At 47.6% G+C, this 71214-nt stretch overlaps 3 protein-coding genes across 4 annotated transcripts; 1 reads left to right on the forward strand and 2 right to left on the reverse strand.

Annotated features, from left to right (window-relative positions):
• Nucleotides 1-25380: 25380 nt before the first annotated feature.
• On the forward strand, nucleotides 25381-29944 carry LOC125525933 (adenylate kinase, chloroplastic). The gene is made up of 7 exons (XM_048690937.1): nucleotides 25381-25726; nucleotides 25809-25904; nucleotides 26446-26574; nucleotides 26659-26793; nucleotides 27318-27464; nucleotides 29076-29150; nucleotides 29622-29944. Exons 1-7 carry the CDS (start codon nucleotides 25547-25549, stop codon nucleotides 29715-29717), a joined length of 858 nt encoding a protein of 285 aa, XP_048546894.1. The 5' UTR covers nucleotides 25381-25546; the 3' UTR covers nucleotides 29718-29944.
• Nucleotides 29945-30113: 169 nt separating this feature from the next.
• LOC125525932 (alcohol dehydrogenase) lies at nucleotides 30114-33125 on the reverse strand. The gene is made up of 8 exons (XM_048690936.1): nucleotides 32672-33125; nucleotides 32190-32325; nucleotides 31794-31863; nucleotides 31615-31708; nucleotides 31310-31523; nucleotides 31058-31199; nucleotides 30733-30903; nucleotides 30114-30498 (listed from the first exon to the last, which is right to left on the reverse strand). Exons 1-8 carry the CDS (start codon nucleotides 32898-32900, stop codon nucleotides 30307-30309), a joined length of 1248 nt encoding a protein of 415 aa, XP_048546893.1. The 5' UTR covers nucleotides 32901-33125; the 3' UTR covers nucleotides 30114-30306.
• A 174-nt stretch (nucleotides 33126-33299) lies between these two features.
• Nucleotides 33300-40614, reverse strand: LOC125525931 (phosphatidylinositol-3-phosphatase SAC1). Of its 2 annotated transcripts, XM_048690933.1 has the most exons (16): nucleotides 40429-40614; nucleotides 40124-40328; nucleotides 38969-39134; nucleotides 38650-38872; nucleotides 37980-38056; nucleotides 37517-37704; nucleotides 37179-37276; nucleotides 36502-36635; nucleotides 36284-36418; nucleotides 35517-35880; nucleotides 35095-35216; nucleotides 34874-34981; nucleotides 34515-34745; nucleotides 34242-34433; nucleotides 34017-34128; nucleotides 33300-33927 (listed from the first exon to the last, which is right to left on the reverse strand). In XM_048690933.1, exons 1-16 carry the CDS (start codon nucleotides 40501-40503, stop codon nucleotides 33673-33675), a joined length of 2685 nt encoding a protein of 894 aa, XP_048546890.1. In that variant the 5' UTR covers nucleotides 40504-40614; the 3' UTR covers nucleotides 33300-33672. The 2 variants fall into 2 exon arrangements, with proteins under 2 accessions (XP_048546890.1, XP_048546891.1); XM_048690934.1 differs by lacking the exon at nucleotides 40429-40614 and having other exon boundaries at nucleotides 40108-40328.
• Nucleotides 40615-71214: the final 30600 nt, after the last annotated feature.

Genomic DNA, 71214 nt, shown 5'->3' on the forward strand with positions numbered 1-71214 from the left:
TTGGACAGACACACATGAATCGGAATTTATTAGAATACTCTATGTGCTTCACTTATATCTTTTGAGGTAGATAATTTTGTCTAGTGCTTCACTTATATCTTTTAGAGCACGGTGGTGGTTTTATTTTATAGAAATTATTGATCTCTCATGCTTCACTTATATTATTTTGAGAGTCCTTTAGAACAGCATGGCAATTTGCTTTGGCTATAAAATTTGTCCTAATATGATACGCATCCAAGATGGGTATAATAAAAACTTCCATATAAAGTGCATTAAGTACTATGAGAAGTTTGATACTTGATGATTGTTTTGAGATATGAAGATGGTAATATTAGAGTCATGCTAGTTGAGTAATTGTGAATTTGAGAAATACTTGTGTTAGAGTTTTCAAGTCCCGTAGCATGCACGTATGGTAAACGTTGTGTGACAAATTTGAAGCATGAGGTGTTTCTTTGATTGTCCTCCTTATGAGTGGCGATCGGGGACGAGCGATGGTCTTTTCCTACCAATCAAACCCCCTAGGAGCATGCGTGTAGTGCTTGGTTTTTAATGACTTGTAGATTTTTGCAATAAGTATGTGAGTTCTTTATGACTAATGTTGAGTCCATGGATTATACGCACTCTCACCTTTCCATCATTGCTAGCCTCTTCGGTACTGTGCATTGACCTTTCAGACCTTGAGAGTTGGTGCAAACTTCGCCGGTGCATCCAACCCTCGTGATATGATATGCTCTATCACACATAAACCTCATTATATCTTCTTCAAAACAGCCACCATACCTACCTATTATGGCATTTCCATAGCCATTCCGAGATATATTGCCATGCAACTTTCCACTGTTCCGTTCATTATGACACGCTTCATCATTGTCATATTGTCTTGCATGATCATGTAGTTGACATCATATTTGTGGAAAAGCCACCATGCATAATTTCATACATGTCACTCTTGATTCATTGCCCATCCCGGTACACCGCCGGAGGCATTCATATAGTGTCATACTTTGTTCTAGTATCGAGTTGTAATCTTTGAGTTGTAAATAAACAGAAGTGTGATGATCATCATTAATAGAGCATTGTCCCGAAAAAAAAGAAAAAAAAGGAAGGCCAAATATAAAAAAAGAAGGCCAAATAAAAAAAGAAATAAAAGGGACAATGCTACTACCATTTTTCCACACTTGTGCTTCAAAGTAGCACCATGATCTTCATGATAGAGAGTCTCTTATATTGTCATTTTCATATACTATTGGGAATTTTTCATTAAAACTTGGCTTGCATATTCCAACAATGGGCATCCTCAAATGCCCTAGGTCTTCGCGAGCAAGCAAGTTTGATGCACACCCACTTAGTTTCTTTTGTTGAGATTTCATACATTTATAGCTCTAGTGCATCTGTTGCATGGCAATCCCCACTCCTCGCATTGACATCAATTGGGCATCTCCATAGCCCGTTGATTAGCCGCGTCAATGTGAGACTTTCTCCGTTTTTGTCTTCTCCACACAATCCCCATCATTATATTCTATTCCACCCATAATATTATGTCCATGGCTCACGCTCATGTATTGCGTGAAAGTTGAAAAAAGTTTGAGATTACTAAAGTATGAAACAATTGCTTAGCTTGTCATCGGGGTTGTGCATGATCAGAGCATTTTTGTGTGACGAAAATGAAGCACAACCAAACTATATGATTTTGTAGGGATAAGCTTTCTTTGGCCATGTTATTTTGAGAAGACATAATTGCTTAGTTAGTATGCTTGAAGTATTATTATTTTTTATTTCAATATTAAACTTTTGTCTTGGATCTTTAGGATCTAAACATTCATGCCAAAATAAAGAAAATTATATTGAAAATTATGCTAGGTAGAATTCCACATAAAAAATTCTGTTTTTATCATTTACCTACTCGAGGACGAGCAGGAATTAAGCTCGGGGATGCTTGATACGTCTCCAATGTATCTATAATTTTTTTATTGTTCCATGCTATTATATTATCTGTTTTGCATGTTTAATGGGCTTTAATATACCTTTTTATATTATTTTTGGGACTAACCTATTAACCGAAGGCCCGATGCAAATTGCTGTTTTTTTTGCCTATTTCAGTGTTTCGCAGAAAAGGAATATCAAACGAAATCCAAACGAAATGAAACCTTCGCGAGGATCTTTTTTGGTACAAACGCAATCTAGGAGACTTGGAGTGGAGGTCAAGGAAGCCACGAGGCGGCCACGAGGTAGGAGGGCGCGCCCAGGGGGTAGGCGCGCCCCCACCCTCGTGGGCCCCTCGCAGCTCCACCGACCTACTTCTTTCGCCTATATATACTCTTATACCTTGAAACCATCGGGGAGAGCCACGAAACCACTTTTCCACCGCCGCAACCTTCTGTACCCGTGAGATCCCATCTTGGGGCCTTTTCCTGCGCTCTGCCGGAGGGGGATTCGATCACGGAGGGCTTCTACATCAACACCATAGCCTCTCCGATGATGTGTGAGTAGTTTACCATAGACCTTCGGGTCCATAGTTATTAGCTAGATGGCTTCTTCTCTCTCTTTGGATCTAAATAAAAAGTTCTCCTCGATCTTCTTGGAGATCTATTCGATGTAGTTCTTTTTGCGGTGTGTTTGTCAAGATCCGATGAATTGTGGGTTTATGATCAAGATTATCTATGAACAATATTTGATTCTTCTCTGAACTCTTATATGCATGATTTAATATCTTTGAAAGTCTCTTCGAATTATCAATTTGGTTTGTCCTACTAGATTGATCTTTCTTGCAATGGGAGAAGTTCTTAGCTTTGGGTTCAATCTTGCGGTGTCCTTTCCCAGTGACAGTAGGAGAAGCAAGGCACGTATTGTATTGTTGCCATTGAGGATAAAAAGATGGTGTTTATATCATATTGCTTGAGTTTATCCCTCTACATCATGCCATCTTGCCTAATGCGTTACTCTGTTCTTATGAACTTAATACTCTAGATGCATGTTGGATAGTGGTCGATGTGTGGAGTAATAGTAGTAGATGCAGAATCGTTTCGGTCTACTTGTCACGGACGTGATGCCTATGTTCATGATCATGCCTAGATATTCTCATAACTATGCGCTTTTCTATCAATTGCTCGACAGTAATTTGTTCACCCACCGTAATATATGTTATCTTGAGAGAAGCCACTAGTGAAACCTATGGCCCCCGGGTCTATTTTACATCATATTATTTTGCTATCAACTTGTTATTTCTGCCGCCATTTATTTTGCAATCTTTACTTTCCAATCTATATAACAAAAAAATACCAAAAATATTTATCTTATTATCTTTATTAGATCTCACTTTTGCAAGTGGCCGTGAAGGGATTGACAACCCCTTTATCGCGTTGGTTGCAAGGTTCTTGATTGTTTGTGCAGGTACTAGGCGATTTGCATGTAGTCTCCTACGGGATTGATACCTTGGTTCTCAAAAACTGAGGGAAATACTTACGCTACTTTGCTGCATCACCCTTTCCTCTTCAAGGGAAAACCAACGCATGCTCAAGAGGTAGCACTTACCAGCATGTCATACTTTGATTCGGCGGTATTGTTGGATGAAGCGGCTCAGACCGACATTACGCGTACGCTTATGCGAGACTGGTTCTACCGACGTGCTTCACACATAAGTGGCTAGTGGGTGTCTGTTTCTCCAACTTTAGTTGAATCAAGTGTGACTACGTCCGGTCCTTGTTGAAGGTTAAAACAACAAACTTGACGAAAAATCGGTGTGCTTTTGATGCGTAGGTAAGAACGGTTCTTGCTAAGCCCGTAGCAGCCACGTAAAACTTGCAACAACAAAGTAGAGGACGTCTAACTTATTTTTGCAGGGCATGTTGTGATGTGATATGGTCAAGACGTGATTATATAAATTGTTGTATGAGAGGATCATGTTTTGTAACACAGTTATCGGCAACTGGCATGAGCCATATGGTTGTCGCTTTATGATAGGTCTCCAATGTATCTATAATTTTTGATTGCTCCATGCTATGTTATGTACTATTTTGGGCAATATTGGGCTTTATTATCCACTTTTATATTATTTTTGGGACTAACCTATTAACCGGAGGCCCAGCCCAGATTTGCTGTTTTTTGCCTATTTCAGTGTTTCGAAGAAAAGGAATATCAAACGGAGTCGAAACGGAACAAAATCAACTGGAGAAGTTATTTTTGGAAGGAAAGCTACCGGATGGACTTGGATCCCACGTCAGGAGCCAAGGGAGGTGCTCACGAGGGTGGGGGTCGCGCCCACCCCCCTAGGGCGCTCCCCCTGCCTCGTGGGGCCCCCGAAGCTCCACCGACGTACCTCCTGCACCCATATATACCTACGTATCCTAAAACTTCCAGAACAGAGATTAGATCAGGAGCTCTGCCGCCATAAGCCTCTGTAGCCACCAAAAGTCAATCGGGACCCTGTTCCGACACCCTACCGGAGTGGGGGAACCCTCACCGGTGGCCATCTTCATCATCCCGGCGCTCTCCATGACGAGGAGGGAGTAGTTCACCCTCGGGGCTGAGGGTATGTACCAGTAGCTATGTGTTTGATCTCTCTCTCTCTCGTGTTCTTGATTTGGCACGATCTTGATGTATCGTGAGCTTTGCTATTATAGTTGGATCTTAAGTTTCTTCTCCCCCTCTTCTCTCTTGTAATGGATTGAGTTTTCCCTTTGAAGTAATCTTATTGGATTGAGTCTTTAAAGATTTGAGAACACTTGATGTATGTCTTGCCGTGTGTATCTATGGTGACAATGGGATATCACGTGATTCACTTGATGTATGTTTTGGTGATCAACTTGCGGGTTCTGCCCATGAACCTATGCATAGGGGTTGGCACACGTTTTCGTCGTGATTCTCCGGTAGAAACTTTGGGGCACTCTTTGAGGTTCTATGTGTTGGTTGAATAGATGAATCTGAGATTGTGTGATGCATATCGTATAATTATACCCACAGATACTTGAGGTGACATTGGAGTATCTAGGTGACATTAGGGTTTTGGTTGATTTGTGTCTTAAGGTGTTATTCTAGTACGAACTCTAGGGCTGTTTGTGACACTTATAGGAATAGCCCAATGGATTGATTGGAAAGAATAACTTTGAGGTGGTTTCGTACCCTACCATAATCTCTTCGTTTGTTCTCCGCTATTAGTGGCTTTGGAGTGACTCTTTGTTGCATGTTGAGGGATAGTTATATGATCCAATTATGTTATTATTGTTGAGAGAACTTGCACTAGTGAAAGTATGAACCCTAGGCCTTGTTTCAACTCATTGCAATACCGTTTACGCTCACTTTTACCGCTTGCTACCTTGCTGTTTTTATATTTTCAGTTTACAAAAACCTATATCTACCATCCGTATTGCACTTGTATCACCATCTCTTCGCCGAACTAGTGCACCTATACAATTAACCATTGTATTGGGTGTGTTGGGGACACAAGAGACTCTTTGTTATTTGTTTGCAGGGTTGTTTGAGAGAGACCATCTTCATCCTACGCCTCCCACGGATTGATAAACCTTAGGTCATCCACTTGAGGGAAATTTGCTACTGTCCTACAAACCTCTGCACTTGGAGGCCCAACAACGTCTACAAGAAGAAGGTTGTGTAGTAGACATCACTTTATTGTATGAAATGCAATTTCCATGTAATTGCTTTACTTTATCACTAAGCGGTAGCGATAGTCATAGAAGCAATAGTTAGCGAGACGACAATGATGCTTCGATGGAGATCAAGGTGTCAAGCCGGTGACGATGGTGATCATGACGGTGCTTTAGAGATGAAGATCAAAGGCACAAGATGATGATGGCCATATCATATCACTCATATTGATTGCATGTGATGCTTATCCTTTATGCATCTTATTTTTCTTAGTACGGCGGTACCATTATAAGATGATCTCTCACTAAATTTCAAGGTATAAGTGTTCTCCTTGAGTATGCACCGCTAAGTGACAGACCTATTGTAGGAGCAAATGCACACACTATGAACGTTTGACAAAGCTCGGTATGATGACTACTTAATAGTTTAGTGCACCATGCTTTACGGCTTAGAACCGGGACTTCAAAAATGTTTTGAATGCCACGGAGCATATAAGATGTTCCGAGAGCTGAAATTGGTATTTCAGACTCATGCTCGAGTCAAGAGGTATGAGACCTCTGACAAGTACTTTGCCTACAAGATGGAGGAGAATAGCTCAACTAGTGAGCATGTGCTCAGATTGTCTGAGTACTACAATTGCTTGAATCAAGTGGGAGTTAATCTTCCAGATAAAATAATGATTGACAGAGTTCACTAGTCACTATCACCAAGTTACTGGAACTTCATGATGAACTATAATATGCAAGGGATGACGAAAACGATTCCCGAGCTCTTCGTGATGCGGAAATCAACGAAGGTAGAAATCAAGAAAAGCATCAAATGTTGATGGTTGACAAGACTATTAGTTTCAAGTAAAAGGGCAAGGGAAATAAAGGGAACTTCAAGAAGAATGACAAGCAAGTTGCCACTCCCATGAAGAAGACCAAAGCTAGACCCATGCCTGGAACTGAGTGCTTCTACTGCAAAGAAAATGGTTAATGGAAGTGGAACTGCCCTAGATACTTGGCGGATAAGAAGGATGGCAAAGTGAACAAAAGTATATTTTATATACATGTTATTGATGTGTACTTTACTAGTATTTATAGAAACCCCTCAGTATTTGATATTGGTTTAGTTGCTAAGGGTAGTAACTAAAACAGGAGTTGCAAAATGAACACACACTAGTTATGGGAGAAGTGACAATATGTGTTGGAATTGATTCCAAGGTTGATAAGATCACCATCGCACACTCCCTCTACCTTCGAGATTAGTGTTGGACCAAAATAAATGTTATTTGGTGTTTGTGTTGAGCATTAATATGATTGGATCATGTTTATTGCAATATGGTTATTCATTTAAGTCAAAGAATAATTGTTGTTCTGTTTACACGAATAAAACCTTCTATGGTCATACACTTAATATAAATGGTTTATTGAATCTTGATCGTAATGATACACATATTCATAATATTGATGCCAAAAGATGAAAAGTTGATAATGAGAGTGCAACATATTTGTGGCACTGCCGTTTAGGTCATATTGGTGTAAAGCGCATGAAGAAACTCCATGCTGATGGGCTTTTGGAATCACTTGATTATGAATCACTTGATGCTTGCGAACCATGTCTCATGGGAAAGATGACTAAGACTCCGTTCTTCGGAACAATGGAGCGAGCAACAGACTTGTTGGAAATAATACATACTGATGTATGCAGTGTTGGGCAACGTAGTAATTTCAAAAAATTCCTACGCACACGCAAGATCATGGTGATGCATAGCAACGAGAGGGGAGAGTGTTGTCCACGTACCCTCGTAGACCGAAAGCGGAAGCGTTAGCACAACGCGGTTGATGTAGTCGTACGTCTTCACGATCCGACCGATCAAGTACCGAACGTACGGCACCTCCGAGTTCAGCACACGTTCAGCCCGATGACGTCCCTCGAACTCCGATCCAGCCGAGTGTTGAGGGAGAGTTTCGTCAGCACGACGGCGTGGTGATGATGTTGATGTTCTACCGACACAGGGCTTCGCCTAAGCACCGCTACAGTATTATCGAGGTGGACTATGGTGGAGGGGGGCACCGCACACGGCTAAGAGATCAATGATCAATTGTTGTGTCTCTAGGGTGCCCCCCTGCCCCCTATATAAAGGAGCAAGGGGGAGGCCGGCCGGCCCTCTATGGCGCGCCAGGAGGAGGAGTCCTCCTCCTAGTAGGAGTAGGACTCCCCTCTTTCGTACTCCTACTAGGAGGGGGAAAGGAAGGGGGAGAGGGAGAAGGAAAGGGGGGCGCCCCCCCCTCTCCTAGTCCAATTCGGACCAGAGGGGGAGGGGCGCACGGCCTGCCCTAGGCCAGCCCTCTCTCTCTCCACTAAGGCCCATAAGGCCCATTACTTCTCCCAGGGGGGTTCCGGTAACCCTCCGTCACTCCAGTTTTCTCCGAAATCACTCGGAACACTTCCGGTGTCCGAATATAGTCGTCCAATATATAAATATTTATGTCTCGACCATTTCGAGACTCCTCGTCATGTCCGTGATCACATCCGGGACTCCGAACAACCTTCGGTACATCAAAACATATAAACTCATAATATAACTGTCATCGAAACGTTAAGCGTGCGGACCCTATGGGTTCGAGAACTATGTAGACATGACCGAGACACGTCTCCGGTCAATAACTAATAGCGGAACCTGGATGCTCATATTGGCTCCCACATATTCTACGAAGATCTTTATCGGTCAAATCGCATAACAACATACGTTGTTCCCTTTGTCATCGGTATGTTACTTGCCTGAGATTCGATCGTCGGTATCTTAATACCTAGTTCAATCTCGTTACTGGCAAGTCTCTTTACTCGTTCTGTAATACATCATCCCTCAACTAACTCATTAGTTGCAATGCTTGCAAGGCTTAAGTGATGTGCATTACCGAGAGGGCCCAGAGATACCTCTCCGACAATCGGAGTGACAAATCCTAATCTCGAAATACGCCAACCCAACAAGTACCTTCGGAGACACCTGTAGAGCACCTTTATAATCACCCAGTTACGTTGTGACATTTGGTAGCACACAAAGTGTTCCTCTGGTAAACGGGAGTTGCATAATCTCATAGTCATAGGAACATGTATAAGTCATGAAGAAAGCAAAAGCAACATACTAAACGATCGTGTGCTAAGCTAACGGAATGGGTCATGTCAATCACATCATTCTCCTAATGATGTGATCTCATTAATCAAATGACAACTCATGTCTATGGTCAGGAAACATAACCATCTTTGATCAATGAGCTAGTCTAGTAGAGGCATACTAGTGACACTCTGTTTGTCTATGTATTCACACATGTATTATGTTTGCGGTTAATACAATTCTAGCATGAATAATAAACATTTATCATGATATAAGGAAATAAATAATAACTTTATTATTGCCTCTAGGGCATATTTCCTTCAGTCTCCCACTTGCACTAGAGTCAATAATCTAGATTACACAGTAATGATTCTAACACCCATGGAGCCTTGGTGCTGATCATGTTTTGCTCGTGGAAGAGGCTTAGTCAACGGGTCTGCAACATTCAGATCTGTATGTATCTTGCAAATTTCTATGTCGCCCACCTGGACTAGATCCCGGATGGAATTGAAGCGTCTCTTGATGTGCTTGGTTCTCTTGTGAAATCTGGATTCCTTCGCCAAGGCTATTGCTCCAGTATTGTCACAAAAGATTTTCATTGGACCTGATGCACTAGGTATGACACCTAGATCGGATATGAACTCCTTCATCTAGACTCCTTCATTTGCTGCTTCCGAAGCAGCTATGTACTCCACTTCACACGTAGATCCCGCCACGACGCTTTGTTTAGAACTGCACCAACTGACAGCTCCACCGTTCAATGTAAACACGTATCCGGTTTGCGATGTAGAATCGTCCGGATCAAGTGTCAAAGCTTGCATCAACGTAACCATTTACGATGAGCTCTTTGTCACCTCCATAAATGAGAAACATATCCTTAGTCCTTTTCAGGTACTTCAGGATGTTCTTGACCGTTGTCCAGTGATCCACTCCTGGATTACTTTGGTACCTCCCTGCTAGACTTATAGCAAGGCACACATCAGGTCTGGTACACAGCATTGCATACATGATAGAGACTATGGCTGAAGCATAGGGAACATCTTTCATTTTCTCTCTATCTTCTGCAGTGGTCGGGCATTGAGTCTTACTCAACTTCACACCTTGTAACATAGGCAAGAACCCTTTCTTTGCTTGATCCATTTTGAACTTCTTCAAAACTTTGTCAAGGTATGTGCTTTGTGAAAGTCCAATTAAGCGTCTTGATCTATCTCTATAGATCTTAATGCCCAATATGTAAGCAGCTTCACCGAGGTCTTTCATTGAAAAACTCTTATTCAAGTATCCCTTTATGCTATCCAGAAATTCTATATCATTTCCAATCAGTAATATGTCATCCACATATAATATCAGAAATGCTACAGAGCTCCCACTCACTTTCTTGTAAATACAGGCTTCTCCAAAATTCTGTACAAAACCAAATGCTTTGATCACACTATCAAAGCGTTTATTCCAACTCCGAGAAGCTTGCACCAGTCCATAAATGGATCGCTGGAGCTTGCACACTTTATTAGCTCCCTTTGGATCGATAAAACCTTCTGGTTGCATCATATACAACTCTTCTTCCAAAAATCCATTCAGGAATGCAGTTTTGACATCCATTTGCCAAATTTCATAATCATAAGATGCGGCAATTGCTAACATGATTCGTACAGACTTAAGCATCGCTACGGGTGAGAAGGTCTCATCGTAGTAAATCCCTTGAACTTGTCGAAAACCTTTCGCAACAAGTCGAGCTTTGTAGACAGTAACATTACCGTCAGCGTCAGTCTTCTTCTTGAAGATCCATTTATTGTCAATTGCTTGCCGATCATCGGGCAAGTCAACCAAAGTCCACACTTTGTTCTCATACATGGATCCCATCTCAGATTTCATGGCCTCAAGCCATTCTGCGGAATCTGGGCTCACCATCGCTTCTTCATAGTTCGTAGGTTCATCATGATCTAGCAGCATGACTTCTAGAACAGGATTACCGTACCACTCTGGTGCGGATCTTACTCTGGTTAATCTACGAGGTTCAGTAACAACTTGATCTAAAGTTCCATGATCATCATCATTAACTTCCTCACTAATTGGTGTAGGTGTCACAGAAACCGGTTTCTGTGATGAACTACTTTCCAATAAGGGAGCAGGTACAATTACCTCATCAATTTCTACTTTTCTCCCACTCACTTCTTTTGAGAGAAACTCCTTCTCTAGAAAGGATCCATTCTTAGCAACGAATGTCTTGCCTTCAGATCTGTGATAGAAGGTGTACCCAACAGTCTCCTTTGGGTATCCTATGAAGACACATTTCTCCGATTTGGGTTCGAGCTTATCTGGTTGAAGCTTTTTCACATAAGCATCGCAACCCCAAACTTTAAGAAACGACAACTTTGGTTTCTTGCCAAACCATAGTTCATAAGGCGTCGTCTCAACGGATTTCGATGGTGCCCTATTGAACGTGAATGCGGCCGTCTCTAAAGCATAACCCCAAAACGATAGCGGTAAATCAGTAAGAGACATCATAGATCGCACCATATCTAGTAAAGTACGATTATGACGTTCGGACACACCATTATGTTGTGGTGTTCCGGGTGGCGTGAGTTGCGAAACTATTCCGCATTGTTTCAAATGTAGACCAAACTCATAACTCAAATATTCTCCTCCACGATCAGATCGTAGAAACTTTATTTTCTTGTTATGATGATTTTCAACTTCACTCTGAAATTCTTTGAACTTTTCAAATGTTTCAGACTTATGCTTCATTAAGTAGATATACCCATATCTGCTTAAATCATCTGTAAAGGTGAGAAAATAACGATATCCGCCACGAGCCTCAACATTCATCGGACCACATACATCTGTATGTATGATTTCCAACAAATCTGTTGCTCTCTCCATAGTACCGGAGAACGGTGTTTTAGTCATCTTGCCCATGAGGCACGGTTCGCAAGTACCAAGTGATTCATAATCAAGTGGTTCCAAAAGTCATAAGTATGGAGTTTCTTCATGCGCTTTACACCGATATGACCTAAACGGCAGTGCCACAAATAAGTTGCACTATCATTATCAACTCTGCATCTTTTGGCTTTAACATTATGAATATGTGCATCACTACTATCGAGATTCATCAAAAATAGACCACTCTTCAAAGGTGCATGACCATAAAAGATATTACTCATATAAATAGAACAACCATTATTCTCTGATTTAAATGAATAATCGTCTCGCATCAAAAAAGATCCAGATATAATGTTTATGCTCAACGATGGCACCAAATAACAATTATTTAGGTCTAAAACTAATCCCGAAGGTAGATGTAGAGGTAGTGTGCCGACCGCGATCACGTCGACTTCGGAACCATTTCCCACGCGCATCGTCACCTCGTCCTTGGCCAGTGTTCGCTTAATCCGTAGTCCCTGTTTCGAGTCGCAAATATTAGCAACAAAACTAGTATCAAATACCCAGGTGCTACTGCGAGCTCTAGTAAGGTACACATCAATAACATGTATATCACATATACCTTTTTTCACCTTGCCATCCTTCTTATCCGCCAAATACTTGGGGCAGTTCCGCTTCCAGTGACCAGTCTGCTTGCAGTAGAAACACTCAGTTTCAGGCTTAGGTCTAGACTTGGGTTTCTTCTCCTGAGCAGCAACTTGCTTGCTGTTCTTCTTGAAGTTCCCCTTCTTCTTCCCTTTGCCCTTTTTTTAAACTAGTGGTCTTGTTGACCATCAACACTTGATGCTCCTTCTTGATTTCTACCTCCGCAGCCTTTAGCATTGCGAAGAGCTCGGGAATCGTCTTATCCATCCCTTGCATGTTATAGCTCATCACGAAGCTCTTGTAGCTTGGTGGCAGTGATTGGAGAATTCTGTCAATGATGCTATCATCCGGAAGATTAACTCCCAGTTGAATCAAGTGATTATTATACCCAGACATCTTGAGTATATGCTCACTGACAGAACTATTCTCCTCCATCTTGCAGCTATAGAACTTATTGGAGACTTCATATCTCTCAATCCGGGCATTTGCTTGAAATATTAACTTCAACTCCTGGAATATCTCATATGCTCCATGACGTTCAAAACGTCGTTGAAGTCCCGGTTCTAAGCCGTAAAGCATGGCACACTGAACTATTGAGTAGTCATCAGCTTTGCTCTGTCAGACGTTCATAACATCTGGTGTTGCTCCTGCAGCAGGCCTGGCACCCAGCGGTGCTTCCAGGACGTAATTCTTCTGTGCAACAATGAGGATAATCCTCAAGTTACGGACCCAGTCCGTGTAATTTCTACCATCATCTTTCAACTTTGCTTTCTCAAGGAACGCATTAAAATTCAACGGAACAACAGCACGGGCCATCTATCTACAATCAAACATAGACAAGCAAGATACTATCAGGTACTAAGTTCATGATAAATTTAAGTTCAATTAATCATATTACTTAAGAACTCCCACTTAGAAAGACATCCCTCTAATCCTCTAAGTGATCACATGATCCAAATCAACTAAACCATAACCAATCATCACGTGAAATGGAGTAGCTTTCAATGGTGAACATCACTATGTTGATCATATCTACTATATGATTCACGCTCGACCTTTCGGTCTCAGTGTTCCGAGGCCATATCTGCATATGCTAGGCTCGTCAAGTTTAACCCGAGTATTCTGCGTGTGCAAAACTGGCTTGCACCCGTTGTAGATGAACGTAGAGCTTATCACACCCGATCATCACGTGGTGTCTGGGCACGACGAACTTTGGCAACGGTGCATACTCAGGGAGAACACTTTTTATCTTGAAATTTAGTGAGAGATCATCTTATAATGCTACCGTCAATCAAAGCAAGATAAGATGCATAAAAGATAAACATCACATGCAATCAATATAAGTGATATGATATGGCCATCATCATCTTGTGCTTGTGATCTCCATTTCCGAAGCACCGTCATGATCACCATCGTCACCGGCGCGACACCTTGATCTCCATCGTAGTATCGTTGTCGTCTCGCCAATCTTATGCTTCTACGACTATCGCTACCGCTTAGTGATAAAGTAAAGCATTACAGGGCGATTGCATTGCATACAATAAAGCGACAACCATATGGCTCCTGCCAGTTGCCGATAACTCGGTTACAAAACATGATCATCTCATACAATAAAATTTAGCATCATGTCTTGACCATATCACATCACAACATGCCCTGCAAAAACAAGTTAAACGTCCTCTACTTTGTTGTTGCAAGTTTTACGTGGCTGCTACGGGCTTAGCAAGAACCGTTCTTACCTACGCATCAAAACCACAACGATAGTTTGTCAAGTTGGTGTTGTTTTAACCTTCGCAAGGACCGGGCGTAGCCACACTCGGTTCAACTAAAGTTGGAGAAACTGACACCCGCCAGCCACCTGTGTGCAAAGCACGTCGGTAGAACCAGTCTCGCGTAAGCGTACGCGTAATGTCAGTCCGGGCTGCTTCATCCAACAATACCGCCGAACCAAAGTATGACATGCTGGTAAGCAGTATGACTTATATCGCCCACAACTCACTTGTGTTCTACTCATGCATATAACATCAACGCATAAAACCTGGCTCTGATACCACAGTTGGGGAACATAGTAATTTCAAAAAAATTCCTACGCACACGCAAGATCATGGTGATGCATAGCAACGAGAGGGGAGAGTGTTGTCCATGTACCCTCGTAGACCGAAAGCGGAAGCGTTAGCACAACGCGGTTGATGTAGTCGTACGTCTTCACGATCCGACCGATCAAGTACCGAACGTACGGCACCTCCGAGTTCAGCACACGTTCAGCCCGATGACGTCCCTCGAACTCCGATCCAGCCGAGTGTTGAGGGAGAGTTTCGTCAGCATGACGGCGTGGTGACAATGTTGATGTTCTACCGACGCAGGGCTTCGCCTAAGCACCGCTACAGTATTATCGAGGTGGACTATGGTGGAGGGGGCACCGCACACGGCTAAGAGATTAATGATCAATTGTTGTGTCTCTAGGGTGCCCCCGGCCCCCGTATATAAAGGAGCAAGGGGGAGGCCGGCCGGCCCTCTATGGCGCGCCAGGAGGAGGAGTCCTCCTCCTAGTAGGAGTAGGACTCCCCTCTTTCCTACTCCTACTAGGAGGGGGAAAGGAAGGGGGAGAGGGAGAAGGAAAGGGGGCGCCCCCCCCCTCTCCTAGTCCAATTTAGACCAGAGGGGGAGGGGCGCGTGGCTTGCCCTAGGCCAGCCCTCTCTCTCTCCACTAAGGCCCATAAGGCCCATTACTTCTCCCGGGGGGGTTCCGGTAACCCTCCGGCACTCCGGTTTTCTCTGAAATCACCCGGAACACTTCCGGTGTCCGAATATAGTCGTCCAATATATCAATCTTTATGTCTCGACCATTTCGAGACTCCTCTTCCTGTCTGTGATCACATCCGGGACTCCGAGCAACCTTCGGTACATCAAAACATATAAACTCATAATATAACTGTCATCGAAACGTTAAGCGTGCGGACCCTACGGGTTCAAGAACTATGTAGACATGACCGAGACACGTCTCCGGTCAATAACCAATAGCGGAACCTGGATGCTCATATTGGCTCCCACATATTCTACGAAGATCTTTATCGGTCAGACCGCATAACAACATACGTTGTTCCCTTTGTCATCGGTATGTTACTTGCCCGAGATTCGATCGTCGGTATCTTAATACCTAGTTCAATCTCATTACCGGCAAGTCTCTTTACTCGTTCTGTAATACATCATCCCGCAACTAACTCACTAGTTGCAATGCTTGCAAGGCTTAAGTGATGTGCATTACCGAGAGGCCCCAGAGATACCTCTCCGACAATCGGAGTGACAAATCCTAATCTCGAAATACGCCAACCCAACAAGTACCTTCGGAGACACCTGTAGAGCACCTTTATAATCACCCAGTTACGTTGTGACGTTTGGTAGCACACAAAGTGTTCCTCCGGTAAACAGGAGTTGCATAATCTCATAGTCATAGGAACATGTATAAGTCATGAAGAAAGCAATAGCAACATACTAAACGATCGTGTGCTAAGCTAACGGAATGGGTGATGTCAATCACATCATTCTCCTAATGATGTGATCTCATTAATCAAATGACAACTCATGTCTATGGTCAGGAAACATAACCATCTTTGATCAATGAGCTAGTCTAGTAGAGGCATACTAGTGACACCCTGTTTGTCTATGTATTCACACATGTATTATGTTTGCGGTTAATACAATTCTAACATGAATAATAAACATTTATCATGATATAAGGAAATAAATAATAACTTTATTATTGCCTCTAGGGCATATTTCCTTCATGCAGTCCGATGAGTGTTGATGCTCGCGGCGGGTATCGTTATTTTCTGATCTTCACAGATGATTTGATAAGATATGGGTATATCTACTTGATGAAACATAAGTCTGAAACATTTGAAAAGTTCAAAGAATTTCAGAGTGAAGTGGAAAATCATCGTAACAAGAAAATAAAGTTTCTACGATCTGATCGTGGAGGAGAATATTTGAGTTACGTGTTTGGTCTTCATTTGAAACAATGCGGAATAGTTTCGCAACTCACGCCACCCAGAACACCACAGCGTAATGGTGTGTCCGAACGTCGTAATGGTACTTTATTAGATATGGTGCGATCTATGATGTCTCTTACTGATTTACCGCTATCGTTTTGGGGTTATGCTTTAGAGACGGCTGCATTCACGTTAAATAGGGCACCATCTAAATCCGTTGAGACGACGCCATATGAATTGTGGTTTGGCAAGAAACCCAAGTTGTCGTTTCTTAAAGTTTGGGGCTGCGATGCTTATGTGAAAAAGTTTCAACCTGATAAGCTCGAACCCAAATCGAAGAAATGTGTCTTCATAGGATACCCAAAGGAGACTGTTGGGTACACCTTCTATCACAGATCCGAAGGCAAGATATTCGTTGCTAAGAATGGATCCTTTCTAGAGAAGGAGTTTCTCTTGAAAGAAATTAGTGGGAGGAAAGTAGAACTTGACGAGGTAACTGTACCTACTCCCTAATTGGAAAGTAGTTCATCACAGAAATCAGTGTCCAGTGATTCCTACACCAGTAAGTGAGGAAGCTATTGATGATGATCATGAAACTTCTGATCAAGTTACTACCGAACCTTGTAGGTCAACCAAAGTAAGATCCGCACCAGAGTGGTACGGTAATCCTGTTCTGGAGGTCATGTTACTTGACCATGACGAACCTATGAACTATGAGGAAGCGATGATGAGCCCAGATTCCGCAAAATGGCTTGAGGCCATGAAATCTGAGATGGGATCCATGTATGAGAACAAAGTGTGGACTTTGGTTGACTTGCCCAATGATCGGCAAGCCATAGAGAATAAATGGATCTTCAAGAAGAAGATTGACGCTGACGGTAATGTTACTATCTACAAAGCTTGACTTGTTGCGAAAGGCTTTTGACAAGTTCAAGGAGTTGACTACGATGAGACCTTCTCACCCGTAGCGATGCTTAAGTCCGTCTGAATCATGTTAGCAATTGCCGCATTTTATGATTATGAAATTTGGCAAATGGATGTCAAAACTGCATTCCTTAATGGATATCTTAAAGAAAGAGTTGTATATGATGCAACCAGAAGGTTTTGTCGATCCAAAAGGTGCTAACAAAGTGTGCAAGCTCCAGCGATCCATTTATGGACTGGTGCAAGCATCTCGGAGTTGGAATATACGCTTTGATGAGTTGATCAAAGCATATAGTTTTATACAGACTTGCGGTGAAGCCTGTATTTACAAGAAAGTGAGTGGGAGCACTACAGCCTTTCTGATAAGTATATGTGAATGACTGATACGTCTCCAACGTATCTATAATTTATGAAGTATTCATGCCATGTTTACAATAGTTTTATATGATTTTGGTATGATTCGATTAGAACTAACCCGGACTGACGCTGTTTTCAGCAGAACTACTGTGGTGTTGTTTTTGTGCAGAAATAAAAGTTATCGGAATGCGATGAAAATCAACGGAGAATTTTTCTGGAAAATATAAAAAATACTAGAACAAAAATCTACCGGAGGGGAGTCCCGTGGGCCCCACGATGGTGGGGGGCGTGCCCCCCTATCTCGTGGCCGCCTTGGGGACCCCCTGACTTGTCCTCACGCCATCCTCTCCTATAAATACAGAAACCTTCAGAAAATAACCTAGATCGGAAGTTCCGCCACCGCAAGCCTTTGTAGCCACGAGAAATCAATCTAGGCCCTCTCTGGCACCCTGCCGGAGGGGCCATCATCATCGGAGGCCATGGAGGAGGATCCCGGAGGGGCCATCATCGCCATGAAGGCCAAGGACCAGGGGGAGAACCTCTCCACATCCAGGGGGAGGCCATGGAGGAGGAAGCACAAGGGGGAGAACCTCTCCTCCTCTCTCTCGGTGGCGCCAGAGTGCCATCTGGAGGGGAATCATCACCGCGGTGATCGTGTTCATAAACATCACCATCATCATCACCATCCTCATCTCTTTTACGCGGTCAACTCTCCCGCACCCCGCTGTAATCCCTACTTGAACATGGTGCTTTATGCCACATATTATGATCCAATGATGTGTTGCCATCCTATGATGGTTTGAGTAGATATCCTTTGTCTTTCGGTTGATTGATGATCTAGATTGGTACGAGTTGTATGTTTTATTTTGGTGTTGTCCTATTGTGCCCTCCGTGTCGCGCAAGCGTGAGGGATTCTTGCTGTAGGGTGTTGCAATACGTTCATGATTCGCTTATAGTGGGTTGCTTGAGTGACAGAAGCATAAACCCCGAGTAAGGGGGTTGTGGCGTATGGGATAAAGGGGACTTGATGCTTTAATGTTATTGTTGGGTTTTACCTTACTGATCTTTAGTAGTTGCGGATGCTTGCTAGAGTTCCAATCATAAGTGCATATGATCCAAGAAGAGAAAGTATGTTAGCTTATGCCTCTCCCTCATATGAAATTCCAATGACGACTACCGGTCTTGTTAACAATTGCCTAGGACAATTCCGCACACCGATCCATCATTATTCCACACTCGCTATTTATAATATTTAGTAATATATTCTAACTTTATGATAACAGCACCTACTTTTATATTTTAGCTCTCCGATATCATGCAAAGTTATCCTCTTCATACCAACAACATAGTTTTATTTCTCGTTTCTAGTTGGAAGCAAACGTTCGGTGTACGTAGAGTCGTATCAGTGGCAGATAGGACTTGAGAGAATATTGATCTTACCTTTAGCTCCTTGTGGGTTCGACACTCCATACTTATCACTTCCACCATTGGGAATTTCTACGATGATTCCCTGCACTTGGGGATTATCAATGACATATTGTTGATCAGAAATGATGTAGAATTTTCTAGTAAGCATAAAGGAGTGTTTGAAAGGAGTTTTTCAAAGAAAGACCTCGGTGAAGCTGCTTACATATTGAGCATCAAGATCTATAGAGATAGATCAAGACGCTTGATAAGTTTTTTCAATGAGTACATACCTTGATAAGATTTTGAAGTAGTTCAAAATGGAACAGTCAAAGAAGGAGTTCTTGCCTGTGTTGCAAGGTGTGAAGTTGAGTAAAGACTCAAAACCCGACCACGGCAGAAAATAGAAAGAGAATGAAAAATCATTCCCTATGCCTCAGTCATAGGTTCTACTCCCTTCGTTCCACAATACTTTCCTTCCCTTTGTCAAAATATAGATGTATCTAGACATGTTTTAGTATATATGTACATCCATTTTTGGACAAATGGAAGTCAAGTATTTTGGAACTGAGGGAGTATAGAGTATGCTATGTTGTGTACCAGAATTATTGTGTACCACACCATGAGTTTGGCAAGAGGGTACAATAGTGATCCAAGAGTGGATCACTGGACAGCGGTCAAAATTATCCTTAGTGGAATAAGGAAATATTTCTCGGTTATGGAGGTGATAAAGAGTTTGTCGTAAAGAGTTACGTCGATGCAAGCTTTGACACCGTTCTGGATGACTCTAAGTCTCGATCTAGATACATATTGAAAGTGGGAGCAATTAGCTAGAGTAGCTCCGTGCAGAGTATTGTAGACATAGAAATTTGCAAAATACATACGAATCTGAATGCGACAGACCCATTCACTAAGCTTCTCTCACAAGCAAAACATGATCACACCTTAGTACTCTTCGGGTGTTAATCACATAGCAATGTGAACTAGATTATTGACTCTAGTAAAACCCTTTGGATATTAGTCACATGGCGATGTGAACTAATCACATGGTGATGTGAACTATTGGTGTTAAATCACATGGCGATGTGAACTAGATTATTGACTCTAGTGCAAGTGGGAGACTGAAGGAAATATGCCCTAGAGGCAATAATAAAGTTGTTATTTATATTTCCTTATATCATGATAAATGTTTATTATTCATGCTAGAATTGTATTAACCGGAAACTTAGTACATGTGTGAATACATAGACAAAACAGAGTGTCCCTAGTATGCCTCTACTAGACTAGCTCATTAATCAAAGATGGTTATGTTTCCTAACCATAGACATGTGTTGTCATTTGATGGACGGGATCACATCATTAGAGAATGATGTGATGGACAAGACCCATCCGTTAGCTTAGCATTATGATCGGTGAGTTTTATTGCTATTGCTTTCTTCATGACTTATACATGTTCCTCTAACTATGAGATTATGCAACTCCCGAATACCGGAGGAACACTTAGTGTGCTATCAAACGTCACAGTGTAACTGGGTTATTATAAAGATGCCCTATAGGTGTCTCCAATGGTGTTTGTTGAGTTGGCATAGATCGAGATTAGGATTTGTCACTCCGATTGTCGGAGAGGTATCTCTGGGCCCTCTCGGTAATGCACATCACTATAAGCCTTGCAAGCAATGTGACTAATGAGTTAGTTACGGGATGATGCATTACGGAACGAGTAAAGAGACTTGCCAGTAACGAGGTTGAACTAGGTATTGAGATACCGACGATCGAATCTCGGGCAAGTAACATACCGGTGACAAAGGGAACAACGTATGTTATTACGCGGTTTGAACGATAAAGATCTTCGTAGAATATGTAGGAACCAATATGAGCATCCAGGTTCCGCTATTGGTTATTGACCGGAGATAAGTCTCGGTCATGTCTACATAGTTCTCGAACCCGTAGGGTCCGCACGCTTAACGTTCGATGACGATTGGTATTATGATTTTATGTGTTTTGATGTACTGAATGTAGTTCAGAGTCCCAGATGTGATCATGGACATGACAAGGAGTCTCGAAATGGTCGAGACATAAAGATTGATATATTGGAAGGCTATGTTTGGACACCGAAATGGTTTCGGATAAGTTCGGGCATATATTGGAGTACCGGGGGGTTACCGGAAACCCCTCGGGGAGTCAATGGGCCTTATTGGGCCTTAGTGGGGGAGAGGAGGAGGCAGCCAAGGTGGTGGCGCCCCCCCCAAGCCCAATCCGAATTGGGAGGGGGGCCGGCCCCCCTTTCCTTCTCTCCTTCTCCCTCTTCCTTCTTCTCCTACTCCAACTAGGGAAAGGGGGGAAACCTACTCCTACTGGGAGTAGGACTCCCCCTTGGGCGCGCCATAGAGAGGGCCGGCCCTTCCCTCCTCCCCTCCTTTATATACGGGGCAGGGGGCACCCCATAGACACACAAGTTGACAGTTGTCTTAGCCGTGTGCGGTGCCCCCCTCCATAGATTTCCACCTCGGTCATATCGTTGTAGAGCTTAGGCGAAGCCCTGCATCGGTAACTTCATCATCACCTTCGCCACGCCGTCGTGCTGACAAAACTCTCCCTCGATCTCAGCAGGATCAAGAGTACGAGGGACGTCATCGAGTTGAATGTGTGCAAATCGCGGAGGTGCCATGCGTTCGGTACTTGGATCGGTTGGATCGCGAAGATGTTCGACTACATCAACCGCGTTACTAAACGCTTCTGCTTTCGGTCTACGAGGGTATGTGGACACACTCTCCCCGCTCGTTGCTATGCATCACCTAGATGGATCTTGCATGTGCGTAGGCAAATTTTTTGAAATATTACGTTCCCCAACAATACCGAGAAAATCAAAATTCTGGTCTCATTTCAAAAATGTTATTGGATTATAGATGGAACACACATTCATGTGGTTGTGCCTAAGGAGATGTAGCCCCAACGAAGGAATAGGAAAGGTTACACAAATGAAAATGCCATGGAAGTATGTGCTTCGATATGGGGTTCAATATTCTTTTGGATATTATTGTAGATAAGTATTGCTTTGTGGACTCTGGGTATTCAAACAGGGTTGGATATATAGCATCATACAAAGGGCGATGGTATCATGTACCAGTGTTTCAGCCACACCCTCCAAGGGGGAGACATGAAACATTCAACTATCCTCTTTGTGAAAACATTGCCGAAAGATCATTTGGTATTCTAAAGATGAAATGGCAAGTTCTCCAAGGCATACCATGGTACAATTAGGGACACAAAAGGATAATCATGCATGTGTCTCCACGACTGTATTCATGATAGCAAGTTCCATGATGAGCATTTCAACAAGTTTGACACTAACGTGTATGTGCAACCTCGCTTACGTTTCTAGGTGCAAACGCTAAAGCACTCGTAGATGACGGTACCATGGGCGCAACACGTGAGGTTACTGTTGGGAGCCTCGTACCTTAAGATTAGTCATTCTGTTTGTAGTTGAACTTTTGTTAGGAAGGAAACTTTACAACCTTCCTTTATTGCAATATTTAGCCCTCAATGATTTTTGTAGTTGAATACATCATGGATTATATTTGTGCAATATGTCAAGTTTTTCCAATATGTCTTTACAACCAGATGCTAATCACCACAGACGTCGCGTGGTCAACAGGAACGTCTTCCCCACTGAACGAACATCGGCAGAAAACCTGAAATAAATCCATGAAAAATGCGAGCACCAGTGCCAAGTCTGGTACTTGAATCCTGATGGTAGGGACGAATTCAGAGGGTGGAGGGACTAATGATTCTCTCAACCCTTAATAGCGATTAAATAGATCCCTAATTAGATGTCTTCTTTACGAGCCCCCCCCCCCCCCTCCGTAGTACTGTCAGTGTAACTCTACGTGAAGCCCCCCGGGACCAAGGTCCAGGCCTTAGCTCATGTATACAAAAGATAAATAGACCAAAACCTATAGCAAAAGAAAAAGGCGACCATCAAATAGGAAGAGGACAAGGTCTTGCTAGAAGCAGCAAAACACGCATTAGATGTGTTTCCTCGGGGAGCAACTAACCAACCGTTACCCTTAGAGGGAGCAAAAGAAAAAGCCCACCATCAAATAAGGAGAGGACAAGGCATTGCCAGCAGCGGCAAAGCACGCATAAGAAGTGTTTCCTAGGGGAACTAACCCTTGGGGGGCTCCCACAAGGGTCACTTTTTGGCATGGGAGCGCCCCAAGTGGTGCTCCCAACCGTCGTCATGTGTCGCGTATTGGACGCGGCCTCAAGATTTGGGGATTTTTATGTTTTATGTACATGTTTTAAGGTTTTTTTCTGCTTTTTTGGGTTTCCTTGAGTTTTGTAGAAAAAACTATTTTATTTATTTATTTTGCAAAGCACAGCTATGCTGCCTGAAAAAAAATTTGCTTCCACGTGAAGCATAATTATGTTTCTCATGGAAGCACAAATTTGCTTCAGCGAAAAGCACAACGTATGCTTCGTGAGTCAGAAGCATAGCCAGTGCTTCCATGAGAAGCACAAGGCAAAAACACAATACTGCTTCCATAAGAAGCACAACCTTACTTCCCTCAATAAAGGGAAAAGCACGGCCTGTGCTTCCCAAGAAAAAGTGAAAACCACAACTGTGCTTTCGGGCTTTGGTTTTTTTCTTTCGATTTTTTTGTTTCCATTTTTCCCAGGTTTTGTTTATTTCGTGAAAAAAGTTTGTCAAAACCTATTAACATGAGATCTAGTTTTGAGGATCCCGACACAAGAAATCCAACGGTGAAAACGGATCGTTATCTGAACGCAAGGTTCAAGAGAAAACATTTTGGATTAACGAATCTACATAAAAAGGGAAAACTTTTAGGTTGCAACAAGTGGCGCCGCCACTTGCCAGGACTTGAATAGGTGGGGAGTGACCTTTGCAAGGGATAACCCTTCACTAGTGATTTTGATTTCCCGGCCATTTGAACCATCACGATTTTATCATGGCACCAAAACACACATAGATTGTGCATCGTGCGATCTCCCTCATTCGCTCGAGTCTCTTTCTACTGCCGCTAGGGAAAATTTCCTTAATGTCCAAGGAAAGGGGACTCATTGAGATCCACCTTGGCCGTATAGGTGCACTGTTAGTCCTTACCCCTACAAAACCCCAAACCGATCTCTACCATCAGCCAACATAAACATGATTATTAGGGAAAGCATTCTCTCTGACGGTGCTGACAGTGCAGAGTCCTCCTTGTGATACCTTCTCATAGCTTCAAATCCCTGAATTTTTATCTAATACCCCTCCATCGAGAAATACTTGTCGAAGAAATGGATGTATCTATATGTATTTTAGTTCTAGATACATCCATTTTTATCTAGACGTATTTTAATCCTCCTTATGATATTTTGATCGACGTGAAAACTGAATTTGGAATCAGAATCAATTAGTTATTAGTATGTACCAATATATTTTATTATATAATCAGTTTGGAAACTAATTTTTCCATCAAGGATGGACAATTTGACAGTATTTTTTTTAGTTTTTATACCAATCAAAAAGTTCGGATTTAGACATCTTTGCACACTATGAATATTTTATGCCAATGAAAACATGAGTTCAGATTTATGATATTTGTAGTCGAATGCATCATTGATTATGTTGTGCAATATGTAAAGTTTGTATTTTGAATATTTGTGGTCTTTTTCAAAGTTTGTAATTTGTTTTTCGCATGTTTACATAACGTGTTTGGTTGCCCGCATCCACCTCAACCAGGCCCACGCGGGAAAATCTTGGCCCGTTTGATTGGCTAGGTCGCATCAAAAAATTGGCCCGCACGAAACTTAAAAGCACCTCTGGTCCTAGCTCTGGAGGAATGGCCGAATCGGCGGTTTTTTCACAACCAGAGCCAAACGATGCAACTCGTGGTATGTGGTGGCGGAGGCTGCACGTGAGGAGGTGGTCTCGAGAAGTCACGTTGTTTTCTGAAGCCGTGGCATAATTACCCTTACCTTCCCTCACCGCTCTCTCTCTCTCTCTCCCTCTCTCACACTGGCGACAACGAGCAATGGACCAACGAACTTCAAGGCGAGCACCGCCATCGAGCACCGGCTTCACCAGCGCACCAACAGGACTTTAGCAATGGCGGTAAGCCCTTGCCCTCTCTTTCAATTTACTGCATTCGATTCACGCTTTAGATTGGATTTCGAGAATCGATTCAAGCGCAAGGAGAAGATTGAATACAGGGGGTCAGGGGATTGGGTTTGCCCACTCGATTCGGCACAGTACCGGTGGCAAAACTAGGCCGACTGAAACAAGCATGCAATGTTGGCAAAGTCCGAGCGATCAAACACACGCACAAGAACCGGTCGCTGCTAACCAATGCACATTCCGGTCCTTGGCAAACACTGACCACCAAACCTTTCTCGGGCACTAAAAAAAGCAGCGTGATAACAAGGGTTTTTATTTTCAGTCCACTTGTTAGAAAAATAGAGTTTGTTATTTCTCGCAACAATTTTGTTTTGTTTTGTTTTCCTTTCCGTTGGTCCTACTGCAAGAACGGTCCGCCTCTCCCTCTCTATCTCCGATCCCCCTCCGGCGCCGGCGCGCCGCTCCCAGCATCCAAGCACGGCTTTCTTGTGAATCCCCCTTCTCCCAGCTCTCTCAGCGCCCCCCATGGCTTCCTCCACGGCCGCTGCAGCCGCAGTCACATCTCTCTTACCGCCGCCCGTGGGTGCCGAGAGGCCGGTTCCCCAGGGCCGCCTCCTCTTCCGCGCCTCCCGCGCCCGCTCCAGCCCCCTACGGCTCAACCCCGTCCGACACCACGGGCTCTCGCCGGCGCCTAGAGCGGCCAAGGTCTGCCCCTGTTTTCCTAACATTAAGGAATTGCACAATTTTACGGCCTTCTCACTGGTCAGTTCTTGATTCGGAATTATAGGCTGTGGAGGCAGCGAAGGCTGACCCTCTAAATGTCATGATAGCGGGAGCTCCGGCGTCTGGGAAGGGCACGCAGTGCGAGCTAATCAAGGCCAAAGTAAGTTCTTTGGGAATATGGGTTCAGCCTTGTACATGGTTCCCTTTCTTTCTTTCATGATGCATTATGTGAACTAAATGATACCCCACGTATTGCCACGGAATTGGATATATAGTTTATAAATATCGTGTAGAATACGAATTCAGCACTTACGATTTAAACTATGTGAGAAATTTCTGCATATGCAAAGAATAAAAACTTAACAAGAAAAGTTGTGCATGTCACGATTAAATGTAATGTGATTTAAAACCCACTTAGAATACAGTAATGCATGCTGTATGGTAGAGGATTCTCATGCTATGCTCGGATGGATGCTAGTGGATCAAGTTAGTAAATCTAATGGTTACAACAATGCACACATGTTGAGATAATTAGAAATAGTGCGGATCTCTCTCTTTGGGATATAGGATTGGGATCTAGCCTTGTGTTATTATGTCATGTGTATTGTGTAATTAGCCTTGTGCATTTACAACAAAATGTGGTAAAACGTTTACGGCTAGCTTTCCTTGTTGCATCAAGTAACTGGCACTGTAATTTGCAGTATGGTCTGGTGCACATTTCAGCTGGAGATTTGTTAAGGGCAGAAATCGCCACAGGCACCGACAATGGGAAGCAGGCCAAGGAGTTTATGGAGAAGGGACAGCTGGTTCCTGATGAGATCGTTGTTAATGTGGGTATATTTTCTTCGCAATTTCATTAATGTGTTTCAAGTGAATGGTGGTAACACTGAGAAACATTTTTGGGTTACCGCCAGATGGTGAAGGGGCGTCTTCTGCAACCAGATGCTCAGGAAAAGGGTTGGCTTTTGGATGGTTACCCGAGAAGTTATTCACAGGCAATGGCACTGGAAACTCTTGGAATCCGGCCTGACATTTTCATTCTATTAGATGTAAGTGCCCGAGCCCAGCTATGGCAAATTATTGGTATGTGATGCAAATTGTGGGACATAATTGACCTTGTTGTGGTAAGGTACTAGCAGTACCAAGTAAGCTTGAACACTGCCTCTAGACCTTGAAAACTGCTGGTAGCTACCCTTAGCCTAACTAGTAGTCTGAACAGGGCAAACACTGCTTCTTTCAAAAAAAAAAGGGCAAACACTGCCATTGTGACCAATGTTGGATTTTCCTGAGAAAATGGAGATAAATATAGTCCCTTTTTTGGTACTAGTTACATAATAAAATCTACATATTTACCCTTTCAAGAATAAATAAGATCCATAATTTCAAGTTGCGCATTTAAGTACTTTCTAAGTGTTAACACTGTAATATGGCAATACACGATGTATTTATCATGCTTTCTCTATCGTGTTGAAACTGGCTGCAATTCAGTAAACAAATTCTGAAATTAAGAGTGTAAGTACTAGCGTTTTTTTTTTGTTCAGTAGGAATATTAGCTCACCCGTCGAAAATGTAGGTTCCCGATGAACTTCTTGTTGAAAGGGTAGTTGGCAGACGGCTGGATCCTGAAACTGGGAAAATATACCATCTAAAGTATTCTCCACCTGAGAATGAAGAAATTGCATCCAGGCTTACACAAAGATTTGATGATACAGAAGAAAAGGTACATGGTTCCCATATTATTAGTTAAGATAATGACAGCATAGTTTTGCATTTATTATTAGACATGGTGGAAGTGCTTATTTGTTATTAGTCATGCAGTACATGGTGTTGCTACAACACATTGTTTTTTGTCTGCTGCTAATTAAAACTAGCTTGACATAGTTATTATCTCACAGTGGACCATATTTCCATGGTGGGGAAGTTATGCATTTTTATTTTGTATTTACATTCGATAACAAGACTCGGTCACTCAGTATATGGAAGGCACGTGCTGCCTGGTCTAACGTGTGTCACCCAAAGAACAAAGTGGGGCTGGGTATCCTTAACCTGACTGCAGAACGAGGCCATGCTTATGAAGCATATAACAAGCTTTACGACAAGGCTGATATCCCTTGAGTGAAACTAGTTTGGAACTACTACAATGCTTCCTGGCGGTTTATAATTTCCCTCCTCTCCCCACGCCTCTGGTACTGTGCACCCCTTCTGGTGGAGAGATGTCTTTAACCTCTCCCATAAATTTAGGCATTTAGCTTCCTGTTCTATTGCCAGAGGAGACACTGTTCTTTTCTGGAATGCTTGCTGGTCTGATCATCTGATGAGGAGAAAATTCCATGGAATTCATGCATTTGCCCTTGATAGTCTTGCCTTGGTCCAGGATGTTCTCAATACTCATGAGCCCTTACATCTCTTTCATATTCCCCTTTCCAGGCAGGCTTTCGATGAATTTCATGAATTCAGAGAGTTTCTGTCCAACATACATTCATGCTCAGTTTCCTGAAGATAATGACTCTTGGTCCTTCTCTTGGGGTGCTAGGCTGCTAGCTTCTCATCCTCTAAAATGTACAGAGCTCAGTTTCAACACATTCATGCACCTAATAACTCCTTTTGGCTCTGGAATTCCAAATGCACCCTTAAGCCCAAATGCTTTGCCTGGTTTTTCTGAATGATAGGCTCAATACAAAGGATATGCTTCAATGTCACCAATTTCAGCCTCCTGGTGGTGTCAGCCGTGCCCTTTGCAACCTGCATACGTCAAGACTAGGGACCACATTTTCTGGCTTTGCAGCTTCAGCTCTTCATGCTGGAACATTCTTGGTATTTGTTTTGATCTATCTCAGTTTTCCTTGGATGGGGTCACCTCCAGGGTAAAGCTCAAGATTGGCAAACCTTCTACTTTGAGGTCCTGACGGTGGCTGCTTGGAATATTTGGAAACGAAGGAGTGGGAAGATCTTTCATTGCTCCTAGTAAAGCCTCCTGGCTGTTTAGCTTCAAAAGGGATCTCTTCCTTCTTTCTTACAGAATGAAGGAAGAGCTTGCCATCCCTCTTAGAGCTTGGCTTCATACCCTTGAGTATACTCCTTATGGAAGTTGTATGCTCATAGTGTGCAAGACCTTGCACCAATGTTCCAGGATGGTAGAGTTGCCGATGTAGTATGCCGGTTCTTGAACTGCTTGTTATGATGACGGAAGCTTGCAGAGAGTGCTGTGTTGAGTACTTGAGTTAGATCACTCTTTCCTGGTCTCACATATCTCATTGACCGTTTATCTATATATGTGGATTTTATCAAAAGAATCTGATTTTCAAGTGTGTGTTCTTCTGTTCTTTTACAGGTTAAGCTGAGGTTGCAGACTCATTATCAAAATATCGAGTCCTTGGTTTCGATATATGAAGATGTTATAGTCAAGGTAGGCGATTTATCTCCTTCATACTTAGAATGCTCTGCCTTGTTGGTCAGCTCAAGGCTGATATGCTATTCTACTTCACGTTGTCTATATTCCGCCGAATTACCACATCACAGATTAGTTTGAAGTCGGGGAGAAAAGTATAACAAACATATATTTTTTGGATTATGTACTATTATAAAGTTGAGCTAAGGAACTAAATCATCATAACTTAGTTTCTGTTCAGAAGTTGCTTAACACATACCGTGTGGTAATCATTAACATATTTTTGTTCTGCTGCCTAGATGGAGTAGCTCTTGTTGTTGTTAAATTCCTTGTTCCTCCATGGCATTCTTTATTCTACTTTTGTTGTCGAGGTTGTGCACTATATAGAGCAACAACTAAAAAAACTCACTGAGCAAACATTTCATAATCATGATGTATCTAGTTACCTATAACTTTCATGTATCTCTTTCACTGTCATCTGTGGTTTAGGTAAATGGAAATACCACGGTGGAAGATGTATTCGGTGAGATCGAGAAGCTGCTCACTTCCAGCCTTGATAAGAAAACAGAAATGGTGGCTAGCTAACTCATAAGCAGAGAAAGCTGCGCGAACCAGACATGTGGCTGAAGCATGATTTTATTCTATTTTTTGAAGACATGCAGGTGACAAAGCATTGATAGGATGATATTTAGAAAAGCCCTTTGTTATTCATGGATGTAAATGCGTCACTGTTTTGTAATGATCTTGACTAGGAATGCATTGATATACAGTGCAATTGGAAGGATTGCCTTGAGTTTGCACTTTTCAGTCTACATTTGTGTTGCACAACTTCATTGCATGTATTTTGTTTTACTCTGGAATCTGTCAGGTATTTCTGATGCTAGCTGAGGATTCTTCGTGTGACGATTTTGTAACATTACAAACCAGAAATCTGGCTGCAGAACTGTATAAGCAAAATGTATACCCAATATTCACAGTATGTGATGGAAAGAAGAACAAACTGAGATACGCATTTCCTTGTGAGCACAACAATCTTTCAATCAACAATTTTTTGCATCCAACACAAACCAGGGAGTGAGACCATGCTGCAAGACAAACCGAGTTCGCAGGGTTGTCGCGGCATATTCTTATTTGTTTGACCCAGACTTTCGACCACATGATCATCTTGTCAGCACTACATGATTTCAACTACAGCTCGGCCAACGATCTTGCCCTGGTTGAGATCCTCATAGGCGCCGTTCGCCTCTTCGAATTTGCATTTCCTTGATATGGCGTTCTCGAGATTGAAGGCGCCGCTCTCAGCAAGCTTGACTATCTGAGGAAGATCTTGCCTGGCTCTTGCACCATACGAGCCAATGATTTTGACCTGGTTCCAGTAATCATGTTAGCAGCCAGCCAATGTTACACAAAGCAAGCAAGGAAATCCAAGTAAAACGGAAGCATTGAAAATTGATGCAATGGTATTGCACTAACACTATACGAGTAAATTGAGGAAAGGGCCTATATGTGCCAAGACGATGTAAGTTCGAACATATCTGCAGGACCTAGCTTAAGGTCTGGACAACAAACGAACAGTAATCTGATGGAGCTAGATGCATACCTGTCGGCGAACAAGACGGGTTATATCCACCTCGCCTACTACGTTTGTTGCAGCAAGCCCGATCATAACAGCTTTACCTCCATCTCGTACACTTTGGGTGCACTGGGAAAATGTTAATGCCTTGCCAAGTGCCTCCACAGCGACATCCACACCTCTCCCACCAGTGATTTCCTGTGAATAATGAGATCATTCACATCTGAATGCGAGCACTAGCTAAGACTGAAGAAGCAACATCTGGACAGCCCATGATCAGGATGAGATATCGAGAACTGCTACCTAAACAAACTGCATTGAGTGGTTTAAAACTGCAGAACTTGTTGTATACCTTGATCCTTTCGACAGCGTCTTCTTTAGCTGCGTTTACAGTGTGGGTTGCTCCAAGTGTTTTTGCATTCTGGAGTTTCTCATCGAGAACATCCACCGCAATGACTTCGGAAGCTCCAAAGGCTCTTGCTATCTGTAAACAGCTGCAGTGTTGGAGTAATGAGGATGCGCCAACGTAAGCTACTACTCCAGAGTTTAGGAATGAATTTAATCCTTTCTTCAAGGAAATACAAATATCCTTATATCAGCTAACCTTGAGCCAACCCCGCCAACCCCAATCACTGCTACTGAATCACCGGCACGCATTTCAGCAGCATGCCTCAAAGCGCCATATGCGGTGAACACAGCACATCCTAGAATGGCTGACTCTGTGTACGGCAACGAGTTAGGAAGAATTGCTAATGCATTGGCCGGCACAACACAGTACTCCGCAAGCCCGCCCATACTGTACATGTACACTGGTTTTCCTGCAGGCATTGCAATAACATCAGCAACACTACAATAATACTATATTGTGACACTAGCGACAGAGTATGTAAGTGAATATTCTGAAATTACCGTTGCTGCGTAGAAATAGTCGGGTTTCACCATCATATAGTGTTCCTTTAGCACGATTGTACGCAAAGAAAGACTCACAGAGGTCTTCCTGGCCCTGTATCAAACCCATGTACATGGATGAGGTCAAGAAAACAAAGCAGCCCTTCATAAAGGATGATCTGATCCAGAGAAGGCGGTACCTTCACACAGTAAAAGCAATTCCCACAGGGCATTATGAAGGCTCCAACAACATGACTGCCAACTGGAAACCTGTTAATTTTTTAGGGAGGGATAACCGATTAGTTCCAGAAAACCACCATCAGAAAGTTGGAATAGGTGAATAGCGTTGGTGACAGTGCTTCCATGCTTTACCCCTTCAACAGGAGTTGCAAAAATATTTAAGCGCTCAAAAAAGGTAATCTGATGGAAATCCAGCATGTATCTGTGCTGTAAATTTTGTGCAGCTCTCAAGGAGCCAAGCATTCAATCGAACTGAAGCACCTCTAGTTATCAGCCTAAGCAGGTGTTGATGTTCCAAAGAAAAGACTAATAATAAACAGGTGTTGTCTCTTGTTTTCAGCTGCATCGGTATATACCTATTGACGATCTCAGCGGGCGTGTGCGCGCCATGGTCGACAACCTCCCCGGTGATCTCATGGCCAACGACACAAGGGCTGGCGAAAGGGAGTTCGCCTTTCATGACATGGAGATCAGAGTGGCAAACTCCACAAGCTGCATAAGTTGAGCCCATGTCAGATGAAAACCTTAGGATTCGCCCATGGGAGCTGTGAGACCCCATTCCGAGAGTCCTGAGTCACAGGATGCAGACCCAAGTCAAACGAACCTCACAGGAGCATGCATACTTGTTTAGTCAAATTGGGTATATAATCATCCATTCCCCTTTTTTTTACAATAATTTGTTATTTGTTATGCATTATGGCACAGCATACCTAACCAGCAGTGTAAGTCAGCAACATTTACTCCAAATTTCTCTTGTAAATTAGGGAGAGAGAGGAGGGGAGAAGAGAGGGAGTTCATCTAAATCTATCGGGAAGGAGGAGTGGCGGGGGAGGGGAACCTTTGGTCTTGACGAGGACCTCGCCGGCCTTGGGGCGCGGCATGCGGAACTCCTCCATGGTGAGCGGGCGGCCGGGCTCCCAGAACACGGCCGCGCGCATGAAGCTCGGCCCGCCCGACACGTGGTACCCCGAGGCGTCCGGCACCGACGACGACGACGACGACAAGGACCGCCGGAGGGCGCCGCCGATCCGGCTGAGGGCGCGGCGGGAAGCGGTGGAGATGGACATGGTGTGCCTGCCAACGGAACTCTGCAACTTCACCAACTACTCTACTCCGTTGCTGTCTTGCTGGTCTGTTTGGAGAGACCATATTTATACAACAACTCCAAGCATTTTTATACTGAGCACTCCAACTTTTCATTCAGTAAGCGGCTGCTCCATCATCCAACCAAAGAGAGGACCGATCGGATCGATTAGGACTTTCTACACATGTTTATTCAACTGCTACTGCACTTGTTTTTGCATTAGGATTAGCACAGCAAATGGAAAGACCAAATGCTCAACAAGAAAGCAACAGCGGCTCATAGTTTATTCTCGGAGAAAAGACAATAGATCGGCACTGCGGATAAGGATCCGGATGACGATGTCGGTCGCTTTCATCGGTAAACAAACAAACAAAGAGGCTGCTAAAGGAAGTACCAAATAACTCAACAAGTTGTAGCATTAGTTACAATAAATAAAAAAGAAGTTGCAGCATTTCTTGAAACTATTGGAGATGTGCAAATTAATCAACAGAATGACATGAGACAATCGTGAATATTATACATACACCTTGTCATCCTTGGTTTACCGGCCAAACCCGTGTCTGTCTGTGTCTTGTCCAATCCTCCTATATCCATCCACAAAGGCCTCCAAGAATGATCATCTGTTTGCTCCCAACAAAAAAAATGGACGAATACCTTCTTTTTGTACATTTAAGCACCTTATATATACACGCACGATGAAACCAAAAATTGACGAATGTTGTAGCAATCTGTACAATCCCTCGGCGGCAACCGAGCTACTGCACAGCGCCGACGACGCGCAGCTTCTCGTCCCCAATGATCCACCTTGTCAGCTGGCTTGGGTCCTCGGCGAGGGAGCCGCACGACGGGATGATGCTCAGGTCTGAACCTATCACCTGGTAGTCGTCCAGAGCGGCTTTCATTTCTGCCTCCACCTGTGCATCGTCCGTAAGTTCGATGTCCATGCTAAGGGCCTCCCTGTAGTGCCCTTCTTTCTCTGGGTCGTGCTCAAAAGGGTCCATGACTGGACCCTGCAATGCCAGAGGGCAATGTAAACAGGTCAGGTTGCATGTTTTGGACGGTCGCAGACAGCGTAAGTTCAGCAGGATGCTTTGCTTACCTGGCAAAATTCGGAGTAATGTTTATAAGCACCGCTGTTCTCATCTTGATCGTATAGCAGTGCTCCACTGTACCAGCCATTGTCTACATCCGCTGTCGTGAATGCTAGATACCTGCAAAATTAAGGGCTCCAAGGATTTAATAAAGCATATAAATGGTAGATTGTGGACTTGATAGACATCAGAACACTGGCAAAGGATATCTATCTGGACTATCCTGGTACAACCTTCTGAAGTTGTCCTCCTCGCATGAATCTGCCGAGGAGGAAAGCCAGTTCAGCTCCCCACACAGAGACACATTCGTCTCATCTTTGTTTCCCTCGTTCGCATTTTCAACTGGAGTAACTTTTGCTATTGGAACTGTCTCTGCATGTTTTCTTTGACCAAACAACCAGTTTGGGCTTTTAAGTTGTATCTCACTGAATCGTAAAAGCAAGCTGTAAGTACAACATCAAAAAAGTAAGTTCAACCATGAATCATGAATGAAAAGAACTACATACGCTGCATCGGGTGCCATTGCAGAAGTTCCAACACCACCACTTGGCCTTAGATCAGCATCACAGTGAAGCCTCACATTCCTTATCGAACTACAGGTTCTTTCTATAAGTTTGTCGAATGAAGTAAGTTTCATCCTAGAAAAGTCCTCTTTACATGCTGGCACAGGGCTCAATGTGGGTCTTGGGCTCATGGCATCTCCAGATCCCCCGGGCACATTATTTCCATGTGGGGAACTGTGAATTAACATGAATAAAACACATTTTATTGCAGGAAACTACACACCAAGTCCCACTCTTTACATGTTAAGGGACTAAAATTGCACTGTCATAACGAACTGAAGTATAACCAGGATTCAGTTTACCTAAGATGGTAGCTATCATCACCAGCTGTTGTCACGTGGAGATAGTAATCAGTATCCAGATCCCAGAGAGCCGGTTTTCCTTCTTGAGGTTGGAAATAACCCAGAAATCTGGTAATATCACAAAACAAATCAACTTCTCAAATTCCACTTACCACAAGAGCCCAACTACTATCTTGTCTGGTCAAGATTTTATGGATGATAAACTCACGTGCGAGACTTACAAATTTATAGCATCTTGTTTCTCACCGTCGGTGTAAGCATTGCTGTAATATCGTTTAATTGATTTCAGAAACTCCCTAGATTGAGTAGTAGCCTTCCACTTCCCTTGCCTCTCGGGGAAAACCTGAGAAGAAACAAGTATATACAGTTTATGCTCACTGGGAAACAATGAGATTAGGGGGGGAAGACGAGAATTTATTGGCCAGACCAACAGTAATGCCATCCGCACTAGTATATACAAATAGATACAGAGCAGGACAACCAAATTAACACTCCATAGTCCATCCACAAAAAAAAGGTATTTGCTACATCAACTCTGAAGTAACAACAGGATGCTCCCCATGAGAGTTTTATGGCCATTACAAATTACTCATATCCTCTTGTCAACATAAGATGAGACAACAAGAGATGAAAGTACACTAACCGTATTATGTGCTGCAGAGCCTCCGTACTGATGAGCAAGTGCATCACCCATGCTCTGGTACATTTCCATTAAAGCTGAAGCGATGCTGCTATCTGGGTGGATTTTTGAAACATCTGTCAGTCCCATCGCATGAAGTTGCCTCCCCAAAGCAGCAAGGCCATAAGCATACTGTGCGACATTTGTGCGATCCAGGCAATCTATGCAATTCGTACGAAGAACTCCAGTTTGATAACAAGGAGCATCACCAAGAGGCTCATGTTTGCTATCCTCTTTTCTCATATCCTGAGAAGCTATAGAACCAAGTGCATCAGCATTGCTAGAGAGTCTCGGAAGGTCTCCAGAACTAGCTCTTATTTCAACATCCCTGTGCAATGAAGAAGTAGGAGGGAATACTGTCATTTTGCAGTTAGGATATGAGTAGTGCCCTTATTCACAACTTTAACAAACCAGTACAGTTATGGTTCATGATTTTTCCATAAACAGCCTTTTAAACCTTGGTCAAATTCAATTGGCCAGTGATTGTACTTACTTTCTAAATAAACTGGATCGGATTAATATAAAACTTGTCAAGTACTCCCTCCGTTCCAAAATAAGTGTCTCAACTTTGTACTAATTTTAGTATAAAGTTGTCCTAAAGTTGAGACACTTATTTTGGGACGGAGGGAGTATATGCTTGGCAATCTTAGAGGGCAGTACATCTGCCTGTTATAAGCTAGTATATTATATATAGTGGTTCAGTTGTTTTACACAAGAATTAATATATGTACCTTGCAGTGCTAGTTCGACTAAGCTGGATAGACCTTCTTTTCTGAACTTTTGGCTTCCCACTGTAGTAAAATCCAGTAAGGTCCAGTGCTTCACTCGCCACACCTCCTAAAACACCCAGCACATTTGCGGACTTGCTGACATAACAGATAGAAAATCATTAGCAGATGAACAGACACCAACTTATGCAGTTCTGAACTTTCAAGGATCAGTATAAAACCTTTTCGCAAATTTATGAAAATCCCAGTGTATGAATCTCAGTTTCCTCTCTTCTGGGACATTCTGATTAAGATATCCAACTGCATTAAAGAATTCACGCCTGAGCATCATCTCCCTTGGCCTTTTTTCAACAGTCTACACAGAGAGCACAAAAGCAATAACGAGTCATATTGAGGACAAAAGGCAATGATTAGCTGTACAAACAAATAAAAGTGGGCTAGCAGCTCTGTACCACAAAAGCCGAACATGTAAGCAAGAAGTTACTCAGGAAACCCTTTTTTTTAATTCTACTCAGGAAACTAGTTGGAAGAACTAAGAGGAAAATTCATCTTTTACAGAAGTAGATTTTACTCCAAATGGCATGTTACTTTTGATGTCTTACATATTGTTTACTAAGAGTACTTGGGAGCGTAAAGAACCACAAAGATGCTGTACTTTAGCAATTAATCTTATGCATAACAGTCAGTTGAGCTACTAAACTTGAGGTCAAATCTACCAAATCTACATGATAGATAAGATTTGTAAAATTCGTTGAGATAATGACCGTTTCTCTGTATCGTGCACATGAATCATTAGTTTCATCTCAAAATTAAAGGGAAAGGCAACATCACAGCAGAATCATCACTGTCAACAACAGACGGAAACATTCAGATCCTAAACCAAGTAGCAAACACATACCTTTATTAAATTAAGTATTATGATAGGCTGTCCATATCGCTGAGCGAGATCATCAAAATGTAACTTGGTTGCTTCATAAGTAGGATCATACCTCTGCACTGCACCAGAATCCAAAGATGAGAATGCACACAAAAAATGTATTTCAAGCTTTTAGAAACAAGCCCAGATAAGAGATTGGGCAAACATACAGATAAGACACAACATCTTTTTCTGATACGCAGTTGTAACAAATGATCAGATAAGAAATTTAGTCTCACATATGGACATTCCCCAATCAAAATAGGTCATTTAATTTCACCTGTTTGGTTACAAGGTAATTTTCTAGAAAATCTATTTACCAAAAATATCAGGCTTAGGACTAAGTCGGCCAGCCTCTTGTGACCAAAAGAGAGGGATCGATCCTCGCATCTGTACTATTGCGCTCATTCTTCCCTTCCAGGAACCAGCTTCCTCTTCAAATACTATTTGCTCTGTTTCAACATCGTTTGCAACTTTTCCATGGTCATTCACGCCTCTTTTCAAATACCTACAGATACCATGTGGGAGGTAGTAAGTTTTCACTTAAACAAAAAATTCAGATTACTAGCAGAGCATAGACAATACTTTGCTGGCCTCATTTGGCAGAGTAGAGGAAATCGCGTCACCCAAAACAAGAATTTACACATGCATGTGATAATTGATAAATCAACAGAAATCAAATGAACATAGATGATAGGATAGAAGCATGAATAAATGGACTTGGCTGATATAAAGTGAAAGAAGATCCAGAAATATGCAGTCCTACGAGCACATGAAACCTACCGTGTCCCAGCAAAATGCCGAGATCTTCTCGAAATGAGAATAACATTTAACTCCCTGCCAAATACTGACAGCTTGACCTGGAAAATAAATTGTGGGTTGTGTCACATGGAAAGTTAATAAACAATAGTCGTAACACATCTAATTAAGCACTAAAACACAGATCAGCTGCAAGTTGGGCGCTATTGGAAAAAAAAACAGATAATCTGAACAAGAAGCTAATCTGGTAGCAGTGCCCATCAAGCAAGCACTAAATCATAATTTTCAAAGGCTAGTCAAGTGATAATGGTTTCATTCATTAAGGAATAAAGAGATGGTAACTACAAAGCCCTACTCAACCATCACTAGTCATTGCAAGATCTCGTCCAACTTCTTTTCTCTGATGGAAAGAAACTATCAAACTGAAATAATAGCAGCTTTTCTGTTAGGTCACAATTGTCTCAGATTCTGTTAAACAAAAACAATTGAAATATTTTGAGCAGCAAATTCGTATGCATTCTTTATCAAAATTTGTTAGTGGCATCCCCTTCTAATTTTCTCATAAGACCCAGTGAGACAGATAATGCAAAGCTCCAAGTCAAATATGAGTAATATCAGAAATGGAAAAGCAAGCAATAGAAATAGTAATGGTAGCAAAACCAATCTAGATGGCAGACTATTTGCTAGGCATAACCTGCTTAAAGTGTCCATGAACGAGAGCTACACTCCACAGAGCATTGCGGCACCTTGAGCGAATCGGCTCTGTCAGGAAAGTGTTCCATACAAACAAATTTTCATAAGGTGTTTCCTTCATCCCTGCAGAGGTGACATTCTGCTGCAAGCTCTGCATGATTGGGTATGTGTAGCTATAGAAGAAATCCTTTGTGAGATCAACACTGGCCAAAAGCTTCTTGTACCTGTTACGGAGACATCATATTTCACAGCATTTGGTAAATAACCAAACTTATATACATAACTGCCAAAAAAATCAAACTATCAAAGATAACTTGTACCTTAGCTCGTTCTTAGAGGTTGCGACATCTGTCTGTACAGATGAGTGCGGGACGGTGATCATCTGGCTCTCATCTATACAATATATAGCATGGCCACAGATGCAACCGATTTGACGGCGCTTGGTGACTAAAATCAGGTAATATGACTCCAAGAACTTGATGCAACCTACATAGCAACAGAAACAAAAACTTCAAAAAAATGACAGGAGTATGTGAGTCCTCTGGCAAAGAAAGCAGTCACCAAATTGCAAAAGAAATATAACCGGGATTCAGAGGTTAATGAATTAGCTCTCAGTTTGCATCATTATTATCTATGCATTTCCGTTACCAGCTTCTGACTGTGCTTAAGCGTGCCTAGGCGCTAGGTGACAGCAGAATTGTAGCCTCAAGCACTGATAGGCGTGCGCTTAAGCGTGCCTAGGCGCTAGGTGACAGCAGAATGTGTGGCCTTAAGGACTGATAGGCGTGCGCTTAAGCGTGCCTAGGCGCTAGGTGACAGCAGAATGTGTAGCCTTAAGCACTGATAGGCGTGCGCTTAAGAGTGTCTACTCATGTGCTTACGTGAGATGGGCACTAGGAAGTAGCAAACTAAGAATTTAAGCCTAGAGCTTTTCTGAGCCTTGATTCCTAGTAAGGAACAAGGAAGTTGTTGCCAATAGATCCAAGGGACATCTTTCCTCTTTTGGAATTCATAAGCAAACGAAAGAAAACATGACGGCATAAGTATACCTTCCTATGACGAGCCAACTGAAACAAAACTAGCAGGGATTGGTTGGAATGAAATCACGGCCAATTTGCAATACAGAGACAATTTATCAACTAAAATAAGTTACCCACAATTCCTGGCATGGTAAATCTGCTGATAAATATTATCATATACCTCCAACTTAATTTTCCAGCACAAAGAAACCGCAAAGAATTTTCCAGCAAAAGGCATTGACCAACTAGAGAAAGGCTTTCTAATTTCTGACAAAATAAATCTTATGACACATTCATTTGCTTTAACAGAACAAATTCGTCCGGCTTAATTATAATTCGTATGAATTAAGAATGAAATTTCCATGGGATCAGTACAGCGAGCTAGGTTAACAATGCAACCCAATCCAATCCAGTGCAATGGGATGAATGAACGAACGAACGTTCTGGTCGGGGCACCTGCGATGCCGTAGGCCTTGGTGACGAAGGTGAGGCCGCCGGTGGAGCGGTTGCCCTCGGCGATGCGCTGGAGTAGGCTCTTGACCTCCTGCTGGGAGTACCAGACGGGGTCCTCGCTGAGGTGGAGCTCCGACGGCTCCGAGCGGTCAATCTTGAGCACCCGAAACCACCGCTTCTCCCGCGAGCTCCCGATCACGTAGAACCTCTGCGAGCACAGCCAATTCCGACGCGTCAATTGAGCAAGCTAGCGAGCGAGCGATCCCGCCGGGCGTGCGGTCGGGAGAAGGGGGGCAATGGATGCTTACGGCGCGCGTTTCGTAGAGGCGGAACTTCTCCAGCGTCGCTGACGCCGCCGTCGGGTCGTCCGCCTCCGCCGCCATCGATCCCGATCGAAGCGCGCAAGGGAAGAGGGGGTGGAAGGGAGTCCGAAGGGGACGATCGGAAAGGGGAAGAAGGGGGCACTGCGGATATTGTATCTAAACGCTGAAGGCGTCCTCCGCGGAACACGTGACCATGTTGTCAAGGCGTCCTCTTCTCTGCAATGTACAAAGCGTATTGAGAACTGTATCACGTATAGATCGCAGGTATTGCATGGTGTTGGCAACTTGGGATACCCTCGTGCGTGCCTACGTGGGCTTCGAGAAGATGACAATTTTAAGTCGTTGATTTTTATTTTTATTTGCGAGGAAGTCGTTGATTTTTTTAAATAAACTTTCATTAAACTCTGGGCACAACAATATCGCTGGGGATTCAACCAGACCATACCCAAACTTTGCTAACTCGTGTGCTACTTTATTACATGTCGGAGTACAGAAAATAAAACTAAAACATTGAAATGACATAATACAGCAGCTCCTAGCCTCCCTTATCAGAACTCCGATCTCTCACAAATCAGCATCTCCCCTTACAAGCGCATAAACAAGATTCTTCGAGTCTGATTCTAGCACAACTCGATGCACCCCAATTTCAGCCGATCCTTCAATTGCAGCTAGACAAGCAAGTGCCTCAGCATGAATAGCACTCTTAGGGCTTTTTTGATTTAAAAGATTCTTAAAGGAATTTTGAAGAATTCTAATCCTTAGGAATTTTTCCTATTTTGGTTGTTTGATTCGTAGGATTGTAAACTATAGGAATTTTTCCATAGGATTCATTTGCACTAGATTTCATAGGAAACATCCCATCCGCTTAAACCTCTTTAAAAGAATCATGCGTTTTCTTATGCATAATCAAACACTCGTCAATCCTGTAGGATTCAAGACGACATTCCACTCTAATCCCATATTTTTCCTATTCTCGCGTTTTGAAAATCCTAAGAATCAAAGAGGCCCTTAACATTTGTGAATTTCCCAGCTACAGCCGCTATGACATCACCCTCATCAGAACATACAACATAACCATATACACCATCTCCCCTATTCTCATGGAATGCAGCATAAAAATTGATCTTAACGTAATCTGCACATGGGCGCTCCCATGACTGAACCGCATGCCTTGAGGTACCATTAGACTCTTGAACCTTAGTAAAATCCTGTAAATGTTTACAGATATTAAAACAAACCTAGTCAGACGATCTCCATTGCTCTCCTGCATTTACTTTGTTCCGAGTATTCCACCAGTCCCACAGTACAACACCCACCAAAACCTGCTTCTCAGAACTAAGCTTGCATATGGCTTCAACTACTGCATCAGCCGACGAGAGCGACAGTAGGCCTAACCTGATCTCTTCCAGATTCATGCTGCGCCACACTTGTTTGACAAACTTGCATTTCAGAAAAATATGACTGTCGGCGTCCTGGGAACGGGTGTCGGATTTCGGGTTCCGGCAGACCCTTGAGGTTCGAACACTGGGGTGCGCGCGGGGATTTCGCCTTCTACCTACCTGCACCCCACCGCCTCGCTAAAATCTAAGCTATGGAAAGAACAGCACAAGAGACACAGAGTTTATACTAGTTCGGGCCACCATGGTGGTGTAATACCCTACTCTAGTTTGTGGTGTGGTGGATTGCCTCTTGGGCTGATGATGATGAACAATACAAGGAAGAACAGCCTCGCGAAGGTCTGTTCTTGGCTGGGGCGATGAACTGTTAGGAGGAGTTCAGTCACCCTTCTCTCTCTCTCTCTGTGATGCTACTCGGTCCGATCCCAGCTTGCTTTTGGGTTGGCCTCTAGATCCTCGATTGCCGATTGCCTCTACCCTGGGGGTGGCTAGTCCTATTTATAGGCAAAGGCCCTGGGCCTCTTCCCAAATATTGAGCGAGAAGGGCGCCAACAATTGGCCATTTTGAAGGGGAACATCTGGTACACTTATCCTGACTAAAGTTGGTCCTCGCCTGCCAAAGGCTCTGGTGGTGACGCTGGCTCGGGCTCCACAATGACTTTCTCCCTGCCGTTGGGCTGGTCTTGGTCTCGTTGCACCGAAACGGGTGCCTTTGCTTGATGCTCTCGCCTGCGCTTGCTCCCTTTGCACCAAAGAGGAAAGGAGGACACTGCGCGGGCTGGCGCCCGCCTGGCGCCCTTGGTCGTCATGGCTTGCGTCACGGGCACCTCGTGAGGTACCCCGCCTTGATCTCACCGCCTCCTCACGAGCCAGCCTGATGAGGCCGTGCCTGAGGAAGCTCCGTGTCGTCTGCCCCGCGAGGCTTGGCCCCTCGCGAGGGTCTTGAGTCTGTGTTGATGAAGATGGGTCGTGCTAAGCCCCCCTTTGAGCCACGCCGCAGGTCGTAGGCAGGCAAGTCTGGGGACCCTCGTTCCCAAAACGCCGACAGTAGCCCCCGGGCCCAAGGCGCGCCCGGACTTGGTCGTGCAAGGAGGCAAAAGGGCAAGGGCGAAGCGCCGCGGGCCCTAACAGCCTGCGGTCTTGGGCGCCGCGTGGCGGTTGATTGGACGTGGGTGGCACTGTTCCCCCACGCCCCCTTATTTTGCGCCATGCTAGGCGGACTCGTAGTCGTACACAGCCGCTCCCCTTTCTGCTGCTCGAGCGTCCTCTGTCCTTCCTCCTCTCGAACTCCAGCTTCTGTTTTCGACCCAATCTCGAACCTTCCTTCCCCCTTCCCATCGCCATGGCTCCGACGAAGAAGGGAAGAGGGAAGAAATCCATGCCTCCGCCTCGCTCGCCGCCGTTGGCGGCCCCCGCCGTCGACCAATCAATAATCGATCGAGAGGGCTTGGGCAAGGTCTGCTCGGCTCTGGCCACTATCTTCAATGAATGCGGGAGGACGACGGCCTGACCCGCGTCTCAATTCTCCATCGACAGGATAGTCACTAAGGTCCAGTATTTTGCCGACGCCCTGTGGGCGGGTCTGGTTCCCCCCTTTTCTGATTTCTTCAATGCCGTGCTTTCCCACTATCAGATCCACACGATGCATCTGGGTCCTGAATCCATCACCCTTCTTTCGGTCTTCGCCTTTGTTTGCGAGGCAATGATGGGCATCCTTCCTTCGATTGCCTTGCTGCGCCACTTCTTCTCTCTGCGCCTTGTCGATCCTGCCCAATGCTCGGCGTGCGTGAGCTTCGCTGCCGCGCCTGAGACAGCGGCCTCGGGGATTGACACTACAAGAAATATGTCAACTTATGACCACCACTATTGGTCACTGAATGGTCACAAATTTCCATTTATGACCTTTTTGTGACCAAAAACATAAGGTCAAAAGCTGGGCATCGTAAACTGACTATAGCGACCTTTCTTCTGGAATGGTCGCAAACGTTTATGACCAAAATAAGCCTATTGTTCTGTTTTGGTCACTAGCAACCTCCCCAGTCCACGTAGGCATCCAGCGTGGCAAGCTGATGTGGCACAAGATTCAGCCCGGTTCAATTCAGTTTTCTACATGGGCCTAGCCCAACAATTCGGCCTTTTTAATGTATTTTTTCTATAAATTTTTGATCGGCTTCATGGGCCAAGCCCAACATTGTAGCCTTTTTATTTTCTAGGCCTTCGGCCTTTTTTGCTTCCATTTCTTATTTGGGCCTTTTTACAATCCATTTTGGACCAGGTGTGTTTTCTTTTGTTTTCTTCTGCTCATCCAATTAGGCCCCACTTGTCAGTTTTCTTTTGTTTCTTTCCACTAGTGAAATGGGACCAGGTATGTTGTTTAGGTGCCACATGTCAGAAATTTCAAAATTGCTCAGATTATATTCATAACTGGGTCCCACTGGTCAAGTTTCCATTTCACATCTTTTCAACATACATAATCATTATTTCAAATTGGACAGAACAGATATAATTCATTAACACTACATTAGACTTCTACAATATTACAATTTACACTTGGCTTCACACTTCAGAACCAAAAACTCTTTGCTAAGTACTGCTTCACACTTGGCTTCACAGCTTCACACTTGGCTTCACGGCTTCACACTCCAAAAAATAGGCCTGGAGCTCCTGTAAAAGAATGAACATAAAGGCCACCAAAATTAGAGTGTACTGCTGCTGAGGCCAGAACCAAACAACTTCAATATTACAATAAAAAGAAGTCTCGGGTTTATCAAGCACAGCAAAACAGCACCGTGGCCATCAGTCAGATCTGAATATAGAACAAAAGAGGTCTCAGGTTTAGACTGAGAAGGAAGAGCTAGTTATGCATGATGTCTCAGGTTTAAACAAAAGATCAAAAGACCACAATTTTAACAAGAGATATATAGTCAGTCCAATTGAATAAAACCTAGACAGTAGCATTATGAGTATTTAAGTGGAGATGTAGCAGGCATTCAAATGAATTTATTATGGAGACGATGAATAAAATTAGGCAATAAAAAACTTAAGCATCACAAGAATGAGCAATACAAGAATGTGTTAGCAGCACAAGAATTAGCAGCACATACATGTCTGCATGATCCAACAAGAATGATTATATTCAATTTTCTTAGCAGCACAAGAATGAGCAGTAGCAGCACAAGAAGCACCACCACCAGCACAAGTGCACACCTATTCAAGCAAGCATCTAGCAGTAGAAGCATTCAAACAGCAGCAGCACTGTCACATGTCATATCTTATAAACTTAGGCATGTGTTCTCAGGTTATCCTTAACATCACGCACTATATTGGGTAATTAGCAGCAAACAATACATATCAGTACAAGGCTAGGCAAGATAATAAAGACTTGGGAAAATATAGCAGAGTTTAAAAAATGATACATGCCCTTGAGGAGAGGGCAATGGCAAGCGCGACCACGAACATATCCATTCATGTAACAAATATAGCAATTATTTTAAAAAAGTGTTCATGTAAACAGGTGAACACTACAGTAATCTTATGAATGCAACGAATATAGCAATGCCATCATGGGGCATAGGTGATTCCATGCAACTAGTTTCATAGAACAATAGAGAATATTTTCATCATATAACAAAAAATATTTCATCCTCCAATTGCTCCCCAGATAATGAAACATGGAGAAGTGTTAAAAGGTAGGCTGAAATGATTCTAGGGCACTGCATTCATCTCCATGGCAGCAAAAGATGCCAAGGAGCCAAATTTCAGTCCCATTCTATAGTCAAATATTCTAACACAACAAAAAGTAAAAATCAGTACAAAAGCACAAACCACTGGAATAAATTTGTAGAAATGAAAATTAGAGACAAACTATCTATAGATGCCCTCAATGGCAAGCAAAATCCATCGTACTACAATAGTTTTGAACTCCAGACTACCCAACAAAGATGCAATTGCCTCAGACAATGCATTCGCCTCTAAGGCACGGCAAAAGCAAGGCAATGAGGTAAACTTCAGTCCCAATTCTATGAACTAAAAGTTTCAGTGCTACAAACTTTAGCGGGTATCACTACACACGTGAAGCAAATATGTACACAGTTCAGCTTATCTCACAAATAAGTACAACAAGAAATTAATAGCCACAAAACAGATATTAACCACCTCATTCTACAAAAGCTAATCACGAATCTCAGGAATTAACACGGTCCCGAGCGTATTTTATAGTACTACCCTTCGGATCCAGCAGACAAAAGAACTAGCAGATCAGCCACAATGATAAATCAATCAAAGTGACAAAAAGATCCATACCCTTGGAGCTGCGCAGCATCTTGAGGACGGTCTTGTAGCCGAGCGTGTACTTGCCGCTCTTCATCACCAGCTGCATCTTGTTCTTGATGTTCTCCCCGCTCTTCTTCTGCAGAGGCTTCCAATATATGTTAGGTACATAACAGAATGTATAAGCATGAAGTAAGATAGGCCATGCATCAAACACAGAAATACTTTTCAGCCGTTCACTGTCATGTACTACTACCTAACTGGCTAACTCAGTAGCATAACGAGTAGCATCAGCAGCAGCAGTGCAAGAGTAGCAGCAGCAGTGAGTAGCTGCGGCATCTGGCGAGCAGCAGCAGTATGCAGCAGCAGGCAGTAGAAAATAGCAGAAGCAGCGGCAACAGTACGCGAGCGAGGGGGCACGGCGGCATGAGCGGGGCGCGGTCGACGAGCAGGCGGCAGCAGGCGGCACGACATACATAGGCTCAAGGTCACGGCTGCAGGAGGCAGGGGCATGCGGGCGCGCGTGGACGCGAAGCTTCGGCCATGGCGGCCTCGGCGGGCGCAGGAAACATACGGCGACGGATCGAGGGGGCCAAACAGGGGGATCGGCTGAGGGGCTCACCGCGGTGCGAATGACGAGCTCGGGGAGGCCGGAGATGTCGGAGCAGCAAGGGCGACGCGGATCAACGGGGGAAGGCGCGCGGCGGCCGACGGGGAAGAAGCTCGGATCCAGCGCAGCATGGGCTTCTCGCCGAGCTGGTGTGTGAGCTTGGCGCAGATGAGCTTGGCGATCTCCAGCGCCTCGTCCTCGGATCCGACCTTGGTGACGAGGTTGCAGATGACGGTGAGGACGCACTCGAGATCTGCGGCTACACACAGCAACATGGGATAAGCAAGGAGCGATTCAGCAAGGAGTGGACGGAGAAGAGAGAGGGGAGGGGAGGCCTAACCTTTTTCGGGGGCGCTGGGGGAGAGGAGGAGGAGGTCGGCGGAGGCGAGCATGAGGGAGGCCATGTCGAGCCAGCGGCCGGCGAGGATGTGCTGCTGTGCCTCGGCGCAGAGGCGGGCCACCTCCGGGTCGGCGACCTCGGCGCCCGCGTCGGCCCAGGCGAGTTGCGTGGTGGAGCGCACCACCGCCAGCATTGGCTCCTCCTCCATGGTGTTGACGATCATCGCCATGGGCGGCTTGTGTTCGTTATGCGGCGGAAGAACGGGGTGGGTGGGCGGGCGGAGGAAGAGCGGCGTGGGGTCTGCGTCCTATGGGAGGCGAGGACGAGCGGGTGGTGGCGCGCGGGCGCGGGCGGCGGGATCTGGATCGGGGGCGGGAGGTAGGTGGCGGCTGCGAGGAGTGGATCTGGATCGGGGGAGAGATAGGAGAGGAGTGGAGTTAGGGTTTGGCTTGGCCTGCTGAGAGCGAGTGGGAGACGTTGGATCCGCCTCGTTTGGACGGTTCAGATCAGATAGAGTGGGGTGATCCGTGAGAAGTGTTCTGATTGGTCTGAGAATCTGTGATCTAAAATAATTTGTGAAGCAGCTATCAAAAATATTTTGCAAAAGGGCATCACATAAATTTTCACTCAAGTTAGACCACATTTTATGGATGAGCACCAATTTGTATGCATTTCTGATCTTTCTAACTATTTTAAATCATTTTTCTAGTGTCAAAAATGAGTTTTTTTTGTGAAGGACCAATAACATATTTGTTGCAAAATTGGACCAAATCAATTTTATAAAATACTAGGCCATGTTTAATGCACAATTGGCCAAATGGTTGGGTGTCAAAAGTTTTGATCCACCTCTGGTGAAAAAGAAAATTTCCCGTCGATTCAGTAGGAAGCAGGTCAAATTTGAACTGCAACTGCCTCATAGTTTGCTCTTTATTTTTTCCAAAAATCATTTCTAGGTACATAAGTATATATTTAATCAGAGAAACACAAAAAAAATTCAAGATTCAAGCACTAGCTAGGAACGGTCATGCCCGCCGTTTTGACCGCAATTTGAAAGGGGCATAAAAAATTCAAAAAAATCAAAAAATTGGGAAACCTTCGCATTGTGTCATTATATGTGGCCAAGTTCCTAGGAAAAATAACAAACTTGTAATACGGCAATTATTTTAAAAAAGTGTTCTCAGAAACGAGCTATCACGTGTGGAGATCCATGGCTTTCAAGCTAAATGATCAATCTTATGGCCACATCCATGGCATAGTTTGTTCAAATGATCTCATATTGTGCACAAGTGTGCATATTGGAATGGCAAACAATGTTGCCTAAGGAAGTTGTCACTTTCTTTGGACGAAAAAACCATTTTCCATTTTTTGAGTGCCCAAAAGGAGGTTTTTTTGTGAAGGACCTACCATATATTTGTTGTAAAATTGGACCAAATCATTTTTCTAAAATACTAGGACATATTTAATGCACAATTGACCAAATGGTTGGGTGTCAAAAGTTTTGATCCACCTCTCATGAAAAAGACAAATTTCCGCCGATTTAGGTGGAAGCGGGTCAAATTTGAACTGTAGCTACCTTGTAGTTTGCTCTTTATTTTTTTCAAAAATCATTTCTAGGTACATAAGTATCTATTTAATCATAGAAACACCAAAAAAGTTCCAAGATTCAACCACTAGCTAGGAACGGTCATTCCCGCCGTTTTGACCGCATTTTGAAACGGGCATAAAAAATTCAAAAAAAAATCAAAAAATTGGGAAACCTTCGCATTGTGTCATTATAGGTGGCCAAGTTCCTAGGAAAAATAACAAACTTGTAATACGGCAATTATTTTAAAAAAGTGTTCTCAGAAACGAGCTATCACGTGTGGAGATCCATGGCTTTCAAGCTAAATGATCAATCTTATGGCCACATCCATGGCATAGTTTGTTCAAATGATCTCATATTGTGCACAAGGGTGCATATTGTAATGGCAAACAATGTTGCCTAAGGAAGTTTTCATTTTCTTTGGACGAAAAAACCATTTTCCATTTTTGAGTGCCCAAAAGAAGGTTTTTTTGTGAAGGACCTACCAAATAATTGTTGCAAAATTTGACCAAATCAATTTTCTCAAAACTAGGACATATTTAATGTACAATTGACAAGATGATTGGGTGTAAAATGTTTTTATCCACCTCTCGTGAAAAAGACAAATTTCCGCCGATTCAGCTGGAAGCGGGTCAAATTTGAACTGCAGCTGCCTCATAGTTTGCTATTTATTTTTTCCAAAAATCATTTCTAGTTACATAAGGATCTATTTAATCATAAATACATGGTTTGGTGGCGATATGTCGAGGTTTGGGTGGTGGCCGAGGGCCCCAACTCTAGAGCGCGTAAACTCGCATGCCCGCCGCGTGGTCATCGCGTGACCGTGGTGTTGCCATGTGTTCTGGGCGGCCTAGGCATGTCTAGTGGATTGGTCACTCCCTAGGTTGGTGCTAGGAAGAAAATTACAACATAAGATTCTCACGAGGAGACCGATAGATGCTCAAACATGAATTAGCAGCCAAGTGTTTGATTAGCGATACGGGAAATGCACATGGCCAATTGGCGTGAGTTTTGGCTGAGGGTGATCATCTACTAAGGAGAATGTCTTCACAAATTTTTAGCTCAAAAGGAGGATCCTAGGTGGTACTTGCTTTGCAAAGTACCACGCTGGACAAAAATATGAATGTTGAAGCTGGGCTCAAAATAATGAATGGAGTGAGCTGAAATTTTGTGGAGGATGGTTATTTGGGCATAGGGAAGCATTGTAGAAAATTGATACCATTTGGACATGCCAAAGTAGTACTTCCTTCACAATGCTCTTCTATGGACAAAAACTTGGGAAAACTAGTGAGAGAGATTGGATGAATGAAATGAGCTCAAAATTGGTGTAGGTAAGTTACTTAGGTATGGTCATGCGCTGGTAAATTTTCAGATCATTTGGGTAAGCCTAGCTAGTACTTACTTCACAAAGCTTCTCTCGAGGTAGAAACTTTGGAAATTTCCCGAGAAAGATTTACTAGGAAAATTGAGCTGAATATTATCATGTGGCAATGATTTGGGTATGGAAGAGTGCCCGAAAAGTTTGAGGGTAATAGGAGGGGTCTATATAACACTTGCTTTGCAACGTGCCAATTTGGCCATAAAATATAAATTGAACCTGGGATCACATAGATGATTTGACTGAGCTGCAATTTGGAGGAGGGTGATAATTTGGGCATATGAAGGAACTGTATAAATTTCATGTCATTTAGAGGTATAAAAAAGGTACTTCCTTCACAATGCTTCTAGGTGGACAAAAACTTTGGAAATTTGCCGAGGAAGATTTGCTAGGCAAATGGAGCTGAATTTTGTCATGCGGTAATGATTTGGATAGGAAAGAGTGCCCAAAAATTCCGAGGGCAATCAAGAATATATAAATAGCACTTCCTTCATAAAGTGTTGTTGTGAACAGAATAGGAAAATGAATATTGTTGAATTAGTTTTGAACTAGGCAAGGAAGGATTTTTACATATTTGATGAAGATATGCCCCAAAGAATTTATGAGATTTTTTGGGGAATTTTGGGAATGATAGAAATATAGGTTGCTCACAACCTAGGGCAAAAACTGCCACATGGACATGACACATAGGCAAAACTGATGAGATGGCGCCTAGTCATCACAACCCACCACAATCTACAAGGCTATGACCATCTATATTGGTCATTAACAACTAGAAATAAGGCAGAGGACTAGCACTGTTTGCTTTATGACCATTTCGTGTAAGGAAATTACGACCTTTCTGACCAAAATGGTCGCGATGGTTTAGGGTTTGGGGCCCCCTGAACAGCTTTTGACCAATTGGTCTAAAATGGTCATAAATTTATGACCAATTCTTTGAGGGTCACTGACAGAAGGTCATAAGTTGACATATTTCTTGTAGTGTGACTTCAGGCTCCCTCCGCCTGCGGCCGGGTTCCGCGAGCGGTGGCTGTATGTGGATGTAGGGGTGCCCAGCCCCCTGCTATCGGAGCCAACTTCGCCTGCTGTCCCCAACTCGGGCTGGGGCCAGGAGACGCTCGAGAGCCCCCGGCTCGTCTTCGTCTGGCACCGCTTCGCGTTCTTGAGGTCGCTTGGCGTGACAGCGCCCAAGGTGGTGAAGGAGTTCCTGCTACGCCGCATTGCTCCTCTCCAACGCCACTCCCGCCGGATGTGGGCCTTCAGCGGGCATGATGATCGTATGAGGCTCCAGGAAGAGGACCTGACGCCTGAAGTGCTGAGGACAGCGCTCTTGACCCTGACTGGGGACCCTAACCCTGGCAGCATCCAGCAGGGAGGGGCCTTGCTGTACCTCTGCCAGAACAGGGGCGACTTTGTGAATCAGATGCCTATCTTTGATGAGTGGGGGCCGCGCCCCGCCGGCCTCCAGGGGCCTCGCGAGAACCCAGTGATGGTGACTGCCCTTCCAGTCGGCCAAGTCGACTCTTCCTTAAGTGGCGGTGCAGGGAGGCATGAGGCGCTAGAGGCCGAGGGAGCTCCCGGCGGGGTAACAGCGCCGGGCGATGCTCATGAGGGAGCAGCTCTTGGGGCCCGTGCCGCTGAGGCTGAGGGTGACAAGCAGCTACCCTCAGCGCCTGCGGCTGAGGCCCCTGAGGCTCCAGCCGCTTCTCTTGGCGAGGCGATTGGCAGCGCGCATTAGGCAGGCGCCCCTGATGCGGATCGCCTTGACGCTCCGTCTTCGTCGCAGGTTGATCCCTGCGTTCAACTCTTGGGCCGCTTCCGCGTGGACTTTGAGGCCCTCCGGAAGAAAAGGGAGGCCCTGGGCGACGATTACCCTTGTCGCCTGCTGAAGCGTAGGAAGTACTTCGCCACTGATGAGTAAGCCTTCTCCTTTTCCAGCTCCCGATCCTTCTGTTGCTTTTACTGATCCTTACTCCGCAGGCCCCTTCCAGCCGAGCTCGCGGAGATGGCTGAGGTGCCGTCCCCCTTGGCTTCGCCCCCTCCACCGTCCTTCAGCGCTCCGAGCAGCAGAGCTCTTGTGGTGAGGGCGATCGGAGAGGCGAACCGTCCCGAGGCGCATCGAGGCCCTGCGCACCTCGCGATCCTCCTTCGCGGGCCTTCTCGTGGCATAGCCAGCCTGCCATGGGCTTCTCGCCTGGTCGTGGACTGCGATTGGCTGAGGCGCTCCCTGTGCTCCCCATCTGGGGATGGGCTGGCCCCAGGCCGGGCTTCTGGCGTGGCGTGCCCGGCCGTCGCGAGGGTGCCAGCCCCCAACCCCCTGCCCAGAGGGGGAGTGCTGATTCGTGGCCCCCGGCGCTTGCTCGGGGCAGATGATGGTGTGGAAGACGTGCTCGAGCGCGCCCGGGAGCGTCGCGCTCTTCGCCAAGGATTCCTTCGAAGGGCGGCTGATGCGGTGAACCTGCTTGGTGAGGAGCTTGCTGGTGAAGACGTGCGCCTTGAGGCCGAGGGCCTGCGCCTGGCTGCAGAGAGGCGCGAGCTGGAGGGCGCCATCGCCCTTGCGCGCCATCAGCGCGATCTTGCCGACGGAGAGGCCAAGGCGTCGCTGGTGGCCTCTCGGGAGGCCCGATCTCGGGCCGATGAGGAGGCCCGGGAAGCTGACCGGCGGCGAGAGGCGGCGGAGGAGCGGGCTCGGGAGCTCCTAGCCCGGTGCCACTCACTGGAGAAGCAAGTGGAGCTGCGCGAGGCAGCCCTCGCGTCGATGAAGGTGGCCTCTGGCGACCCAGTAGAGCTCCGGAAGCGTGAAGAGGCGCTGATGCTGGAAGCTGCCGAACGTGCATGCGAGTACGAGCGTCTGGAGATGAGGGAGCGCTTGGTGACGCGGGCGGAGGATGATGTCGCTGCACGGGAAGCCCGTGTCCTGGAGGAGGTTGGACGTCGGGTGGTGATGGCGCACTTGAACCTCGAGCGCGAGTTCGAGGAGAGGCTGGGGTTGATCCGGGCCGAGGCTGAAGGTAGGACTGCTGCCTTGAGGGCCAAGCTGGAGGAAGCGACGCGGTGGGCCGATGCTTCTCGGGCCGCCCTTGAGGTAGCGCGAGGGGAGTCAACCACCTCCCAGGCCGAGGTGCTCCTTCTTCGCCATCGGGTGGAGGAGGCTGAGGCCGTCGCGCGCCAGAATGCGAACGAGATACATCAGCGGCGGATCCTGGAGCATGAGCATGGCCCCATGCTCACCACGCTCCGGGAGAGAGCCAACACAGCCTTGGGCAACATCTGCGAGGCGGCTGTTGGCGAGCCGCATGCAGTCAACTACGCCGGCAACCTCCAGTTCTTTACCGACGTGGTGACGCAGCTGGAGGCGCGGTCAGTCAGGGCCGACAGGTTGGTGGAGGAGAGGAGCCGCGCCAGTCAACTACGCTGGCAACCTTCAGTTCTTTACCGACGTGGTGACGCAGCTTTAGGCGCGGTCAGTCGGGGCCGACAGGTTGGTGGAGGAGAGGAGCCGCGCCCTGCTCGGGCGCGCTTTTTCCCGCGTCTTCAGCCATCTTCGGAACATGGATCCCCACTTCGATTTCTACGCCGCCATCGCCCCAGTCCCCCAGGCCGTCCGAGACGACCTGGCGCACTGGGTGGAAGACAATGTGGATGCTCTTGTTAGGGCCTTCGCTTCAGACAACGACGGCGTGATCGTGGCTACCGACGAGGGCGGTGTGGTGAACGGCCCTGACGCCGCCGGTGGCAACGCAGACAGCGATGGCGAGCCCAGCGACGCCAGCAACGGTTCGGGAGGTGCTCCTGAGGACGCATTGGGGGATTTATCCGACTAATTATGCATCGTTCCTGTTTCCTTACCCTGCATGAATAGAACTCAGGTTTTGGCCTGATGGCTGTGAGAGCATTTTGGGAGGGGGAGCCCCTCATGTAAAACTTGTGTTCATCGTATTAGTAGGTGTTGCATTGCTCATGCGCTCGCGCCAAGTGGTTGGCTAAGCGACGTGTTGGTTGACTAGTTTACCTTTGTTCCGTGCGGGCCCTGAGGTAGCCTGTGGGAGGCTGTGGTATCCCGAGTGTTCCTGATCGAATCCGTATGATTTGCAGTAAAGAACCCTCCTGAGAGGACGCGGCGGCGGCAGTCTGGGCTGCGCGCAAGCTAGGCCTGACCCGGCTCGCGAGGGGCTCACGAGGGGAGGCAGCTGAGGCGAAGTGGTAATCAAGACGCGAGAAATTTCTCGAATGAGACTAAGCACCCCTTCCCCGAACACACGCAAATCTCAAATTCGAATCCAACTTAAATCCAGCGGGGGAAAGTGACAACCAAAGGGAAAAGCAATGAAAGCAGACAAAAGGCCGCGTCCGGCACCTAATCTAGTCTTGGACGTCTTCTCACCAACGCGGAGCTAAGTGCTGCCACTGGGCGTGGGAGGGAGCCCCAGGGCCTGAGGCCGGCACCCCTGAGACTCCGGGGCGTGTACAACCCCACTCATTATTACGTGAGAGTGTCATGGGGCGGAGAGCTTCACAGGCACTGGGCCTTCTTCATAGGTACCGGCCTTGCTTCATATCGCCAGACGAGGGCCCCGCCTTGCGCCACACTCTAGTGCCATCAACGACGACCGGAAACCAGGACGCCGCCGATGGGGTAGAGCGGCCGCCAGCGGTTCCCCCGACGACCACGGGTCCTCCGCCAGGGGCAGGCCCTGAGGCACCTCCCCATCAGAGGGCCTACCTCCTGAGAACACCTTGCTCTGAACGCCGCGGTGGTGATGTCGGATCTCGGCCCCTCTCCTGCAGCCCCCTGCGCCCTCCTCCCGAGGGGTAGGAGACTGTGGGAGCGGGGCAGCTGCTCGCTGTGGCGACCTGCACTTCCTGCGATCCACGATTAGCGTATGCCTGCTCCTGAGGCATTAGCGGTACCTGATAATCGCTGCCTCCAGCGTGGCCAGTGGGGCCGTCCCGGGGCTCCTGGAAGAGCTCAGCTTCTGGCGCCTCGTCCCCCCAGCTTGGGCTGAGGAGCGAGCCTTGTTCGCCCTCGTGAGGGTGCCCTTGGTCCACCATGTGGGGCACGTATTCTTCTGGCGCCGTCATCCCGAAGGCCACGCCCTAGTGCTCCGCGTGCCATGCAACTCTGCTTGACGCGCCCGCCGCGGGGTGGCAGCGCAGCTGTCCACTGGGGCCGTGGGTCACGTCGAGTCCTTCTTCTTCGCGGGCCGGGAGCGGGGGCAGCGCCGCCGCCGGTCTGGTGCCGACAGCTTCGCTGGTGTTGGAGTAGCCTTGGAGCCCGCGGGCGCGCGCGGAGCCCCCGCGCGGGCCGCCCTGGGCTTGAGATGGGAGCTGGGTGCAGAAGGGGTGAGCCCCCGAGGCGGCACAGCCCAGGAGCTCAGCCACCCGCTCTAGCAGCACGTCGCGGCCGCCCTCCAACAGCCTGCACTGCAGCAGCTCTCGGGCCTCGAGTTCGCCTGCTCCCGGCGGGTGTACGGTGTCGTGGTCGCGGCGTGATTGGAGGCCCTTGCTGCCGACCGCGCCTGCCGCGATGTGAGAGCTATCGAAGCCTGTCCGCGTCGCCCGCGGCCCGCAGCGTCTTGTGGACCGCGAGCTGCCTGGGGCGCGGGGTCGCCCGAGGCGAGCGGCTCTGCGCGGGCGGGCCACGCCGCCCAAGGATCTGGGTTGCTCGCCTGGTCGCCGGACATGGTGATGACGACGCGACGGGACACGAAGCGGTAGAAGGTGGATTCCGGCGCACCCCTACCTGGCGCGCCAAATGTCGGATTTCAGGTTCTGGCAGATCCTTGAGGTTCGAACACTGGGGGGCGCGCGGGGATTTCGCCTTCTACCTACCTGCACCCCACCGCCTCGCTAAGATCTAAGCTATGGAAAGAACAACACAAGAGACACAGGGTTTATACTAGTTCGGGCCACCATGGTGGTGTAATACCCTACTCTAGTTTGTGGTATGGTGGATTGCCTCTTGGGCTGATGATGATGAACAATACAAGGAAGAACAGCCTCGCGAGGGTCTGTTCTTGGCTGGGGCGATGAACTGTTAGGAGGAGTTCAGTCACCCTTCTCTCTCTCTCTCTCTCTCTCTCTCTGTGTGATGCTACTCGGTCCGATCCCAGCTTGCTTCTGGGTTGGCCTCTAGATCCTCAATTGCCGATTGCCTCTACCATGGGGGTGGCTAGTCCTATTTATAGGCAAAGGCCCTGGGCCTCTTCCCAAATATTGAGCGGGAAGGGCGCCAACAATTGGCCATTTTGAAGGGGAACATCTGGTACACTTATCCTGACTAAAGTTGGTCCTCGCCTGCCAAAGGCTCTGGTGGTGACGCTGGCTCGGGCTCCACAATGACTTCCTCCTTGCCGTTGGGCTGGTCTTGGTTTCGTTGCACCGAAACAGGTGCCTTTGCTTGATGCTCTCGCCTGTGCTTGCTCCCTTTGCACCAAAGAGAAAAGGAGGACACCGCGCGGGCTGGCGCCCGCCTGGCGCCCTTGGTCATCATGGCTTGCGTCATGGGCACCTCGCGGGGTACCCCGCCTTGATCTCACCGCCTCCTCGCGAGCCAGCCTGATGAGGCCGTGCCTGTGGAAGCTCCGTGTCGTCCGCCCCGCGAGGCTTGGCCCATCGCGAGGGTCTTGGGTCTGTGTTGATGAAGATGGGCCGTGCTGGGCCCCCCTTTGAGCCACGCCGCATGCAGGCAAGTCTGGGGACCCCCGTTCCCAAAATGTCGACAACGGGGTCCCTAGACTTGCCTGTCTACAGCCCATGATGTGGCTCCACCCGCGCGCCTGGTACGGTCAATCTTCACCAGCAAACACTCAAGACCCTCGCGAGGGACCAAGCCTCGCGAGAGGGACGACACAAGACCTTCTCAGGGACAGCCTCATTAGGCTGGCTCGCGAGGAGCGGAGAGATCAAGGTAGGGGCACCTCGTGAGGTTCCCGTGACGTGAGCCATGATGACCAAGGCCAGACGGGCGCAGAGTACTTGTTTCCTCTTTGGTGTTAAAGGAGCAGGCGCAGGCGAGGAGTCCCAAGGCATCAGGCAAAGGTTTCCATATCGGTGCAACAAGACCAAGACCAGCAGGACGGAGGTCACCATGGAGCCCATGGCGTCGTCACCACCAGAGCCTTTGGCAGGCGAAGACCACCTTTTGTCAGGATAGCTTGTACTAGTTGTCCCCCTTCAAATTGGCCGTTGTGAGATCCCTTCCCACTTAACATTTGGGAAGAGGACCGGGGCCTCTATAAATAGGACTAGCCACCACCATAGGAAGGGAGATGGATCTTGGATCGGATCCATTCCATCCTCACACGCACCGGCTCACTGAGCTCTAGAACACCTCTCCTCAGGAGGCTGTTCTTCCCTTGTACTTGTTCATCCTCAGCCTACAAGGCAATCCACCACACCACACTGGAGTAGGGTATTACACCACATTGGTGGCCCGAACGAGTATAAACTCTTGTGTCCCTTGTTCCTCGAGTTTGGCGAGCTGGGCCTTGAGATCGTGGCGAGTGTGTGAGCTTGGGGGAGAGAGATCTTCGTCCGCACCCCAGAGTTCAAACCTTGAGGGTTTTTCCGGAACCCGTAATCCGACATTTGGCGCGCCAGGTAGGGGTGTGTTGAAGCTTTTCTTCCATCGATCCACGCTCCACCGCTCCACCACGTCCATGGCAGATGCGCGTCGAGCTCGTGCCGAGCGCCGGGCCGCCCTGGCCGCCCGTGTCGCTCAGACAGCCCCTGTCGGCAGGCCTCCCCGTCATTCTCCATCACCCGCCACCAACCCGCCACCGGCCCGGCGGGAAACAAGCAGCAAGCATCTTCGCTGCACCCCTCGGTGCGGCGGGACAGCCGCACCGCCACCCCGTCACTGACTTCGGCCGGCTCATCGTCCCACGCTCGTCGCGCGCCCACAGACGCGCAGGCCGCATTGCTCATGGAACGCGAGCTCCTGCGCTACCGCCCGGTCGACAACCTCTATGAGGACTGGCTGGACCGCATCGCCGAGCTTGTCAGCGCCGCTGGGGGCTCACCCTTACCATCTCTCTCGCTGCCTGCCCTCCTCCAGCTGCGGGCGATGTAGCTCACGCAGCGCCTCCGCCGCTTCCGCACCAAGACGGCGCCCTGGCACCAAGACGCACGGCCCCTCGGCGCGACCCGCCACGTCAGGCGCCTGCGTATGAAGAAGGAAGTTGCCAAGAAGTTCCCCGGCCGCGAGAGAATGCTCCCGCACTCCCGGCGCCACCACGTCAAGACCGTGCGCCGCCTGCGGCGGCGGTAGGCGGGTGTCAAGATCAAGCTCCGTGAAAGTGCAACTATCCCTGGGTGGTTTTGGTAATTCCTAACAACATATAGCTCATTGAGCTAACATTACTCCAAGATGAATATTTCAGGAAAAGCTCAATGGATGGCATGGCATGGATGAGGAAAGTGGATCCCTCAAAATTATAAGGACAGAGAATTGGCTCAAGCTTCAAGATCAAGACTCTACATTTTATATTTTAGTGATCCAAGATCACATTGAGTCCATAGGAAAAGCCAATACTATTAAGGAGGGATGAGGTGTTACTTAATGAGCCTCTTGCTTCATGTGCTTAGTGATATGCTCCAAAATCCTCAACTACCTTTCCATATCCACATATGACCTAAACCCAAAGTCAAACTCGGCCCCACCGATTCTTTCTATCCGGAGCCACCGAGTTTCACATGTCATAACCACTGCCACAAACCCTAGAAAATCGGTTTCACCGATAGGGATCTCGGTCTCACCGAGATGGGATTGCAATTTCTCTGTTTCCCTTCGTAACGTTTCGGTCCAACCGAAGTGAGCGATCGGTCCCACCGAGATTGCAATGTAAACTCACTGTTTCCTTTTCGTAACATTTCGGTCTCACCGAGAAGAGCAAATCGGTCCCACCGAGTTTACCTGACCAACTCTCTGGTTAGCTTATTACCAAAATCAGTCTCACCGAGTTTGTGTAATCGGTCACACCGAGATTACGTTATGCCCTAACCCTAACCATATTGGTCCTACCGAGTTGCATCTCAGTCCCACCGAAAATCCTAACGGTCACTAGGTTTGCTAAATCGGTCCGACCGAGTTTAACGATTCGGTCCCACCGAGTTTGGCAGATTGTGTGTAACGGTTAGATTTTGTGTGGAGGCTATATATACCCCTCCACCCAGTCTTCATTCGTGGAGAAAGCCATCAGAACAGATCCTCACTTCCAATACACATTTTCTAAGAGAGAACCACCTACACTTGTGTTGAGCTCAAGATATTCCATTCCTACCATATGAATCTTGATCTCTAGCCTTCCCCAAGTTGCTTTCCACTCAAATCTTCTTTCCACCAAATCCAAATCCTGTGAGAGAGAGTTGAGTGTTGGGGAGACTATCATTTGAAGCACAAGAGCAAGGAGTTCATCATCAACACACCATTTGCTACTTCTTGGAGAGTGGTGTCTCCTAGATTGGCTAGGTGTCACTTGGGAGCCTCCGACAAGATTGTGGAGTTGAACCAAGGAGTTTGTAAGGGCAAGGAGATCGCCTACTTCGTGAAGATCTACCGCTAGTGAGGCAAGTCCTTCGTGGGCGACGGCCATGATGGAATAGACAAGGTTGCTTCTTCGTGGACCCTTCGTGGGTGGAGCCCTCCGTGGACTCGCGCAACCGTTACCCTCCGTGGGTTGAAGTCTCCATCAACGTGGATGTACGATAGCACCACCTATCGGAACCACGACAAAAACATCCATGTCTCCAATTGCGTTTGAATCCTCCAAACCCTTCCCTTTACATTCTTGCAAGTTGCATGCTTTACTTTCCGCTGCTCATATACTCTTTTGCATGCTTGCTTGAATCGTGTGAGATTGCTTGACGTGTGCTAAGATAGCTAAAATCTGCCAAGAACTAAAATTGGGAAAAGTCTAGATTTTTATTTGGTCAAGTAGTCTAATCACCCCCCCTCTAGACATACTTCCGATCCTACACTCCGCCTTTGCAAAGGGCCCCGGTGGCCACAGCAGGCTGCCGCGCCTTCACTCCGGAGCTGCGTAGCGTCGTCTGGCCAGGCAAGTTCAAGCCAGACCAGCCTCCATGCTACGACGGCACCCCCGACCCTGTAGAGTTCTTGCAGCTCTACGAGCTGAGCATCGAGGCAGCCAACAGAGACGAGAAAATCATGGCTAACTAGTTTCCCATGGCTCTCAAGGATGGTGCTCGCTCATGGCTCCTGAACTTGCCCCCGGGGTCAATCTCCTCCTGGGGTGAGATGCGCGACCGCTTCATCGCCAACTTCCAGGGCACTCGTGACCGCCCTCCGGCCGCGGGCGACCTATGCCGCATCAAGCAGCAGCCAGTAGAGACCTTGTAGAAGTACATTCAGCGCTTCAACAGCGTCCGCCTCAAGATCCCCAAGGTGACGGACGAGGCCGCATTTTCTGATGGTGTCCGCGATGTCAAGATGAAGGAGGAGCTCGCCATCCACGAGGAGCTATGCACGGCTCTGGAGATGTTCAACATGGCGACCAAGTGTGCAAGAGCTGAGGAGGGGGCCTTTCCCTTCTCGAGCTCCCTGCTGCCGACCTAGAAGAGAAGAAAGCCAAGGCCAAGGACGTGAAGCGCAAGGGGGTAGCCGTGCTCGCGGCGGAGCCGGACACGAAGCATGGCCGGGACCACCCCGAGTCGTCCAAGAGCAGCCGTCCGTTCTGCGCCTTCCATAACGTACACAACCACAACACCAGCGACTGTCAAGAGCTCAGGGCCATCCGAGATGGACGCTTCGGTCGATGCCCCGAGCGCAAAGACCGGGGCTACGGCCGAGGAGGAGGACGAGGTGGAGGATGATGGGACGACTGCGGCCCCCGCCAGGAGTGGCGCGACCGACCTCGTGAGGACCGCTGGTAGGACCAGCCTTGTGAGGGCGCCTGGAGGGACCAGCCACATGAGGACCGCCCTCAGGGTAATGCTGGTCTCCCTCCGCTGCCGCCACCGCCAAGAAGGAACAACGACCATCATCAGGACGAGGGGGCTGGGGGCTTCCAGGAACTACGTGCTATCGCCTGCATCTTGGGCGGAGCTCAGGCCCCAGCGTCCCAGCGCATCTTCAAGCAGTTTGCTCGTGAGGTGAACGCGACTCTTCCCAGGCTCGAGGCCACGCGCCCACTCGGGTGGTCCAAATGCGCCATCACCTTCAGCTCGTCGGACCAGCTCAAGTGCGCGGCGACTGCCGGCGCTCTCCCGATGCTTTTCTCGCCCGTCATCAGCAACGTCCAAGTCACCAAGACCCTCATCGACGGCGGCACGGGGCTCAATGTCCTGTCCGTCGAGACATTTGATAGCCTCCAAGTGCCATACGATCAGCTGCAGCCTACCAAGCCCTTCTCAGGAGTGACTGACGGCTCCACCACCCCGATAGGGTAGGTCTGCCTCGCTGTCACCTTCGGCCAGCATGACAACTACCGCACCGAGCTCATCAACTTCGACGTCACCCACATTCTCCTGCCGTACAACGCCATCCTTGGGTATCCAGCATTGGCCAAGTTCATGGCGGTGACCCACCACGGCTACAACGTCCTCAAGATGCCAGGAAGTGGCGGAATCATCATGGTCCCCTGCGAAGAAAGAGATGCGGTGTGCTCCCTGGAGCACGCCTTCCAAGCCACAGCAATCAAAGACCCCGACAACGAGGGCACCCTGTACCCTCCTGAGGCCATCCCCAAGAAGAAGAAGCAGCTACTCCGCGCAAGGCCTCAGGAGAGCGGCGTCTCCAGCGACACCGCCTCAGGATCAACGCCCACAGCTGGGGCGCCTCCCTCCCTCGAATAGGAAGGCGCGCCCGGCGCCCTCCTCGGGCAAGGTCGGGGGCTCTCTTCTGGAGGGCCTCAGACCTAACCAACATCACGAGGGAGGCGCTCGGGCACCACCTGGAGGCATGCTTCGCTGCATGTTTCCCTCAAGAGGACACTGGGCGATGAGCGCCCGGTGCTCAGGAGTTCATCATCAAGGCGATCCAGGAACTTCAAGAAGCCATGCGCGGCGACCACCGCCCACCACCCAGCGCAGCTCCCCATCCTGGCGAGGACGGCGGGCTGCGCATCTGCGTCGACATTCAAGGGCTCAACAGGGCCGCATCTTAGGAACGCTTCTGGCCTTCGAGCGTTGGGCGGTGCGAGGGTCCACCTCACAGCTACGTCTGCATGCCATTTGGCCTGCCGAACATGGCTGCCGCCTTCCAGCGCCACTTGCGGAGGGTCCTGGCGGCTCAGGAGGCCGGGCATCATGCAGTCTGGGCGAAGATGGCGACGGTCCTCGAAGACCCACCCGAGCCCCCAGAGCCTCCCGAGGCTCAGGGCCTTGGTGGCTCATGAGGAGCGACTCCTTCATCGCGTGCCTTGGGCTACCTCAACACTCCTTCGACAACGGTATCAGGTGACACTTTCCAAGTTTACTCAGCTGGGAGTGCCCCTCAGGCTGCACCATTCCCAGGTCGCACGGGCCTGTCCCTGCGACATGTATCTTTTTGCATCTTTAGCTTACTCTGTCGGGGGCGCCCCTCGGGCTGCATCATCCCCGGGCCGTTCGGGTCAGTCCCAGTGGCATGTATCGTTCTTGCATCTATCTGAACTAGCTTATCTCCTTGCGTGGTTTCCCTACGGCTATCGCTTGTTTGATTACATCTCGCGGCATCCCGCGTTGCTGACCGATCTCCTGTTTACTCCGCGGCGAGAGCTCCACATACCGGCACGACGCTTGTGCTCGGGTCCGTCCTTGCAACGCTGATAAACCTGAGAGATCGAGCTCTGGCTCGTGGACCGCTCCGCGCACGTCACCTCATCAGATCCTCAGTGCCTTCGTCTCCTTGTGGAACAATCAGCAGCTGGGTAACCAACGCGATCACGGGCTATGCTCCCTCTCCAACTAACCTGCAGGAACCTCCCGAGGATGACAGCGGGCGGTACCACGGGCTCCTTCTTTTCCCATGCAATTCGCTTGTGCGTTAAAGGGGGGCACTTGAGCATCGCAACTCAGGAGCTCTTACTGGCTCTCCATCCCTCACCCCCTAGCCTTGACCACGGCATCGTTACCTGGCATATCAGCGGCGGCTGAGCTCGCTCGAGGGTCGGGACCCGAGGACGTAGAGCACACGAAAGAGCGTGGAAAAGAGGGGGAAGCTCACACGGGCCTAACCCGACTACACTATGGCCATTGACGCACGAGCCTGGCGCTGCACAAGGACTCGACCCAAGATCGCCAAAGATAAGTCATGCATTCGAGCCAGCCGGAGCTGAAACACAGAATTCCTAGCTCATGCAGCCTTGCTACGGCAATGCCACCCACCTTTCCTACCTTCAGGGAGTTGCTTGCACGCTAAAGGGGACCTCTTGAGCATCGCGCCTCAGGAGCTCCACCGGACCTCGGGCCGCTCACCTCCTGGCCTTGACCACGTCATCGCGACCTGGCATACCAGCGACGGCTGAAGCCTGCCTGGGGACTGGGACCTGTCAGCGTAGAGCACCAAGCTGCCGCGAGGTTGGAAAGGGGGGGGGCAAGCCGATGCAAGAGGCGCAATCATAGAATTTCATAATAAGGATGATATTGACACAAAAGGCGCTACAGACTCTTTACACACCCCCGTGGGGTTCGTCTCGATTCCCCGCAGGGAACAAAAGGAGAAGACTATCGGAAGCTATATCTACGGGTGTCGCCGCCGACGCCATCATCAATAGTGGGCCGCCAGAGGCCGACGCCAACCCCATCCAGATCAGCAGCGACGACGAGCAGACGCCGCTGTTGCGTTCCGGGCACGATGGGAGCTCGGGGGCACATAGCTATCGTTGCTTGTCTCCGGAGTCTCGTTAGGCTCAGGAGAGCTGTTGGACTCCCAGGCGCCATCACTGTTGCTGGAGGGACAATCGGTGGGGCTGGCGCCAGGTGCCGCACCCCCCTGGGGGCTCTCTCCCGAGCAGCATTCTAGCCGGCGGCCTTCCCCATCGAAGACCTTGCCTGGGGAGACGACCTCAACCTCTGCTCCCGTCGCTGGGGTGTCGCACTCGGCGTGCTGCAGCCATAGCTCGAGTGGCCCCCTCGGCGGCATCTCGGCAGCGAAGAATGGCGGGAACCAGATCCACGTGTGCGGTGGTATCGCCGCCCACACCACAAGTTCGCGTGAGGAGCCCTCGGCGTGGGTTCGCGGGGCGGCGAAGCGCACCGACACAATGTGGTCATCGCAGCCGTGGCGCGAACGGCGCGGGCCGCCGCCTCCTTCTCCTGGGCCTTGCGCCTGGGCGTACAAGGGCAACGGATAACCAGGAGGAGGACGCTCGTACCAGGGCCTCGCCACTTCTCGCCCTACGGAAGCATCTCGGGAGCGGGCCAGCCTTTTCTTCGATGGGAGTGGCCCTAGCTCCTCACGGGGGGGGGGGGGGGGGTTTCCCCTTCTCAGTAGCGGAGAATCTCCGAATTGGCGCCATGGGCGGCGCAGCAAGGCAATCAAGCAAACAAGGAAGAAGAAGCAAGAGGAACGGAGGAAGAGATGGGCGACGGGGGCTCTGCCCCCTCCCCATTTATAGTAGGAGCAGGCCAACCGATGACCTCCATGATCACAGGTAATGATGGCTTTTCTGCATGCACCAGGGACTCGTCAAGTCGGGCAGTTGCCGAGGCAACGTGGGGAAGCGGAGACGCCCGCATCCCATCAGTCGCCGCGCGTCAATCAAGGCTGCAGGCGGTTGGGGCCCGCGGCGCTCCGCACTTGCCCCTTGGCTTCGCCCCGAAGCCAAGTCCGAGCGTGCCTTGGGCCCGGGGGCTACTGTCGGCATCCTGGGAATGGGGGTCCCCAGACTTGCCTGCCTGCGGCCCACGGTGTGGCTCCACCCGCGGCCTGGTACGGCCCATCTTCACCAGCAAACACTCAAGACCCTCACGAGGGGCCAAGCCTCGCGAGGGGGACGACACAAGACCTCCTCAGGGGCAGCCTCACTAGGCTGGCTCGCGAGGAGTGGAGAGATCAAGGCAGGGGCACCTCGTGAGGTTCCTGTGACGTGAGCCATGACGACCAGGGCCAGGCGGGTGCAGAGTACTCGTTTCCTCTTTCGTGCTAAAGGAGCAGGCATAGGCGAGGAGTCCCGAGGTATCAGGCAAAGGTTTCCATATCGGTGCAACAAGACCAAGACCAGCAGGACGGCAGGACGGAGGTCACCACGGAGCTCACGGCGTCGTCACCACGAGAGCCTTTGGCAGGCGAAGACCACCTTTTGTCAGGATAGCTTGTACTAGTTATCCCCCTTTAAATTGGCCGTTGTGGGATCCCTTCCTGCGTAACATTTGGGAAGAGGACCGGGGCCTCTATAAATAGGACTAGCCACCACCATAGGAAGGGAGATGAATCTTGGATCGGATCCATTCCATCCTCACACGCACCAGCTCACTAAGCTCTAGAACACCTCTCCTTAGGAGACTGCTCTTCCCTTGTACTTGTTCATCCTCAGCCTACAAGGCAATCCACCACACTACACTGGAGTAGGGTATTACACCACATCGGTGGCCCGAACCAGTATAAACTCTTGCGTCCCTTGTTCCTCGGGTTCGCCGAGCTAGGCCTTGAGATCGCGGTGAGTGTGTGAGCTTGGGGGAGAGAGATCTTTGTGCGCACCCCAGAATTCGAACCTTGAGGGTTTTGCCGGAACCCATAATCCGACAATGACCACAATCCTCATCAAGTCTCCAACAAACCAGACACAAAGTATCAAGATCCACATGCTTTCGCTTAATATTCATCATTGTAGGAGGACTACCATGTGCCAACCGCCATTAGAAGATATGAACTTTAGCTGGCAACTGCATAGACCATAGTTTATTCCACTTAGAAGCATTAACCCATGCGGTCAAAGGCGTCCTTCTGCACTAATGTTGTATAAGGGCATCTTAAAACATAAGCTGCCACCCTTTAGATTTAAAAATAAGTCTTCTTCTAAATTTGTAGAGATTTTTAAATTAATTATTTCATAACTACTCATGGGAGTACTCCTTAGAAGTCCCAATGAATAAGAGAGGATGCTTACGGAAAAACTCAGAAGGAGATGGCTTATTTTATAAGTTGTCAAAAAGAACTGGCTCATAGTATATGCCTTTTGCAGAGCCATCAATCCAATGCTTACCCTCAACCTCCGCTCGTGATACAAACAAAAATTAAATTAGACGGAAAAATATCATGCAAACATGACCATTTCATGCAAACAAACATAAAATCGATGTAATTTACATAAATCATATGATATTTTGTCCGTTCAACTTAACCATGAAAAATCAAAGCAAATTTTTGGTGGACGGTGACCTCGTATGCCTGGTCAGGTTGGCCGGCGGCCCTTTTGTCGTCACCCATGTCGTCATCGTGGTCCTTCTAGCGATGGAAGGGCGCAAGGGTGCGATAGCCTTGTCTGGTCATCGCCTGGCACTCATGGTCATGGAGGAGCTATTCGTCTTCCTCCTGCGTCGTGGGCAGGGTCGCGCCAGCAACACACATCGAAAAGTTTGAGCGGACACACAAGCAACACCCCGCCAGGACAAACAAACTGCGAGCCACCCCACTCCCGCCGACACATCATCGTCAACCAGCAGCATCACACAACCCAACACGTCGTACGCCAATAGCCGAACAACAATCAATGCAAGAACCGCTGCAACTGAACGACAGGCAGGAGATCGCAATACATGTAGGGCAAGGGGAGAGAAAACGCATAGTGGCAAAGCAGAAAGACAACGCACGCCCAGGAGACCATGACACGATGACCGCAACCGCCTGTTGGACCTTTCTCGGTGAAACCAAAAACACCCGTCGACCACCCCCAGCTTCCCACCGTCCTCGCCTACCTTGAGTGCACGGCGATGATCGGTTGGGCAAAAATGGACGATGGGCTGACACCAACCCACAAGAAGGCCGGAGGCGAAGCTCACCCATCGGCCGCCCCAAGATTCCCGTTGTGCCACACCTACCTTGAGCGTGTGGCGATGATCGACTTGGAAAAAATGGATGTTGAGCTGACACCAATCCACTAGAAGGCCGATGGCTAAGGTCACCCTTCCGTTCGAGAGGAGCGAAGTAAGGGGATGTCGGCGTGCTTCACTAGATGGATGGAAGTAAAGAGCCACGACAACAAGAAAAGGATGTATGGAAGACAGTGCTAAAGGTCGGGCATAGGAGGCTCTTTTAAGCAGCCCATGGCAACCGATGTTGCATGTCCCATCCCACGAACCAGTCGAGCACAAAGCAAGGTTGTAATATACCGATGCACAGGTGTACCCAGTACACACGACCATGCGGGACAAACATTCAGCTGCCCGGCTCATGCGGTCAAAGCAGTGACCCATCACTACTATAGGATGCTGCTAACGCGACACTGCGATCAGAGACCCTTTGACGAAATTGTGTGTGATGCAATAATCGCAAACGGTGGTGTAAAATAACCATCAAAAAAGGTGCAAACCGTTTGCGATGGCGGGCACATCAAACAAGGTTCAGATTTTAGTTGCGTATGCGATGTTGGGCATACGGTTGATCCATACGAACTGTTTGCGATTAGACAGAACAACAGAAACGGGCAGCCATATCAATGTGTGTGCGATATACAACATATAGTTTGCTCCAATGAACTGTTTGCGATGATTGAGGTGAACACAAACGATTCGGCGTAACAAGATGTGTGATACCCGGCAAATAGGTCGGTAATCAGAATTGTGTGCGATCATTATAGACAGCCCATACGGTCTTTTTTGTGAATTGCGTGCTCGTCAGGGCACACAGTTCAACAAACCAACCTGTGGGCGATAATGTAGAAGATCTCTGTTGAATACTTATTACTAACCGTCTGCGATGGGATTGACAGGATAAACAGAGAGAGATAACAAATTAATATGAGCGAACGGAAACAGAGATATGTACAGTTTGCTTAATTTAGTCCTTGTTGTTGTTGTTGGATGGCCCCGCAACATCGTCTTGGCAAGGACGCTTCTTGCCGCTTACGGTTGGCTTTTCATCGCCGCCACCGTCGTCATCGTCGTTGCTGTCGCTGTCGTCCTCCTCCTTGTTCGACCATTCCTCCTCCTCATCATCGTCGTCCTCTTCTCCGTCCTCCGACGGCTCCTCGTCCGTCTGGTTGTCGTCTGACGACTCCGGGCGGCATCCCTTCCATGATCGGATATAATCGAGGTCTGGGCTCGACGCCGGACTCATGGAAGACGAGTGGGATGATTCCGATGTTGACCTATCATCGGGCGCCAGACTGCTGGTTGAACTGTCATCCTTGCTGTCGCTCGACATGGCTGCAGAGTGTGTGCTAGTGTGTAGCGCGGCCTGCCGGGGACGATGAAGATGGTGGACACTTAAGCAGGGTGCAGAGAAAAGGAAATGCCAATTGAAGCGGGGGTTAACGTATTATCTAACCGCTGATATAATCAACTGCAATTATTTGTACCCAGTCGCTCCAAATTCCCGGGGTTGCGCATGACTCCTATTGGTTGGTTTATTTTTTCAGGACAAAAAGAAGGAACGAGTTTTGGGATTATGCACCGGTACTGGTACGAACAGAGTAGGACAGTTGGCAAGCAATACATTCAGTTCTTCTTATTGATAAAGCCAGTAATAATCAAACTACAAAGGAAAAGAAAAAAAATACAAAGGAAAATATCTGCATGAATCTTCGCGTAACATCAATGGCATAGTACCTAGATGTGCATTACTTAGAGCACATCTAGATGTGCTTTAGCAATACTGTCAAACAAAACCCATAATCATCGTTGCAAACAGCGCATAGAACATGGCTAATGCGACAACCAGAACTACACATGCTAGTTCCTTCTTCTCTCTTGCTTTCATTTGTTGCATGTGATTGATTCTTTCTTGCTTCATCGTATTGATTGTACATTCCAGATCAGCTAGTTTCTTCTTCAGCTTTATGTTATCTTCTGCGAGTTTGGTGATAACACTCCGAGCCCTGCCATGCCATTCTTCATCCAGCCAGTTAACAAAGGCACAAGCCTCATATCCCTGCCAATGTTAAATAGTATTCAGGATGAGCGGTGGCATTAACTGAAGTAAAATGATGAACTTAGCACTAACTATCGGCGTCCTGGGAATGGGAGTACCCATACTTGCCTGCCTGCGGCCCAGGGCGTGGCTCCACCAGCAGCCTGGTACGACCCATCTTCATCAACAACTGCTCAAGACCTTCGTGAGGGGTCAAGCCTCGCGAGGCGGATGACACCAAGACCTCCTCAGGGGCAGCCTCACTAGGCTGGCTCATGAGGAGTGGAGATATCTATGCAAGGGACACCTCGCAAGGTGCGCGTGACGTGAGCCATGACAATCAAGGCCAGGCGGGCGCCAGCAGGCACAGAGTACCAGTTGCCCCTTTGGTGCTAAAAGGGCAAGCGCAGGCGAGGAGTCCTGAGGCATCAGGCAAAGGTTTCCATATCGGTGCAACGAGACCAAGACCGGCAGGATGGCAGGACGGAGGTCATCGCGGAGCCCACGATGGCGTCACCACCAGAGCCTTTGACATGTGAAGATCACCTTTTGTCAGGATAACTTGTACTAGTTGTTTCCCTTTGAAATTGGCCGTTGTGGGATCCCTTCCCGCCTAATATTTGGGAAGAGGACCAGGGCCTATATAAATAGGACTAGCCACCACCATAGGAGGGGGAACTCGATCAACGGATCATTCACACCACCCACACACAAGCTCGCCGAGCTCAAGAACACCTCTCCTCAGGAGGCTATTCATCCCTTGTACTTGTTCATCCTCAGCCTACAAGGCAATCCACCGCAGCACACTGGAGTAGGGTATTACACCACAACGGTGGCCCGAACCAGTATAAACCCTTGTGTCTCTTGTTCCTTGGGTTCGATGAGCTAGGCCTTGAGATCGTTGCGAGAGCGAGCTAGGGAGAGAGAGAGAGAGATCTTCGTGCGCACCCCAGTGTTCGAACCTCAAGGGTTTGCTGGAACCCGTAATTCGACATTTGGCGTGCCAAGTAGGGGTGCGCCGAAGCCTCTCTTCCGTCGATCCATGCTCCACTGCTTCACCACGTCCATGGCTGACGCTCGCCGAGCTCGCGCTGAGCGCCGGGCCGCTCTTGCTGCCCGCATCGCTCAGATGGCGCCCGTTGGCGGACCTCCCCGCCGTTCTCCATCACCCGCCGCCAACACCGCCACCGACCTCGCGGGAAATGAGCAGCAAGCTTCATCGCTGCACCCCTCCATGCGGCGGGACGGACGCACCGCCACCCCGTCGCTGACTCCGGCCGGCTCGTCATCCCACGCCCGTCGCGCGCCCACGGACGCGCAGGACGCGCTGCTCATGGCGCACGAGCTCCTGCGTTGCTGCCCGGTCGACGACCTCTACGAGGACTGGCTGGACCGCATCGTCGAGCTCGTCAGCGCCACTGGGGGCTCCCCCATACCATATCTCTCGCTGCCTCGCCCTCCTCTGGCTGCGGGCGACGTGGCTCACGGAGCGCCTCCACCACCTCCGCATCAAGATGGCGCCCTCGCTCCAAGACGCGTGGTCCCGTGGCCTGAGCCGCCACGCCGGGCGCCTGCACACGAAGAAGGAAGCTGCCAAGAAGTCCCGAGGCTGCGAGAAAATGCCCCTGCACTCCCAGCACCACAACGCCAAGACCGTCTGCCGCCTGCGGCAGCGGCGCGTGGAAACCCGGATCAGGCTCCGCCTATGCGACGGGCTCCGGTGACCACAGCAGGCTGCCGTGCCTTCACTCCCGAACTGCGTAGCATCGTCTGGCCCGGCAAGTTCAAGCCAGACCTGCCTCCGCGCTATGACGGCACCCCCGACCCCACGGAGTTCCTGCAGCTCTACGAGCTGAGCATCGAGGCGGCCAACGGCGACGAAAAAGTCATGGCGAACTGGTTTCCCATGGCCCTCAAAGATGGCGCGCGCTCGTGGCTCCTGAATTTGCCCGCAGGATCGATCTCCTCCTGGGGCAAGATGCGCGAGTGCTTCATCACCAACTTCCAGGGCACTCGCGACCGCCCGCCAGCCATGTGTGACCTACAATGCATCAAGCAGCAGCCAGGAGAAACTCTACAGAAGTACATCCAGCGCTTCAACAGCGTTCGCCTCAAGATCCCCAAGGTGACGAACGAAGCCATCATCTCCGCATTCTCTGATGGCGTCCGTGATGTCAAGATGA

Source organism: Triticum urartu, chromosome 7 (genome assembly GCF_003073215.2).
Source record: "Triticum urartu cultivar G1812 chromosome 7, Tu2.1, whole genome shotgun sequence".
Lineage (NCBI taxonomy): Eukaryota > Viridiplantae > Streptophyta > Magnoliopsida > Poales > Poaceae > Triticum > Triticum urartu.

What these genes read in the sequence shown, in the direction of transcription:
- LOC125525931 (XM_048690933.1), bottom strand. Translation starts at nt 40,503, where the DNA reads ATGGCGGCGGAGGCGGACGACCCGACGGCGGCGTCAGCGACGCTGGAG. An exon ending in CAAGGCCTACGGCATCGCAG is followed by an intron (nt 39,135 to 40,123) that starts GTGCCCCGACCA and finishes GTTGCTATGTAG; the next exon opens with GTTGCATCAAGTTCTTGGAG. An exon ending in CGGCATTTTGCTGGGACACG is followed by an intron (nt 37,705 to 37,979) that starts GTAGGTTTCATG and finishes TGGTATCTGTAG; the next exon opens with GTATTTGAAAAGAGGCGTGA.
- LOC125525933 (XM_048690937.1), top strand. Translation starts at nt 25,547, where the DNA reads ATGGCTTCCTCCACGGCCGCTGCAGCCGCAGTCACATCTCTCTTACCG. An exon ending in CGGCGCCTAGAGCGGCCAAG is followed by an intron (nt 25,727 to 25,808) that starts GTCTGCCCCTGT and finishes TCGGAATTATAG; the next exon opens with GCTGTGGAGGCAGCGAAGGC. An exon ending in TTGATGATACAGAAGAAAAG is followed by an intron (nt 27,465 to 29,075) that starts GTACATGGTTCC and finishes GTTCTTTTACAG; the next exon opens with GTTAAGCTGAGGTTGCAGAC.
- LOC125525932 (XM_048690936.1), bottom strand. Translation starts at nt 32,900, where the DNA reads ATGTCCATCTCCACCGCTTCCCGCCGCGCCCTCAGCCGGATCGGCGGC. An exon ending in CCCGCTGAGATCGTCAATAG is followed by an intron (nt 31,864 to 32,189) that starts GTATATACCGAT and finishes AAAAATTAACAG; the next exon opens with GTTTCCAGTTGGCAGTCATG. An exon ending in ACTATTTCTACGCAGCAACG is followed by an intron (nt 31,524 to 31,614) that starts GTAATTTCAGAA and finishes CAATGCCTGCAG; the next exon opens with GAAAACCAGTGTACATGTAC.